Below are 65,101 nucleotides of genomic sequence, written 5' to 3' on the forward strand. Positions count from 1 at the left end.
GAAACATGCCAGACTATGATGGTAATTCCACACTAGCAGTCTGTCATTGCTTTATCGGGTCAGACACACTACTTCGGAACAGTCTATCATAGCGCTATTGTTCTCGATCAAAGAACGGCGTCTGATGCTTTCTGTGACACACTGTTAACCGGGTTCAGTGAAGTGTGTGGTAGAAAATAGTCTGTAGGTGTGTCGCGTGTGCTGTAGGTGTGAACAGAATGGATACATTCATTGTACCCTCACTTTAAAATTTATTTTTCAGGTGAGAATAGAGAACAAATGTCAACTCTACAAAAAAACACACTACATCTACTTGAGCACAGACAAAAAAAGCTCAAGCTGGACTCAAACGTCACTGTGAGCTAAAAATACAAAAAACAAAAATATGAGAAAAAAAAAACAAAACAAAAAGGTAAAATCCCCCCCCCCCCGGTAAAACTGACAATTTTAAGTTGCCCCTGTTTATAAACCAAGCTAATGGAAATACTAGTGGAAGGTCAATTCTTCACTTTACTTAAAAAAATCACAATCCTTCAACACTTTAGTCTTATCCTCCAACAATTTAACAACAGTAAAAGATCAATCTTCACAATTTTCACCAAGTTGAGTAGGAGAAGACTGGGTTCTGGCTCCAGTCTGCTGTGCTGCTATACTGGTGGTTGTAGCCACGTTGTTGGATGCAAGGTTCAGCTGCGAAAAGTGAATCAGGAGGGGGATGGAAGGAGGTTTGTGCTCCATCCGTGTCACTCTGTGAATATGGGACTACAACATACTCAATAGACCTGGAAGAAAGAAATAGTCATATGGGAGGTTAAACATAATGCAGCTGCTTGGTGCCATTCATTTTTAACTCTGGTAGTCTTCAGTAGGTGAAAAAAAAAAAGTGACATGCACTGAAATAATACTATTATTGCTACTATTGATGCTGATTTATTTATTTTTAACCCAAATACTGGATACTTTAATCAGACCTGTAAGGCTGGTGTGGCATGGAAGCAGGTACCATCTGTTCATCGCTGCTGGAGCTGTACTCTGTTAGCACCGGGGGTTCAACTTTTATACACTCAGTTGAGTCTGGCTCCAGAGCGGAGGGTGAAAGGTGACCCCCCTTCAGTGACTGCTGTGTGAAGGCCCAACTCTCCTCTGCCTGTGCTAACTGAGAGGTATAGGGCGTCCTCTGTAGGCCTGAGAGGGAAATACAACATTTAATGTCAGAAGTGTCACATTTTCACACTGCTTTAGAATAACTTTAACTCCACCAGGTCCCTTTTTCTCCTGCTGGTGTAGTATTAATTTATCAATTCAGTACAAATAAATAACTTGAATTACAGAAGCTTACTTTGAGAACTGCTGCTCAAATCATCCCTTTCCAGTTTGGGTCTCTTTGCAGGAGAGCTTTTATTTGAACGCCTAAAAGAAACGTGTTTATTCCAATTTAGATTTTATTCCTTGTTTACAGTGAACTAAATTAAGGAAACCCAAATCACAGCAGAAATGTATACGAGCAAGCTGCTTTCAGGTGTACAATAAATTTAACTTAAGAATTCCTACCTCTTCCTGTGAGAATGAGTGCCTCCTTCCCTGAACCCTTTAGCAAAGGGGTTGTGGTCAATTTTCAGTTTGGTAATCTGGTAAGAGAGGGAAAGAGTCGCATTAGCACTGCATCATTGGCGTTAGCAAGTTGGTGTTATATCTTGAGTTGTGTTTTTTTTTTTAAAGTTTGAACCTTTGGATTTTGGTAAGCAGTGACTGCAGTGAAGACGGTCTCTGGGAATGAGAAGCTCCTCAAAGAGCCCCAGCAGAGAGTGTATGGGTTATCTGCCTGGACCACATGAAACCTTGGGTAGTAGTGATGCATGGAGAGCAGGATGATCTGATTGTAAGAAAAGCAAGGTAAGCAAAAACACACAGTGAAATACGGTGAATGTGACGGCATACAATTCTTAAGAAGGGGGGAAGGAAAAAAAAAAAGGTCTTACATGACCGTGCTGATTCAAGGTATTGTTGGTGAGCTTAAGCTTGGGGAAAGATACTGGCTGCTTCATCCAGTGACTTCCTGGTGCAGGGGAGTCAGGGTGCATGTATGTACGACATGGGGGGTGGGGATCTGCCAGTCCTGCGACCTCCCACTGCTCCTTTTTCCACTACACACACAGAGAGAGAGAGAGGCAAGGTCATCAAGCATGAGACGCGTGTAATTAAGCAGAACTCTGAAGCACAATAAAGGACAAACTCCCCCCACAACAACAACAAAAAAACAAACAAACAAACAAAAAAAAACCCTGAAATCTCTTCTTACATTGCCTAACAATGTAGTACATTGTGTGTGCTAAAAGCAGCATCTGTGACCAAATTTGGGGGGCAGGGACAATACAAGAGCTGTTGAATGTATGGAAAGTCAGCTTCCCCTTATTCACTTGATTGCGACAGATGAGTGATGCTAATTGTGATTGGGCTCCCAGCTGGGAGTGCACTTACAGGACTAACTTTGATATGCAGCGGTGAACGTCCCAGAACAAGCAGACTAATGTCTGACACCAAATGCATACGGCACTGTGTTCAGTTTAAGCCAAAGCAAAATGTTTAAGACAATGAAAATCAAAAACACAACTGGCAAAGGCACAAAATCAACACGGACTGCCCGATGACCATACCTTGTACTTGAAGCCATCTAGAGGAATGATGTCCAACATGACAACATAATTGGCAAAAGGCTGGAGCCCAGATACTCTGACGCCACAGTGGGGAAACATTCTCCTAAAAACAAAAAACACCAAGTCAGAAGACATGCAGCAGTTTAAATTTAAAATTTACTTTTGTGAATTTAACTTGGTGATGCAATTTTTTGCAAGCAAGTCTGTACCGGAATTTTTTTTAAAGACCGTTTTGTCTGGTAACTTGTGTTCCTTCCAAGTTTTCACCAGGTTGTCCACTTTTTTTTTTCTCTCCCCGCTTTTTTATTTAATCTATGTGTCAAAATATTACAAACATAAATGTCAACATAATCCCAACATACAATACCCCCATTCCAGTGGAGCCCCATCCCTCCAAGGAAACCAGGTTGTCCACTTTAACCTGGTGTGCACAAAACTGTAAAAATGCTCTTTTTGTCGTCCATTTTCACGACATTGTAGTGTCACCACAGCAGTTTGATGGCAACAACATCCACTACTGGATTAGCCAGATTGTGTTAGGATTATATTTTCTTTTGGATATTGAGGAAGTGTGTTAAGGACAAGACTAAAAGGTTATTTTGACTATTTAACTGTAACCACTGGACCTTTAACACTCCTGACTTCAAAGTTAGGTTACTTTTTACGTTATGGTTCTATGACTTCAGAACAGACCCACTAATACAGTTCAGCTATTTAGTCACAAAAATGTGACAAAGATGTTCAAGATATTCATTCATATGCTGCCAGATTAAGGGAACGCCAGCCAAGGGGAGGCTAGAGAGTCCATGGCTATCTCTGAAATCTCACATGTAGTATGTCAAGTTAATTATTAATCTCTGGCTCTCTTCCACAGCATGTCTTTTGTCCTGTCCCCCTCCCCTCAGCCCCAACCGGTTGCAGCAAATGACTGCCCCTCCCTGAGTCTGCTTCTGCTAGAGGCCCCTTCCTGTTAAAAGGGAATTTTTCCATCCCGCTGTCGCTAAATACTTGCTCATAGGAGGTCGTTTTGACTGTTGGGTTTTCTCTGAACTGTTGTAGGGTCTTTACCTACAATACAAAGCACCTTGAGGCGACTGTTGTGATTTGGCGCTATACAAATAAAAGTGAATCGAAGCGTCCATGTCTGTGAATGCATCTGTTTTGTTAGATTTCAAATAAAAGCAGCGTTACATGACATTACTACTGCGCATATCACAGAGCACTCCCTGCTAAATGACAGTCCGACTTACTAACTGCAAAAGTAACCACTTCCTGAATCAGCAGGTGAATGTGAAGTTATTAGCAATGAGTTGTGACATAGCCACTTAAAGCCTTCTCATCCATTTTATTCGCAGTAGTGGAAGTACTCATTTTAATTATGTGGATAAATACAACTATCAGATAAATGTAGAGGAGTCAAAAATCCAATATTTATTGCTGAACTATAGGGTGGTATGATCAAATATTTGTATCATAATATTCTTTAAGATTCAGGTGGTTTTACAGAATCAATATCATTATTACCACTCTTATTGTCATTATTGGAGAAATGGGCCCTCATATAGGTTTATAATTGATAACATTAAGACCACTTTAATTTCATTAACAAAACGTGAAATGAGTGGCATTAGCAGTACTTAACTGGTCACAATAATGGATAAATGTACTGGCAGCAGAGTAGCTTATTTTTTCAAAAGGAAGATAAATCTATAATATTAGAAATGTATAAAGCTGTTAATACAGACTGAAAGCAACACAGCTGCTGTACATAAATCATCTGTGTGTGAGAGGAAAAGCACTGTGTTGTAGTTTAGTATTAAAAACAATGTATGAGTTTTAAACATTTTGGTCATCAAGACTGGAAAACAGCTGATAAAACCTAGCACATTTGAAGATATGAAGGAAAGAGCTAAAATCTTTTTTTTAAAAAAAGGGATAATCTGAGATTATAATAAGATTTAATTAATGTTTGAAGACAGAATAAAAATTAAAACTTTCAGCTGCAGCATCAGTGGGGTTTTAACAAAGAGAAAGTCAAGAATAGAAAAAATAAATTCAAATGTAGGCTTAGACCAGGCTGTATTTGATATAAAGTCCACAAGTACACCATTTAAGATCATATTAATGCTTAGCTTATAGAACAATAAAAGTGCTGGGAAATTGTTTGCCGACAGATCAGTCGAGTTTTGTATATTAAAGCTTTATAGTAGTTAGACTTTTTTGGTTTGGTTTTATTTATGCCCCCCCCCCCCCAAAAAAAGGAAAAGGGGAATCCTGGAAGTTGCATACATATAAATGACATTTTGAATCAAATGACTGCTTTTGGTTTTGACAAAGATTTTTACCCTAATCTTTCCAGTAATTTCCCCATCTGATAAATACAGAATCTAAAAAAAAATAAAAATTCTGGAGGCGCCACTTAAAACAACTCCGTACAAAGCACGTCTGATATTTTCAGAACATGCTTAAATTTCTAGATGTGTCAGCACCATTACCTTCCATGCTTTGTTATAATCATCTCTGTGCCGACGCTGTGAAAGGACTGCCAGAGGTGAGCGTTCTCCAGGGTCATCTTGATGCCACCTGGCTGGTATGACGACGACATGTCTGGATTAAATCTGCAGTCTGGAGAAGATTCAAATACACATGTAAACACCTTAGTGGCTGTACTTAATTTGCCATCCAGATTGCAGTACATTTTACAGTAGTATGAAAAGCTTCCCTCTCTGAACAGTTATTCCACAGGTCCAAGGCCCAGCCATCTTTGCAAACCCTTATTTTGATAGTTCTGAAGTCAAAATATTAATTCTACAATTTTTCATGCATGATTTTTTTCCTTTTTTTTTTGGTTGTTTGGGTACTCATCTTGCATAGGTTATTATTCCCCACAGCACATTTTTTTAGATTAAGATTTTTAGTGCCATTTTAACATGCAAGCTCATGCTGCACAGTTAGACGCAATAACTTACCAGAGATGTGGCGCACGTTATCATGTAGTCCTGTTATCTCCATCGAAAGCACCCAGTGAATCCCTAAAATTTTTTAAAGTGCTGCCTTGAAATGTTCAGACTTTAGTGAAAACTTTCAGGAGTTTAGATCCTTGAATGATCTGAACCTTGAACTTGATTGGACATAAGAAAAGGGGTGGAGCCAAGGGGGTGTATCAGAGAAGACTGAGGGGGCAGGTAAAAGGGTTACCTGCAATTTAGGTTTTTTTTGTTTTGCTCAAATGTTGCAATTAATATTTTGATATTTTAGTGGAAAAAATTACCATGTTTTCTATCATATTAAATGGGAGCATAAACATATCCAATAAATTAATAGCCTAAACTCATTGTTCAATTTACTACTCTGAACAGACCTTTAAGGCTCCCAACAAAACAATGGGAGAGATCTGGCTTTGATGTAAGAACTATGTGCCAGGCACACAGTATGCATGTACCAGACCTGAAACGCATAAAATATTCATTCCCTACTTTTCTCCTGCATTCCAAATGAAAAAGGACAGTGATCAGCATTTTAAAATACAGGAGGAGGAGGGGGGGTGCACAAAATGCCCCCCTCTTGGCAGCTTTGAATGTGTATTGAGAACAAGTCGAGTCAGTTTGTGTCTAGCCTTGCTGACGATGCTGCTAAACTGGCCAATGGTCTCATTCGCTCCCCTCCCAAAATCATGCTACCTTAACTATCCTGGGAGGAGACGGAGCCAGCACTCAGAAGACTGTTCAAATCAAAGTCTGGTGGGAGGTAGAGAGGAGCAGAGCACAAACAGACTTTAGAAAATATGCAAATATTATGGGGGAAAAAAAACCCCACATACAAAACATACCAACATGCTGCCACCATTTAAAAAAAAAAAAAAAAAAAAAAAAAAAATCTGAAGACCTGCATGTGCCATTTTTAATCAAGTTTCAGTTCATTTTTTGCACACAATGTGTTTAGACTTCCTCTGCTTGCAAACAGAGTCATTACCTATATTTTAATCACTTTATGGAACACAGGGGCCTGTCTAAGCTAAATTTCAGAAGAAAACCTGTGTTAAGTTTTTACAGGAACATTTACAGAATGGTTTTCCTCTCTGGATTTTACAGCCATCTTATGGCAAAGAGCGGCCTGCTTCCTCTATAACCCATTTCTGCTCCAACTAAAGGCATGTTGAAACATTTCTCCTCTGCTTCTGTCAACTTCAGGCTTGAAGATGGAATTTGGTCTGCCTGTGGCATGCACCACTTCTGAAAGTATGCTACAAAGTCAAGTTTTTTTTTTTTTTTAAATTAGTATTTACCTACATTAAAGACATGGATAGATGGTGCTTTATTAGGAATGGACAGATGGGTGACAAATTAAAGGAAAAGACAAAACCCCTGGTCCAGGGGGCATCCAGTTGCTTGGTTAGAGAGACATTTGATTGGCATATGTAACTTTACTGTGATGGTTCACTACAATCAATACAGAGCTGTTTAGAACAATCGCCTTTATCTTATGATGAAATATTTCCATCCTCTCTCCCAGAATGACAATACCACCCACAGGAGGTGTCACTGGCAGTTATGTGAATCATATGCCATGGCTTTCAGACAAAATGATCAGCTCAGTTCAGAGAGCATGTGGTGGCCTAACATGTTCCCAAGATATTTTTGTTGGTTTTTGCCTTTATTCGTCACCCACTTCCAGATTTTACACTCTCCCTTTTACACGTCTATCCAACAATTTACAACAAATCCAACTGAAAACCACCAAATGATGCAAAAGCTGAAAGCCACATTGCTGTAGTTTGTAGATTATCATCACCAACATCAATTCTCTTGCATGTTTGCTTTGCTTTTTCCAATGCATCAGTTCTGCTGCAGTAAAAATATCTCATGGCACAGGAAATAGTGTGGTTTCAGCAAGTTAGTCTAAGCTGCAACTCAAAGATGCAGTGCATGACCTCACTAGTGATAATTCACACATGGCTCTGTGCTCGGCTCACCTCCTGGCAGGGCTTTTTATGCACTGAGGTTTTTTTTTTTTTTTTCTGCAACCATAACAAGCTTTAACTGAAGACAAAGAAGAAGAAAAAAAAAAAGCAATGTGTTTTTACCCACTTGATAATGATGATAATAGACATTATCAAATGTTGAACAGGAAAATGCACAGATTTATGTTAAATAAGGCAACGCAGACTGACTGCCTTTACTGTGCATCTCCTTCAGAAATACTGCCAATGCTGCAGCCAAAAATCACAGTGACTGCCAAAGATAATTAATAGCTGATCTGATCAAAAAATCCAAACTTATAACTGGTCTAAGCAGCACAAAAAATTAAAATCGCAAAGCTTCGCCACAAAAATAAAGCCATTTTTTTCTAATGGTAAACCATTCCTAGGATAGATACAGCTAAGCTTATTTAAACATTCTTTTTCATACAATGTGCTATATAAATAAAAATGAGTGGACCCCAACAGTCACACGACCCCATTATGTGACAGCACTTGGTGACAGTGAGAAGGAAAAAACTCCACCAGAAGCAGGCTCAGGGAGGGGGCAGTCATTTGCTGTGACCGGTTAGGGGTGAGGGGAGGGAGACAGGACAAAAGACATGCTGTGGAAGAGCGCCTGAGATTGACAATAACTAATAATTAAATGCAGAGTGGTGTATAAACAGAGTGAAAAGAGGTGAGTGAAGAAGAAAAAGCTCAGTGTATCATGGGAAGCCCTGTGCAGCCAAGGCCTAATGCAGCATAACTCAAGGAGAGTTTAGGTTCACCTGACCCAACCCTAACTAAAACCTTCATCAAAAAGTAAAGTTTTAAGCATAATCTTAAGAGTAGAGGAAATGTCTGTCTCCTGAATTCAAACTGGGAGCTGGTTCCACAGAAGAGGGTCTTGAAAGCTGAAGGCTCTGCTTCTCATTCTACTTTTAAATACCCTAGAAACCACAAGTAATCCTGAAGTCCAACTGCGCTTCTGGGGTGATTTGGTAATATAAGGCTTAATTATTCAAGACCTTGCATGTGAGAAGAATTCTGAAGAGCCAATGCAGAGTGGATAATATGGTAGAACTAATGTCTCTCTTTCTAGTCCCCCTAATTTATGGGAAGCATTTAGCTGTTGCCATTGTGCTCCTCGGGCAAATGTACGTTTTGAAGATGCTTATGCACAGATCTCACTGCAGTCTAATAGCGCGGCTATGAAATACACTCAGAAGACAGACAACAGAAAACATATTCATGTATTTGTGAGTTGAGCAACTGAAGATGGCCTTGGGCTCTTTGTTAACATGACGACATGCTTTTTGACTTGTGCTGTGTTTAAAGTGATACTTAAACGTTTGTAGGCGTTAGTAGCGGTAAGATTGCTTCACCCCCCTCCCTTTTTTTTAAAACACAAAAGTGACAGGATGCACGCACATACATACATGAAACCAAAATATACATATGTCGTCATATTAACAGGAGACTGTGTCTAAAAAGGCCTTAAAATATTAGACCACAATGAGCTTAAGCTTTGTCGTTTGTGTCGATACTGCCATCTACTGACTCAGCTGCTGCTGCAGCATTCCTCCTTCAGTAAGCCTAGAATACTTTTTAATTGCCTTAACTTTAATTGCCCCCCCACCACCACCAAATCTGATGTCCTGGTAATCAAACACAAAGTATAATTCAAACTGAAATTAAGTTAAAGTTCACTTTATTACAATAAGACGGAATTTAAAGCCTAGCAGCGATATTTAAAGCCATTCAGACAAATTACAGATCCCTGTAAATGGACCTTAACGCAGCGAGTGAGCACACCTGTGGCATCTTTTGTTGCAGTTGTACCAAATGATTTATGGCCCCACATAGTATGAACCTGCCCGAATAAGAAACTACTAAGAAACTAATAAAAGTAAATGTAAAAAACGGGCATTAATTACTGGGAGGACAGGCAATGTTGACGGAATCTTACGTTGACGGTACATACGTTTAGGAAAATAAAGTTTGGATGGAGTTATGTCAAGCAGCCTCATTCAGCAAACATAAAGCGGTCCTATGTTTAGTTAACCTAACGGACACGTTTCTCACCTCTGGAAGCAGTCAGACTCCTGCATGGACTGGCAGTGGCAACAAAATTAATCAATCAGCAAACAATTAGCTTGGCTTGGACTGAACCATAAAGTCCATGGACTGAACCAATTATGGGGCGGCAGTCCGTGTGTGTGTGTGTGTGTTTGTGTGAATATATATATATATATATATATATATATATATATATATATATATATATATATATATATATATATATATATAAAACAAAGCAAACGAAGTTTAGAAGAAAACAGTTCAGACCAAGGTAGCATGGACCGGGGAAAGCTTATCAGACAGGAATTTAAAATAATCCTGAAAATTCAGGAAGGAAGTTGGGGGACGGGAGCAGTTGAGCTTTTGTTTAGAGAAGTGAAAAAGAAGTTTGGAGCGGTGCAGCAAGTCAGAACTGTCAGAGACGCAAGTCTGCTGCTGAGAGAGCCAACCCACACAGTGGAGAGGATGACTGTTTCTTGTGCAGTAGCACAAGCAATGAACAAAAGTGAAACACAAAATAATTGTGACAAGAGTAGAGACTTTTTTTTTTCTTAAATAAAAGATATATCCTGGGAGCATGTTAATAAAAGATTGGGGGGAGATGGAGAGGCAGGAGGATCGGGAGACAGGACAATCTCATCATTTTACAGTGGAAGTTTAATAGCAAATGGACAAGAGTTTAAGGGGTTCATAAAAAAGAAAACTGCAGAAAGAAACCAGATATCATCTGTATTCAGGAAACCTGGCTTAACCCAACTTTAGATTTTGTTATTAAAGGATATGATAGTGTCCAAAGATATAGAGGGAAGGGTAATGGAGGAGGATGTGTAATATTCATAATTCGGTGAATTCAGTGTAGAGTCTTGGGCAAAGGAACACAGAATACATCAATTGAAACTTGGATAAGACTTGGAAGCACCAAAGTAGTACATTTTTACAGCCCATGTAGAAGACTGTCATTAGAATTAATGGAGGAACTTGGGTACATTTAAGGGGCAAAGTAATTTGGCGTGGGGACTTTAAAGGGAAATTACAATGACCAAAATGGAACAGTAATTGAAGAATTAATGGAAGTTAAAGATTTGGCGTGTCTCAATGATGGAAGTGGTACAAGAATCAATATTAGGTAGGGATGGTCCAATATCAGCAATCGTTAGTCTCAGATTTGCTGGCAGGGGTTTGTTCATGGCAGGTAGTCAAAGAGACAACTATAAGAAGTGAACGCTATCCTGTAATGACTAAGATAGAACTGAGCGTAGAGGAGTGTGATACTGGGGGAGTGCAGAAATGGTGTTTCAGTTCTGCAGACTGGGGGACATTTAGGCTTTTTAGTGGCCAGAGGAAGCAAAAAATTGATATGAATGTTGTTGATGATGATGATGATTAAAATTATTCTGCTTCTGTGTTCTAGAAATAACAAACCAGGCTATAAAGAAGAAAGGAAGTAAAAGCAAAAAGAAGATTGTACCCTGGTGGACAAAGGAATGTGATAAAGCAACCAAGAGCCAAAATAAAGCTTATAAAATGTTAAAAAGAAATCAGAGTTCTTGGAATCTTATTGAATATTTAAGGGCACAATGTAAGAAGAACCATAAAAAATTCAAAAAGGGACTTCTGGAGGGGTTTTTGTAAATGTCAAAGTAAGGAGAAGGATCAATGATGAGTCATCGGTATACACAGGAGAAATGCTCTCCATACTTTTAGCTGTTCAGTGGATTGAAAACATAAAACCATTAAGATCAGTAATGTGTTCAGATTCCAGTTTGCAGCTCAGTCATTCAGACAGCAGAACAGACATTCTGATAGAGATTCAGCAAACATGTTACAGAGTCAGTATGATGGTGCTTACAGTTACCTTTTTATGGATACCGGTGCATTATAGAGTACAAGGAAATAAAACTGCAGATAGGACTGCAGAAGAAGTCACAAAAAGTCTTTCAGCTGATCTGGTTATTAACTTATTTAGGACAGAGAAAATGGGCATAATGAGGCAGAAAATACAGGAAATGTGACAAAAGCAGTGGAAAATGTGACTGTGGTGGAGAAGACGAGCCCATAGAACAGAAGAAATAGTCAGAAATATGAGGCTGAGAGAAGACAACTGATCCAAAACTTAAATAACATGCAAATGAAACTGGACCTTATTGATTTATTTTAAAAGAACTCAAGAAATGAAAGCAACCGGGCCATCTTTTAAGACAGGCTAATTTGTTTGGTAGGATTTAAAGAAGCAAAAGACGACATTAGTGATTTTCCTGCAGCGGTTATCCCTGTCACCTCACAGCAAGACATTTCTGGGTTTAAAATCTCCTGATTAGCTGGGGCATTTTCTGTTTGGAGTCTGCATGCTCTCCCTGTGCCTGCTGTTGGTCTCCTTCAGGCTTACTCCCACAGGTCAAAGACATGCAAGTTGTCTTTGACTGCTTCCTCTTAGAGGATCTGTTGGTGTTTCATTAATATTGTGGGAATTTCACCTTCCAATATAAAGCATCTTGACATGACTATTGTTATGAAATTGTGCTATATAAATCACTTACAACTATAATTATATAATCAATCTTAATCACATGTGCATAATGATTAATAAGAGTCTCACAACATTCACAACATAAGTCACGTCAAGGCACTTTGAGTAGGTAAGAAGCTTACAATACTAAGCAAGATGTCTCAGCAGCTTTTTAAAATAAATGTAGTTGGCAAAATAAGTGATTTATTCACCTTATATAATAAGGAAAGTACTTTTTTGGAAGGAGTTTTAACCACAGTGTTCTTTTCTAGTCGAACTAAATAGTATTAGGAAGACTGTAATGCAATTGTTGATTATGTACATGATTACTAAAAGGGATAAATATGCACATAAATTGTTAAATTGTGCTCACAAATTCTGCAACATATACATATCATACACCTGCACAGTATTTAGTAGTTTCCAGGATGTCTCTTGTGATGGTGTAGTACGGCGGTTTTTATGTTGTAATGCGAGATATTGTTGCAGAGGTCTGATCAAGGACAACTTAAACTTCAAAGGCTGGAAAAAAAATTAATGTGAAGGGAATGAAAATTTCTAATGTCAAAGCATCACAAATTAAAGAAAATGGAAAGGGAATTGATGGGAAGTGTGGAAGGGGAAAAAAAATTAATGAAACGATTAAACTGAAAAAATTGAGCAGAAAGGAAAAAATGTCAGAGAAGGGCAAGAGAAAGTGAGGGCAGAGGAGGAAAGGATGAAAGATGAGGAAGAAGCTCTTCAGAGAGTATGCAACATGATAAAAAAAAAAACTTCAGACGGGAAAGGGCAACATAAGATAAAAACATGGCGGGGAAATTGAAAGGGCATTTCTTTAAAGACAATTATAAAGAGATATGGCTCACAAAGTCAAAAACGTAGACTTTAAAGCTGTAAACGAAGATAAGTCTGATTCAGAAGTTCAAAAGAAGAATTTATATATTTGACAATAAAACTTTTTGGGTGGGCAGAAAAGGCAAATAACTCTGGAAAAAACAAATAAAAAGAAAAGAAAAGCCCACAGGAATGCAAGAACCCCCAAAGGTACTTCTGCTTCTAATGCTGCATTACCACTGGAGCTGCTTTAACCCAGATGAACTTGTGTCACGATTTATAACAGGGTGTCAAACCCAGACCCCGGGGGCCAGAACTGGCCCGGCAAAGAGTCCAATCAGGCCCACTGGATGGCTTTAGAAAATGTGAAAATTGCAAGAAAGGGAGTGTATATGTTTAAGTTTTTAAACTGTTTTGTTGTTGTTGTTTTACAGGCTCCATAGTGCAGTGATTCACTCATTCGCTTAACAAGCAAAAGAGAACAAGTTTGATTCTGCTGGGAGACACGAATCCTTTTGGGGTTGTGTCAGAGGAAAGAAGGAAACTGGACAGTTTTTACCTCAAAAGGGACAACCAATCTAATTCTTGTCAGAGGGTGAGTAGCTGGCAGGTTTGACTTTTTTGTTGTCACAACACAGCATCTGAATGTGGAGCAGGGTGACATTTTATACAGTGGTTAATGTCAGCAGAGGGATTTGAACCCAGGTCTCCAGTGCAGACTGTGCACATGTGACAAATATGCAAAAAGCCAAGATATCTGGAAGCAGGTAAATACATTTTCACTGCACTGTGTATGAACATAAATATTTAAGGAAACTATAAAACTGAGATCTACAATTTTGTCTGTGTGCGTATGTCTGAAAATACTTTGGCTCTACTGGGATCACGCAGGCAGACACAGTTAATTTATGTTATTCACTAGTCTTCATCTCTACTTGCAACATACTAATTTATGAAAATGCACACATAATGTAGGGCCAGCAGAGTGATAACTCTTACACACCTTTGGATGATGGTGTTTTCACAGCTTGGAGGCTTCAAAACTTACAGGCAGTGCACCCAGCCTTTGTAAATTGCACATGCACCTCCAGGGACTTGAAATTAGGAAATTGTGCTGCCATGCACACACTGACACAACACACAAGGTATGCCAAAATATCAGCATATGCGAGGGGACGTAAGGTGCCAGGGTCTGTTATCCACTCATCTCAGGACATGTCAGGGGTTAAAGTTCCAACATCTTTGCACCAAAGGAAAATGGAACATTTTTTAGATCTTTGTTTGTTTCTAGGTTATTAAGAAATAGCTTTAATGATCCAGTACATATAAGATCAATTTAGGCCGTCTTTGTCTTTTGCCCACATTGTAAAATGAGTGTGACGCCCCTGACTTAGAAAATAATCCTTACATGTGGAATGTGACTCTGGAACTTGGGAATCTTGTGGACAGGAACCCAAGGCAGAAAACTGTTTTGTATTAAGTGAACTGGGATAAGCAAGTGCCTGAACTATAACCATACATTCTGTCTTCAGTTAACGTTGTTGACGTTTATACTTTATTACCAGCAGAGGGCAGCAGAGCACAAACAATACGTGAAAAATGTTGAGGAAATCCTACAGTAGGTTTCACCTACTTTCTGCATATCTACTTTTAGACAATTGAAAAAATTAATAAGTTTTCTCACAAAGTATTTGTATGTCTTCTTCAGCCTTAAAACATGAAGGCATTTCCTTCAGAAATTAGGACGATCTGACTGAGATGAGATGTTGGAAGTAAGCAGAATTATGTCTTGTATCCTTTTTTAGTTATTTTAAGAATAATTTCAAAAAATAAAAATAAAAGTAAACATTCATATCCATTTTCCCATCCTCTGAAATGATCACACAGCACATTTAGGTTTGGATGGAAATTGTTCCAGTAGCCAGTGAGCTGATAGCCTCACTTTAGACTTCAGACTAACTGATTGGCTCTGCTCAGCCTAGGGGACCACGGTCAGTGAAAACAGGTGCAAGATCCTTCTGGTGTCATTTCTGATAAAAAGGCTCCATGGCTATCCAACAGCATTTTAGATATTAAAATACACATTTAATGCACATCATTTAGTCAAGCTTGCAGAGGGCGTGAGAGAGGTAGATATTAGGATTTGTAACTCATGAATCTTTCATGGTCATTTAAATCCGGATTGCATGTGCTGAATCTGTCTAAGAAGTTTTATCCTTTACAAAAGCTGTTACCAGTTCAAATGCCTTCCATGCAGATTTCCATTGTGGTTCAAAAGCAGCTACCCCAGCATCCCATTACCTTGTACCATCTCCAATGACTGAAATGTTGTTCCCTGTCAGGTGTTTAAAGGTCTGTGTTGTGTATTCTGCACCTGTGCCAGTTTCAGTGGTCCTGCTCTGAGCTCTTTGATGTATATGTGTGTGTGTCTGTGTGTGTGTGTGTGTGTGTGTGTGTGTGAGAGAGAGAGAGAGAGAGAGAGAGAGAGAGAAAGAGAGAGGACAGGTGAAATGCAAAATGGACAGCCCCAGTAACAGCTGCTCCTCTCCCCCATGACCATCACCTCTGAGTCTACAGAGAGCTATCCTGAAAGCTAAAAACCTCCACTCTCTCTCTCTCTCACTCAGACACACACATAGGAAATAACACACATAGAAATAATCCATGCATATTTCTGTGTGGGCTTAGTCAAAAGGCACTGGTACAAAGAGCCCGGGAGCCTGGTTAAGAATTCATATAATAGTGAATAAGCTAACACACACTCTCCTCTTACACACTCAAATTAAACTAATAAAAAATTATTTCACAATGCCCTTTTCTCCTTGCAGCATCTTGTCACAGATCTAACAACCAACATCTATTTGAACACAACCACCTATAGTTTTGATAAACCTCTCTCTACTGGGATGCTGTTTATAAATTACCATTTTAAAGGATATTTCTTGTGGATTAATACTTGGATCTCCTTTCTACGGGAGAACCATGAAAAAGAAGCCTGAAGGAGCAAAGGAAACATAAGAAACGTGGGGATGGTGAAACCCCCAAACTCTCTGTCATTAACATCCATCGCAGTTCACAGATCCACTTCTAAATTACAGAGGCACGGTAGCTGTGCATGCATTATTTAGTTGTCTGATGAGTGAATGTTACCAACATTGTAGACGCACTGTAAACTGTGTAAAAGCTGAGTGCAGCCCTCCAGATCTAAAACATACAATCTGAAAAATGAATCCAGGGTGTAGGAGCCCTAAACCGGCATTCATTCCAGTGGCCAGCAGGGGGCGACTCTTCTATGAGATGAGTTGAGCAACCAAACTTGGCCCACAGGTGCATCTTAGACCCCTGAAGGCTCTTATCAGATATTATCTCATTATGATGCCTAGCAACTGGCTAAAATGACCTGTTTCTTTTTTTTAAAAAAAAAAAAACAACAACAAAAAACATTTATGCTCCTATAACACAGCATCTTGTTTTTTTAATTTCACAACAATAACGTCTCATTTAAATCCTCAAATGTTGAATTATGGCCCATTTTTAGCACATAAACAACTTGTCCTCAAAGCAGGAGTCCACAAACCAGTGGGCCATGTCACAGTAGCCATGTCCATTTTTTATATACAGTCTGAGAGGCACTCATTTTAGGTTTCACCTTCAACTGTTTGGATAACTAAACACTTGGTTTATTACTTGTTTGTTTGTGAAATGAAAATGAAAAGTGAGGCCCAAGTGGTAATAAACAGAATTGTTCTGATTTTATGAACAACCACTGATACAGATTATGTGCTAAATTGCTCCCTTATCTCTGTCATTGTCCCTCTGGATTTGAAACTTTTTTCCTTCTATCTTTAAATCTCTGTCTTTTCCTCTGTTTGTTGGTGATTATGATTTTTTTTTGGCTGCCAGTTTTCAGTTTGCCTTTTTCTAACCACTTTATCAGCCTACTACAGCAATCTGTCTCCACGTGTTCCCCTTTTACTGGATGCTCTCTTCCTGTAAATCAGTCTGCTGCCAATTCTCAGCTATGCAAGCAGTTCATCCAGTCTTGAATATTTTAGTTACAGAGTTATTGATTGGTTCTGCCTGGCCCATCTGCAGGCTTAAGCAGGGAAAGTGCCACATCTCAGCGGCAGAAGATTCCCCATGAATGATAACTCATATCTAAAAATATGAGTTTTTTTTTTTTTTTTTGTTAACAATCATATTACACCACTGCTAAATCAAACACATGTAAATAGCCCCTTTAATTAGTATCTTCCCAAACAGAATGCACACACAGACACAAAGTGACCCATCCCTGCTGCATTTGCCTGTGGGTGCAGGTGCTCTCCTAGTGGCTGCTGAGCCACACCAGTTAATTAATACCACTGGAGTGTGTCAAGAGGAGGGAAGGGAAAATGCTGCTGTTGGCAGAAAAAGTGAATGAGCGACTTTTTAAACTTTTAAACTTCATTTTACCTCAAAACAGACTAAAAGTTATGGGTCTGCATTCTTTGGGTTGGACTGCATCCATAGCCTTTGGGGGAGAAGAATCGAACAAACATTCACACAAATGCAAACATGCATACTTGGGCCTACGCGCGATGAGGATGCTGGTGAAGTGCGTGTATGCGCACATGTGAGTCCTCCGAGACTAGACAGACTTGACATCCTGTTGACTTTGATCTCTGTGCGGAGCGTCTAAGGTGGTAAATATTTTTGGATTCGTGACATTTTTTTTTTTCCTCTGATACTCTTTCCCCAAGAAACAGATATGTTCTGTGTTATCCTCAGTGTGAGCCGGTCTCTCCATAAAACCCTTTAGAGTGGGTGTGTGATGCGATTTGCTGACCACTTGACCACTGCAGGAGAAAGCATGTTTAAGAACATCAGACAGAGGGGGGGGGGCAACTCCCAGCTGGTGTCTGCAAGCTGTCATGTTAGCATCATCTGTCTTCAAGCCCAGGCTTCCTTCAATAACACTAAGTAATTACACACTCGGGCCACGCAGTAGCAGAAATAAGCACTCAAAATAACATGCCGCATACAAATTCACATGACCACAAAAAACAAATGAAGCCATTCACATATTTTTTTTTTTTTAATTTTCCTACAAAAATATTTTACAATAAAAAACACAGCTTAAAATATACACAGTCCACTTGGTGATGCAACAGCTGCAGAACCTTTCAACTCAAATATATCAGTCTATAGGTAAATATATCTTTACAGCAAGAATAAATTCAGGGGCGATACAGGGAACTGTCAGTCACAAAAAAAAAAGACTCTTTGAACTCTATGAGCTGATCAAAGCAATGTTAAAGATACTGGATTATAAACTGAATTTGTTACTAGATACAACTAAACTGAGTGTAAGGAATGCTTATAACCCAGAGGTGAAAATGAGCAGCTGTTGCCAACTTAGCTGGCTGATTCGGGCATGGAAACTGGTCCGTCCACCTACTCATCCATGCGTCTCGTCTCGCTCTCACAGCAGGAGCAGGAGCATTCAAACATTTATGCTCATTGCAAGCGCACAACAGCAAAGGCGGGATGTGTGAGCATGTGTGCGTGCGCAGTGTGGTTTATTAAAAGGTCGGTTCCACGAATAAAAAAAATATCATGTTTACCTCGGGTGCTATCCTGCCTTGCAGGTAGTTTTGGCTTTATCTCTCTTTAGTTTTAGTACAATAGAGATGAATGGAAAGTAGTGGTGAACACCAAATGACTTTGAATTAACTGCAAATTCAACAGTAGTGTCTCTTTTCAGAGAGTGTTCCTGTTATTCTGAATAATTTACAGCCCGTGTTGCAAACTGGAACTACTTTTTTAACACAAGGAAATCACTCCTGAGAGTTCTGTGGGTTGGTTGGAGTAACAATGACATTATTTTTTTGCAAAGACGTGGCATTGTGGATGGTGAAAATCTATCCATCTACATGGCTAGAGATCATTTGAGTTTAAGTATGAAAGAAAAAAATGGTTTGGGTCATTTTAAATTAATTTTGAGCCAATAATGCATCAGTGCGTGTTCCTTTGCACCTGCTCACAACTCAAAATGAACATGTTTGGTATGCGAGGCTTCGCTGCTGTAAACTTGGAAAACATTTCTGTTCAGTTACATTTTCCTTTGCAGAGATGTGGCAGTCTTACCATTCACTGAAGCCATTTTCACACATGCACTGCAGCCCTGAACTTTGTCTACACATCACTTCAAAGAGCTACACGTGAGAGCACAAATGCTTCACACAGATCAGACAATAAACAATGTCTACACAGCCAGCTCACTAGAACAAAGTCTGTGTGATACCTGATTAGGTGCATGTGAGAATTTTAGAGCCTGGTGGATTCACAGTCAGCGGGCTTTATGTGTCCTGCTGCCTTGCCATCGCCAGAGTACCTCCAGTATCTGTGTGCTACATGAAGAAAAATTCTGTCCCAGATGAGTCTCCTGACTCCTCCTCTTGTGGATGTGTGAAAACGGCTTAAGATCTTTGTAAAGCATTGAAAGCAGGATGATGCCCTTAAGAATGACTACTTATTGGCAGTGCCCCTCAAAAGTAATGGTAAATAAATAACAGCAAATTTAGAGCAAAAAGATGCTAAGTTATATAAGAAGAAGAACATTTTCCTGTTGTTGGTTCATCCACTGGCCCTCCAGCAGTATAGTTCTGTGTCCCATGCTTTAGCATCATAACAGTTCAAAGCGGAAAGCCAGTGAGAGCGTCCAGAGAGGCGGCAGCAGCCAAATGGGAGATGGGGATGGGCGGGCGCCTAAAGGTGAGGCGGTGTCAGAGGTGCAGGAGCACACCTCATAACCATTCTCTGCGTGGTCTGGGTGGCGGTGCACGTTGACTCTCGTCTCTGTGCTTTTGGGCTGCATGTCCGGAGAGTCCGACTGCATCTCTGTGCACAACAGCCAGTCCTTTGCGATGAGGCGGGGGTATCCTGCATCCACCTCCATGTCACTGCCTGGGACTCGCCAGTATTCCTTCCCCTTAAAGAAATAGGACGAGCCTTCGGAGACACAGATTAGAAGACAGGGATTAGTGTGTGTGTTTGTATGTGTGTGTGTGTGTGAACTACACATAAAAGAATACAATACCAGGCTTTAGACTGAAAGCAGTGCGGAATTATCTTTGCTCTTATCTGGAATACCCAATAAGCAGAGAACACATTAAACACCAACGGCTATAATTTGTACCCATCGTGCTAAGTGTAGTATTTTCGCTTATTACCTTGCCCCACAGTACAGCTGTTTGATAAACCACAGTGTGTGTGAACCAGGTGTCTACATTCATCACGGAAAATTATATCATTTAATTTAATATAACAGCTGCATTTTCCACTGGTGTGTTTTGGAAAGGAAACTCCAGACCAGTTTGCAAACTTGCATGGACTGCAGCAACTATAAACCTATCTCAGAAAAATGACATTTATATAAACATTAATTTGCCAGCGCAAACAACTGTGGAAGGAAATGCAAATGTGCTTGATTATACAGAAAACTTTCCCAGTGATGTGAGACACGGTGTGTTTATTCATGCCGGTCACCTCCTGGAAATGCTGGTGGTCACTGTCCAGCCATTGATTACATGTGTCAGCACCAAAAACAAGGGGTTAAAAAAATCATTTTTAATGTAATTTCAAAGAGCCACAAATGAAAATAGTAAAAATTGGACTCCTGAGTCATGAATAATGAAAGCTAAGCTGACACACATTATGGCACACCTGACCATCAACAGGTGGTGTTGTGGAATAGTAATGATTGAACATGGGGCTCTATTTCCTGCACTTAAATGAATAGATCAAATGTAGTTATATAACATTGCCAAGCTGAAAGATTGAGCATTCAATTTGGATGAGGGTGGATAACTGAGCAGCAGCAGGGACCTAAAGAAGCCTTAAATTAGACTTCTCAGCCAGACAGTGTCTTGCTGAAAGCCTCATTAATGCTGCAGCTCAAACACAGATACATGATAAAAACGACACAGTCTAGTTTTGGAACATGTGCAAACAAGCAGGGAAATACAGAATGTAAGGCAAAAACAGAGTTTGTACAATTCTAATGAAAGTCAAATATTTAAAGTCAATATCTGGTGTGACCTTTATTTTCAACACAGCCTGAACGCTCTCAGGCAGCGTTCTTGTCATTTATTCAGGAATAGTTCTCCAGGCTTCCTGAAGGACATTCAAAGCTGTTCTTTGGATGATGGCTGATTTTTATTTTGTCAGGATGAGCCCACACTGCTTCAGAAATGTTGGGGTCTGGGTGCCTGGGTGGCTTAGTGGTGAAGCTGGCGACCACATACATATGCTGCATTGTGGTGCTGGTTCGAGTCCCAGCCCGTTGCCAATTTGCCTGTGTATCTTTCCCCTATTTCCTGTCTCTCTCCACTGCCCATAAAAGCCACTGTGGGCAAAAATGCAAAAAAAAGTTGGGGTCTAGGCTCTGGGGAGGCCAATCCATGACTGATAGTGTTTCATTGTGTGTTCTTCTACCCAGGTACTGCATTAGCAGTGTGTTTGGGATCATTGTTATGCTAAAAAAGAAGCTGTTGCCAATCAGATGCCTTCCAGATGATATTGCAAGGTGGATCAATGGCTGACTGTACCTTTCTGCATCCATAATGCCATCAATTTTGTGAAGACCCCCAACACCTCTGGGTGAAATGCAGCCCCAAACTATGACAGAGCCTGCTCCATGTTTTACAGATGGCTGTAGACCCTCCCCGTTGTACCTCTCTCCTGACCTCCTCTGTAGATACTGATGAAGATTTGAAGCTGGAATTTCAAATTTGGGTTCATCACTCCATCAGACCTGTTGCCACTGATCTGATTTTCAGTCCAGTTCTTGTGTAATTTGGCATACCTCAGCCTTTTCTCCCCATTTCCTTTCCTTAAGAATGCCTTCTTGACAGCCACCCTTCCACAGAGACTATTTCTGATGAGGCTTCAGTGAACTGTAGATGGATCAACTGAAGGGCCTGATGCATGTCTCAGGTCCCGTGTTAGGTCTTTGCTGGATTTTCTCCTATTTCTTGAGGACATGACTTTCGGATGCTGTTAATCTGCTGTAGATATTTCAGATAGTTTTTTTTAGGCCTGCAATGTCTTCTGTTATCCTCCACCTGTAAAGTTTCTTCAAATTTCTTAAGGACACACTGCACACCATGCAGAGATACGCCAAGTTTTTAGCCATAAGCTCTTAGCGAATCACCTCCTTGGTGCAGAAATACTATTTTATGCCTGTTAAACTGTGGCATTTTTGTTTTGTTTTTTTTTAGATTCAACTAAAGAAATGGGAACAAATTTTGTTTTTAAAATGTAAAATTATTACGTGTAGACACAACACTGGTTCAGTTAGGTGGCTTAACAAACAAAAAAACATTCCTCTAAAAATGGTCAGGTATTGCTCAAGATCACTTAAAAAAATCATAAGAAAGTCTGGCTCAAGACTTCTGCACAGTACTGTACTATTAACATATGATACTTTCAGAGAAATAGTTAAGTAAAATTGACATGCACTCGATATACAGTATAAAGAGGATTTCCTAGTGTCTCTGCCTTTGCTGGTCAGACTAAAGCAATGCCTTATGGGTGCTCTTGACACAATAATTGAACTGTCAGTTGATTGTTAATGATATACCCACCACTGTGACTGTCTATTCACTACAGGGCACTTAAGTTAATTAGAGTCACCAAAACACCAAATGGGCATTGGCACTGTGCTTCTGATGTAAATGCCACTTTGCTGAGTGCCATTATGAAAAACATTTTTTGTGTTTATCAGATGCGATAATATGAATGATAATGACATACAAAGTCTGCGGGGCAATATTTCCATCACATGTTCTTTGTACTTGTATGAGTTCTGATCTGGATATAAAAGTATACTGAATGCCCTGAATTTGAAGCAAGGAAAATGAAATTACCAAAGTAAATGGAAAACCTAACACCTCAAAATGAATGCACTGAAATGTACTTAAAGTTTTGAATATAGATTATAAGCTCATAATGAGCTTCCTGATCTCGCGCAGGCTGAATTCGTTGAAGGGATCCACGTCCTCCAAGTCTATTCACCTGATTCCTATGAATTCTTTTTTCATTAAATAGTGACTATGACAAACAAGCAGAGAGAAGTAAACATGTGATAATGCTGAGGCTCATTAATAAGTAAGAGGGAAGAGATAAACAAGTGAAGGAGTTTGAGCGAAGTGAAAAATGTTTTCTCGTTGTTAATGGCCTTGGAGCTCGCCACATACAGAAGCACTCCAAGGCCTATAACTCTATAGCTCTGGAGTGAATAGTGTTTGTCTATAAATGCTTATTCAAACATATATTTACCTAAACTGAATCTAATTCTATCACAGTGTGCATGGAAATGTTGGAGGAAGTGAGATGAGAGACAATAATAATAATAGAGGAGGATAAATTAAAACATATAGTTACTTCTGGGTGCTTTCCTGCAGTTAAGGATGTGTAGCCCTAGTATAAAATGTTTGCACCATTTTATAAATAGAATCAATAAGTAGTATAACCTCACTGGGCACTTTATTAGGTAGTACTTGCTAGGACTGTGTTGGACCCCTTTTGCCTTCAGAATTGCCATCAGAAGATGGGTACATTGTGGTCATAAAGACATGGTCAGCAACAATACTCAGGTAGGCTGTGGCATTTGAACAATGCTCAGTTAGTACTAAGGAGCACAAAGTGTGCCAAGAAAATATCCCCCCACACATTACATCACCTGCAGCAGCCTGAACCGTTGATACAAGCCAGGACGGATCCATGTTTTCATGCTGTACACGCCAAATTCTGACTGTCATAGCAGAAATTGAGACTCATCAGTCAATGTGTTTCCAATCTTCTATTACACAACTGTGGTGGTCTTCTGTTGCTGAAGTTCATCTGTTTCAAGGTCTCTCTGATGTGTTGTGCATTCAGGGATGCTCTTCTGCAATCAAGGTGTGCAGAGGAGCATCCCTGTTACTGTTGCTGTTGTTTCTACTGTTTGTTCTGATGCTCAGCTGGAAATTCAGCAGGTTGTCATAACCATGTGTGCATGTCTAAATGCACTAAGTTGTTGCCATTTGATTGGTTGATTAGATATATGTGAATGAGCAGTTGAACAGGTTTACCTTAGAAAGTGACCACTGAGCGTACATTTGCGGCAATGTACTCCTTGCATTGCTGTCACCTATGTATAAACGAATGTTTTTTTTGCACTAGATTCTCATGTCCACGCTTTACTTAACAGATATTAAAACCTGGCAACCCCACAGCTTTTACAAAAAACCTCTAATTCTTGTAATAATACTGTTGCACCTAAAATAAACGCTTTTTGCTTTGGATTTAGTGTTTGTGTTGGGTAATAAGAACAATTAAAATGCCTAAAATGTGCAATGTAAGTTGATGTGGCAGCTGTGCTGGTCTAGCAGTTTTCTTTTAAGTGGGTGAAGGCTCACAGCACCTAGTAATCCTTTTCCTGTGCATAATCATGGGGATATATTCAAACTGGGCAGCAGCATAGTGGAATAAAGAGCCAAAGATGTTCTATAATGCCCAGATATACACCTACTGACTTTCATTCTTCTGATTACCATCAATCCCTACCCTAACTGGAAAGCCAAATTATAACCCCTTAAGCAGCTCTCTGATTACAAAAAAGTGTGGACCACAGTGTCTTCACATTTCAAACATGTCCTCACTTTCTAACTTTAAATATCATTTTGATCTTCACAAAGATATAAGAGTACACATTCTCCTTTCTGATCTGTCACAATTATTGAAAGATCAAACTTGTAGGGCTTAATGGCACTTTGTCTTTTTCAACTTGCTCGTTCTTTCCCTCAGAGATCAAGCGACCTACGGCTGTCAAAGTCTGGTGAATACATTTCATGTCACTGAGTTCTGGCTAATAATACAGCTTCGTTGACTGAAGATGAGGCATGTGCCATGCTGAACAAATAAAGTTTGTGATGACAGTGGACATTTCTCTTTTGTGTTTCATCCACCATTACAGGTTACGAAGACTTGTGACTTCTATGCTCATCTCGTAGTAATTTTCACTCATATACAAGGTGTAAACTAATTGGGTGAAAGGTTGAGAAGTTTTTTAGGTATATGTTACACCAGTAACTTATTTGAAGTACATCTCCTCTATTCAGTGCTGAAATATGTGAATTAAAGGATGAAGTACTTTTTTAAATTAAATAGTATGAAAAGATAAAAACCAGCAAGACATTCCTGAAGCTTTTGAGTGAGACTCTCAGCCCCAAGGCCATTAGTCCTTACTAGGGATGTAATTTTTATTTATTTTTTTATCATTCAATTAAAAATACTTTAATTTCCATTGTGCTGCTTATATTTTCATATTTTGTGAAACCGGAGTAAATAGTGCATTTATCCATGGATACTCTTAGCTGTGGGTTAATACATACTAACTAGCACTTGGGTATCAAGACAGTGTATGTGGGGTTGAGTTCATAATGATTATAGATCATGTCATAGTGTGGCTCCTTTATTTGAAAAATGGGACTATTTGGATTGAGATTAAGCTGAGTCTATCCTTTATTCCCTACTATAAAAAAAGAAAAAAAAAAAAAAACAGCCCTGGAGACCAGTCAGTAACCCCCTGCCATTAATAGGTTAACTAGGTAAAAATGTGTATTCCCCAACTGGTTGATAAGTTGTTGCTGGAGACTGTTGGCAGTTGCTAGGTGAAATTTGTCACAAAGTGGTATTTGGATTTTACCAAAAAGCTCTGCGATTGTTTTGGTTGCTTGCAGACTGCATGGAAGACACAAACCTGTGTATAAACATGAACTTGTGCGTAAATCTGAAAGGCAGAACTTTTATTTTGAAGGCGAATGTTCTCTGTTTCCATTTTGCACCACACATTTTCAAAGTTCACCACCGCTTGTCCAGTAGTTGTCTTCCATGCAAAACTATGGGTGACTGTGGAAATCTGCTAGTCCCATCCAACCATTCTCTTTTGCTTATCCTGTTCAAGGTTGCGGGGGTGGGGGTGGAGCCTATCCCAGCTGTCATAGGGCAAGAGGCAGGGTACACCCTGTACAGTGATCAAAGCAATTAAAAGGAGGTTTTTGGTGCAGGGCCCTCTTTGTGACCAACTTCACATGGCGATAGCCAGCAACAAATCACCAACCAGTCAGGGAATACACATTTTTCCCTAGTGAGTGGTGGTTGCCAGGGTGTTGCTCACTGATCTTTAGGTCTGTGTGACTGAGGTCTTTACTGAAACTGTTATTTTGACTCTACTAATGTAAGTCTACTACAAATATAGCGCTATATAGTGCTAAAAACAGTGCTAAAAAGTCAAGATTATTCTTGAGTCCTATACTGATGTCAGCTACAATGATTATCATAATTATAGAAGCATTTATAGACTTTATGTCCTCTTTTCCCTTCCATAGCAATTGTTCGATGGTTTCACTGTCATTCCCTGTTTTTCTATAATGTTCATCATTTGAATGAATCTGTATTTCTAATAACTACTCCATTTCTTCTGTCGTCTTTAATGTCTAAAGTCCTAAAGTCTCATCTTTTCTGTGTACCCTTTGTCTTCTACTTAAATTTCTCTCCTGTATTTCTAAATTATTTTTATAGCAAGGTGTCACCATATTCCCTCTTTCCTCTTTGCTGTCATATCACTCCCTTCCCCCTGTCTGTTTCGATCTTTATTCTCCCTCTATTCACCCGGATGGTGAAACAAACACAGAATAGGCTTTGATGTGGCTTCAATTCCCAGGCCCCATGGTCTGTCTATGTGCATTTATGGATGTGGGTTTCCAAGTTGACTGCTTTTATCTCAAAATTATTAACAAAAAAATGAAAACCATCTTCAGCCACACAAGTGCTTCAGGACTGTTTCAGAATTATAAAATCAATCGAGGTTCTACTGTACGCATAAAAAGCAAAAACCACAATAGATTTATAAGGAAACAGTGTTGAAAGGGATAGGGTTGAATTTTAGGCACTTTGATGCATAAGCACCTTTTAAACTCTATCTAGACTAAGCTGTTTACGCCTGTCATTCATAGTATCCTTTCATGAACATTGCACATGGACAGGGTGGTGTAACAGGGAGCAGAAGGTTTGTTTCTTGTAGAAAATGCTGCAGAGGAGGAACAAGTACCCTTATGTGCGCACACACACACACACACACATACACAAACATGTGGGTAAACTCATCAAAGAGCTTGGAGACCTCTGAGTCTACAAGCTTAGAAGACAGAATACAGACCACTGACAGGGAAAAGAGCTTTGTTGTATTTACATTCACTGCAGGGTTGGTTAGAGACATCCTGGCTTCCACTGAGTATTCTCAAATTTTAAAAATAAGTGCCTGCTTTTTTGATGGATTTTCAAAACCTAAAACACTCTCAAGCACCGTCTAGAGCCTGCTGCTTTCGTTCGAACACATGGTATTAAGCGATTTTACAACTCTTAACCAAGATACAGGAGTGATATGTTGTGACCTTGACTCAGCTGGTACAGTGGAGCTGCACAGAGTGATTACACTGGGCAAGCGCCAAGGTTTGACTCTGTGAATATGAATTAGAGTGTTGGTAGGATAGACCATGTGTGCAATGTCAATAACAGATAGTGGTTAAAAAAAAAAGCCCTCTATTGACACATGAAAAAAAATGTAACAAATTAATAAACAAATGCAAATGTTCTTCTAATCTGCATTCTACAGCCACAACAAAACAATCATGGATGCATCCAAGGAACGCCAAATACAAATAAACTAAAATGAAACAGGAGCAAATGGTGGAACAAAATGCACTGCATGAATAATGAAAACTCTTAAAGGCCACATATTAAGCTTTTGTCTTAGAATGTGAACAGGAAATCCCTGGAACATGCTTCAATTTCTTAAATCTATGCTTCACGACAAAATAATGGATTGAAAATTGCACTGCAGGTTACAGAAATGAGCCGAACATAAACCAGCCTTGAAGTTACATCATGACTTTAGCTGTGTTGACTCCAGACAAGAGCATCCCATGTCTTCATGGAAAAAAAAAATACTCATAATCATCTCACAGACATATCATTATGTACAGATACTTTCCATACTACTGACATTTGTTTAGACTCTTTCTCTCTGATTGATCTTTCTGAGTTAACTTCAATAGTTGCTTCCTCCAATCCATCAACATGTCTGTTAGACCCCATTCCTACAAGACTGTTCAAAGAACTCCTACCATTAATTAATGCTTCCATCTTAAGTATGATCAATCTATGTATATTAACAGGTTACGTACCACAGGCCTTTAAGGTCGCAGTAATTAAACCATTTCTTAAAAAGCCATCACTTGACCCAGCTGTCTTAGCTAATTATAGGCCAATATCCAACCTTTATATTATCTCAAAAATTCTTGAAAGAGCACCTGTAGAAGAATGGTATATCAGATGAGATTCAGTCAGATTTCAGAATTCATCACAGTACATAAACAGCATTATCTTCTTATGGCCTCTCACAGTCAACTCATATCTGTGCGTGTCCTGCTAGACTTCAGTGCAGCATTCAATACTGTTGACCATAATATTTTATTACAGAGATTAGAGCCTGTAGCTATTAAAGGTACTGTGCTGCAGTGGTTTGAATCATATCTGTCTAACAGACTCCAGTTTGATCAAGTAAATGAAGAGTCTTCTTCACACACTAAGGTTAATTATGGAGTTCCACAGGGTTCTGTGCTAGGACCAATTCTATTTACATAATACATGCTTCCCTTAGGCATTAGATAGCATACATTTTCATTGCTACGCGGATGATATCCAGCTTTATCTATCCATGAAGCCAGATGACACACACTAATTACTTAAACTGCAGGAATGTCTTAAAGGCATAAAGGTCTGGATGGCCTCTAATTTCCTGCTTCTAAATTCAGATAAAACTGAGGTTATCGTACTTGGCTCAACAAATCTTAGAAATATGAAACATTGTCCAATTTTGGTGAGCCTGTGTGAACTGTGGCTTCAACTTCCTGTTCTTAGTTGATGGGAGTGACACTCAGTGTGGTCTTCTACTCCTGGAACCCATCTGCTTCAAGGTTTGGCATTCAGAGATGCTCTTCTGCATACCTTGGTTCTAACAAGCGGTTATTTGAATCACTGTTGCCTTCCTATGAGTTGGAAACAGTCTAGCCATTCTCTTCTGACCTCTGGCATCAACAAGTCATTTTCTACCAGAAAACTGCTGCTTGTTGGATATTTTCTGTTTTCTGGACCATTCTGTGTAAATCCTAAAGACGGTTGTGTTTCTGAAACACTCAGACCTGTCTGTCTTTATTTCCCATTCTGATGCTGTTTGAACTTCGTCATGTTGACCATGTCTACATGTCTAAATGCATATGAGGTGTTGCCACATGATTGGGTGAGTATCATTTATTTGTGTTAAACAGTTGAACAAGTGTATGCCAATAAAAATGTATGCTATTCTCTTCACACTTTGCATTTGTGACCAGGACAATGAAATTTAAAATGTAATTACACTTTTTTGTGTCATTCTTATTGAAGACAATGTGAAATTATTAAGAGTTTGTTGTTTTGACACTGTGTACAAAATCTCATGACAAATCATTCAGTGATTACTGAGAAATTTCAGGAGATACAGTACCAGTCAAAAGTTTGGACACACCCATCCATTAATATGAATGGGTGGGTGTGTCCAATGAATAGATGAGTGTGTCCAAACTTTTGACTGGTACTGTATCTCCTGAAATTTCTGAATGAATAACACTGCCATCTCTGTGCCAAAAGTAAGCCTTGACTTGAAGCTTGTGTAATTGTTCCATTATCTCATACTGTCAAACTTTATCCCAGTCTAAGGACTTAAAGACTGTCAAGTCCATAGACTGGACAGTCTTGAAGCTGCATTGCTAACTTGCTTAATTGTTCCATTATCTCATACTGTCAAACCTTATCCCAGTCTAAGGACTTCCCCTGAGAACGGTATTGCATGGTCTTGCCTTAGGCTTCAAAAATAGCACAGCAGACTAGTGGTTTGATGCTCTGGTGGAGTGTTACAACTATATTTTTCTCTGAGAAATGTAATCATTTTTCACTGGAAGAAACTGACAGGCAATTCATCATTTATACACTGAATGTAATCAATCAGAGTGTCTTTATAATCAATTTTTAATCAAGACAGAAGCGGTCAAAAATATGTCACTGGCTTTGCTCTGTGCACATTCTCACTCTGAGTGATTGATTAAGGTGTAGTTTTGATCATTTATTCTGAGGATGATTAAAAAATAGCTATACAGCTTTATTATCAAACAAACATTTATTTGTAAGAAGTTCCTTAGAGGAAGCAGATTCTTTTGCATTTTTCTTACATTTCAAATTATCATCACTTACTGCAAAGCACTGTAGAAAAAAAAAAAAAGCAGGTTCTGCTTCTACTTCTAGCTCTATATTTGAGCATACTGACACCTCAGTGCCTAAAATAAAGCATTCAGTTGACTTTGTTTCAGCTGCAAATCTTGGCTGGTGGCAGAAAAAAACAGTTCATGTATACCATGGACAAGGCGTCTACATTAAATGTCAGTAAAGTAAATGCTAACCAACCAGTATTAATACTGTGCTATGCGTCTAGTCTTAATGACAACCTATAGTAGTCTTAGTCAGTAGTACAAAACATATTCACAGATCTTTATTCTATACATACAGGCTGTTATCTATCACAGACATGCACCAGTGCGTGGATCAGGGAAAGTTTGGGGTCCAAGGCCACAACTGTGCCAGTGTCAACTTTGCCTCTCTTTTTCATCATCTTCTGCACTCAGCAGGCAAAACTGCAAAAAAAGAGTAATTATATTTCCTGAGGTTACTCACCATCAGACCATCTCATGGCATCATCGAGTTGTGATGGCAGCCCTTTCCAAAGGTTGCTGTCTTTAGGGTAGCCCAGATCCATTCGTCTCAAGTGGTCATCGTAGCGCCAGTAGCGGTTGTCCTTAAAGAAGTAGGTTTTGTCGTTGTGCAGCCAAACAAAGGCTGCATCCACACCCTCCAAAGGTAGGCCAAAGTCACTGATGGGACGAGGGTAACCCTCCTCCACAATATTGTCTTTAAATACCCAGTATTTTAAACCTAAAGGAAGTTAAAAAAGAGACAAAAAATACATTCCAGTCAGAAGTTTTATAAAGAAAACAGCAGATAACTGAGAGGATACATTTGAAAAGATGAGGGAAATGAAACTGAATTTTGTAACTCCTTTACTAGAATACATAGAATACATAGAATAACAAATTACAAGAGTTCCTTAAAAATACCACCCACTCTCTTCCAAGAGCTAACAAATTGCAGGTTGTTTTTTGATACCGTACCTTTAAAAAACACTATTTTGTGGTCCCCAGGCCTCTCATACACTGCGTCCACACTGTCCAGATTGGTTGGGAGGCCCCGCCAGAAGCGATGGATCTGAGCAGGACGCAGAGACACCAGATGCTTCTCTCTTGTTAGCCTCCAGAAGTACTTCCCTGTGAGGAACAGGTTAGAATTGAGAGGAACGACAGTATTGCGGAGGCTGATCTGCATGGTACATGCGAATGTCAGAAAGCACCAGAAACACGATAGAGCTATGAGTGCCAAGCAGCAGTTCCGGTTTAAAAGGTTTGATATTTGTGGCAGGAAGACATGATTCCACTTGTTACAGGCTGATAAGAGCTAGAGGCAAATCTAAATATTCTGTCAATGTTCTACAAACTTTCTGTGGCCTAAATTTTTAAGTGTTCCATCAAAAATGAACAATATTGGGCGCCTGGGTGGCTTAGTGGTGAAGCCGGCGACCACATACATATGCCGCGTTGCAGTGCGGGCGGTGTGGGTTCGCGTCCCGGCCTGTCGCCAATTTGCCTGCGTGTCTTCCCCTGTATCTTTCCCCCATTTCCTGTCTCTCTCCACTGCCCATAAAAGCCACTGTGGGCAAAAAAGAACAATATTAAAAAGTTCTATAGAAACATAGTTAAAATTCAGCAGACTTTACTATCACTGCTACTACAGAACGTATGCAAGTCTCTTTCTTGTTTCCACTGTCAGTGGGAGGCTAGGGGTCATTTCACCAGAGGGCAAGAATGAAAGGGTGATGTAATTTTTATACTGAAGTCTCTCAGCAGGGCTCAGTTGACTCAGTCGGGTGTCTACAGCTATCACCTCTCGCTCATTCTCTTTTCTTTTCCATCTTCTTTCATTTTATTTTCTCCACTGCTAATTTGTTGTTTGTTGCCCCCCAACACACACACACACACACACACACACACACACACACAGCTCCGCAGCTTTGCATATATCTTTCTCCCTTTGTGCCGTTGTACCTTTGAAAAAGAAGGCCTCCCCTCGTATCTGGGCCACTGCATCAAAGTGACTGGTGCATCTGTCTGGGGTATCTCGTGCCAGCCTGAGAGAGATGTGAAGAGAGCAGGAGGAGAAAACACTTTAAAACCAGGGATAACAAGAATCTGCTGGATTCTAAACTGGACATTTATAAAGCTTTAAACCTTTAACCACCACAGAAAATGTTGTTTCTCAGTTCTAATGATTTGGCTCTCATTTGCAACTACATTTATCAAAATGAAAACATATATTTTGCAATTACATTGTCTTGCTTTTTGTTGGCATGAATCGACTCTTTCTGACAAATTTTGCTCACACTTTTCCTGACACCCACTGGGTGCCTGTGTGTGAATTAGTGAAACCATGCTAAAGGAAGTGGGGTAGCTATCAGGCTGATATAGTGAAATCCCTGGGCGCATTTATCTCAAAGGTTTTTAAGTGATTTAAATCACTGACGTGGCCTGCCTGCCAATGATGAAACCATTAGCACCACAGGGCTGAGAGTGAGAGCCCGCCAGGCCTTATATTACCAACAAAGGTCTCTATTCAGAACTCTATTAGCACTACACCACTGCGTAGTGGTCAGTATCGGTGCCCTTGTCAGGCCTAATCTAGCTTTTTCACACATCATGACCTGACGAAGGCAGCGGGAAATCATTAATGAAGCTAGTGTAAGTCTGAAACTGGCGAGCAAACGTGGCTAAATATTCATCCATGGTGTTTTAGTGCTACCTTGCTGTGTGTGGTTGTATTTGTATGTGCACCCGTGAGCTTTGTGAAAATATCTAAACACTGCAGACCTTCAGACTGAGACTTTTTGTGTTTGTTTTGTTTTTGGGGGTTACTTTGGGTTGGAGCTTAGTGGTTTGGGTGTACGAGTGCAAGCAAATGCACATACTCTCAAAATACATAAATGGACAAAATGCACTCTAATTATTCTCGATAACCTGAAGAAACTACAGGCTGATAGCTGCTTCTGGGAATTGTTTAATTAGATGGGCAGGCTCCCAAGCTCACTCACTGACTCTTGGCTAATTTGCTTTGTTGGTGCCTCAGAACGTCTATCAAGCCCCCCAAAAACTATTTTTTACAATAAATGTACTCCTGCATAGATTCATTATATTGCATCTCAGTGGAAGTAAGGAAAAACTGATACAATTATAAAACAATCACAGTGCAATTATGTGGATGTACAAGCAACCGTCCAAAAAAACTGAAATCTCTTTGTAATGTGATCCAATGCAGTGAAATAAATTGAATGAATACCACCTGCACGAGGCCCGTGAATGTAAATTCATCTATTGTCATATCTTTCCATCATTTTTGCAACTATGCAAACTGAGTGCACATTAAGAAAAACATTCCTTTTCAACTCTGTCTACTTAAACCACAAGACAAATTAAAATGCATTTTTATAAGATGTGTCCTGATATGAACTGTGCTGTGTGACTTTTATTGATACAGATCCTCTGGCCATCATGCCAGAGGAGTGACATGTCATGCTTAATTGAATTTAAAGACTACATTAATGCTGAAAATGGCTTTCCTCCCTTCAAGCACTGCATTTGATTTAGGCAAAAGAGACCACAAAACAGCAGTTAAGGAATTGCTGTAGTGTAATTTTATAGACTATATTATTAAAGTAGCAGATCTATTTCTATTGCCTTTAAAATATATCAGATACCTTTACTTCTTACACTTACGGGACAGTGGACCTGTTTTCAGGAAGGTCTAGCAGGACAGGAGGCTCAGCTGTCTGAGAGGGGTTGCCTGGTTGATTTGTGTGGGACACTGAGTCTCTGACACCTAGGAGGAGAAGATATAACATATATAATAACAATTCATTCAAGCCGCCCATAACATTTATTAGTTATCTGTTTAGTTATTTTCATTCTCAGTTTGCAGAGATAGATCAACATCAGTATCAAAAACTGTGGAGTGGGAGCTTCAGGCATGGGTTTCCATGTAAGGTGGTCCATATGTAAGGTGGTCCGGGACTTTTGTCTCTGTAGGTGTGTGCAGGGGTAGGTAGGTAGAAACAAAACAAGAGCCATCACTCAGTGCCCTGAATTTACTATCAGCTTATTTTAAAATTCTAAAAACGATAGAGGGATAAAAGAGTTCTTGAAGAGTTCAGTTTGCACTGTTGAACTTCATGCCATCTTTCTGATGAGATTATTGAGAGTACAGAATATCAGATGGACCACAAAATATTTTCTCTTTCTGTTTTGGTACACACTGGTCACAAACTGAAGATTTCTTTCTGGCTAATAATTTTCCCTTTAGTCTGAACCAAGTGGGTTTGATTTGATTTTAACGGCACAGAAAAGCTCCTCAACCATGCAATAATCTCATTCCTAATAACACTCACTGAAAGAGCCCAATACAACATAAACAAAGAGAAATGAAGTCTTTGGAAGAGCCAAAAACATGCACGATCGACATGAATATGTTAAGAAGATATCAGTATGGACAGCAAGATATTTATAGGACTGGACTTGTGTAATTTCTTGGTTATAAATAACTACAGGGCTGTGATCACCAAACATTTTTTTAAGAATACTCTCAAAATGAGGTGGTTTGATCATTTACACACTTCACAAAGTTCCACTTCAGTGGGATTCAGTGATTCAAATCGCATGTTGTCATTATTTATTCCTGCCCTTCATTATCTTTTTTTTTTAATGGTCATTCTCTTTCTTCTCTCATTGTCACTTCCTGGATCAGAGGGCAAGGTGTGATGAAGTCACATGGCATAATGAGGTCCAATTAACTCCATCTATGTTTTCATTAAATCAATAACCTTGCTCTGCAGAGCTCATAAATTGGAGCCCCCTGCATGAGATGAGGCTGCTGTAGCTTCAGTCTCCTGAGGTGTCACTGCCACTGGTGCACTGCGAGACAAACATAATTACAGCCGAGGATCATGACTCACAGCCAGTAGAAGAGTATTCTATGAATGTATATACGGGTCAGAGACTTCAGAGCAGTGATCATGCTTGACACAGCTTGTTATAATGATGATTCATCAGGTGAGCAGCTAATTTTGTGAGTATTTACTGCAGCATATATTTCATATTAATGATGAGATAACACGGTGGGAAAAAAAACTGCAGAAAATTGTTATATGACTATGATATGATTATAGAAATACTCAAAACAGCTGACTGTAATAAGTGCTGTGCAAAAGTCTTGAACCACACCTCATTCTCAGGCCTGGAGAACTATTGCTCAGGACCTCTTCAAAAAATTACAAGAAAGTCTGCTTCCTTGGAAGCAAAATATAAAGAAATGAGGAGTAGACTTTTGCACAGTACTGCATTTCCACATTGTGGAAGATTAATTTCATAGTTACACAGCCAATTTGTTTTTATGTCTCTAACAGCATATTCCTCGTTACTAATCAACAAATGAATACGAATGTTTATGTGTTTGTGCTTTTTAGTAACACCTGAGGCAGATTCAATAAGTGGAAATTCTGATGGAAATCCAAGTAATTTACTTTTCTGGCCTCTCTTACACACACACACACACACACACACACACACACACACACACACACACACACACACACACAAACTCAGCTGTCAAGATATTCCTTCATACCATAGAGCTGCCAGACTCTGACTTTGTCTTCATAGGGTAGATCATATTTCAGAGGGTCTCCCACAGGACCCTGGTAGTATGGTCTCATGATGGACTCCATTGCTGAGGTGTGTACCAGGCCGATGGCATGACCGAACTCATGGACTGCGACTGCAAACAGATCCATCCCGTGAGAGTCTGAAAGAGACAGACAGGAGATTAAACAAAATAAAAGTAAGCAGTGAGACATATAACAAAAAATATATATATATTAGTTGCAGCTCTACATTATCATAGTGAATCATACTATATGATACTATACTATATGATATACTACTTATTATATAAAAGCAGTTCTATGGCTGCAGCTGCAGACCTTGATCATGTGTAAACGGATAATCTGCTTTTTCCTCTCTGGTCAGTAGTTTGTTTTGATTGGTCACCCGTGTTCAATTAACATTCAGTCATAGACAAATTGTGTGTGAAAGTGGTATGAAAGATCCACAGTGACAGTCACCAGTGTGACCTTTCTGCTACCAGTCTGCGCCCTTAATTGACCCTTTTCGTTTTTTTGTTCAACTTGTGGTGCAAATTAAGAGGCATGACAGACAGCTCAGGAAGCTCTGAGTGTTGTAGGTGTGTGGTGTAGTGAGATAACTATGGTAATACTGCCTGAGTCCCTGAGCCGCCAATCAAAATCTTAGTGTGGAAAGACACCTAAAGAGGCTGCAGGCTATTAAAGCACCTTCCCTCCATGTTCAGCTAAAACATAAAAAGAAAAATCCTCCCAAACTCCTTGTCTGACTCTGTGAAGCAAGACAGAACCTGGGGCTTGGAGATTTAGATTTCCAAAAATATGAAGAGGAACCATGTCAAACCAAGCTAGCTCAGAGTTCCTTGTTGGCTGTGTGTGCAAGTATGCATTCAGTTAACCACAGGTCGGCCACGGCCTGGGACATGCACTCGTGCTTACAGTATTCACCTGGGGTGGTCAGGAGGCAAATGCCAACTCTAATCTACAGAAGCACATGTTGCAGGTGAACAATGGGAAGGATAGAAAGGGAAAGAGAGTGAACAAGAAGGGGAGAACAGGGGCTCAGAGCACAGTATGTACCATGCCATTTTATTTATAGTCCATGTGAAGCAGACATAATAGATGTAATGACTGAGCACAAAATCAGAGAGGAGAGGAATGTGTGACTGCACCAAACCCCTTTAGAAAAGGAGAGAGAGACAGAGAGAGGGTAGAATTCGGTGTGACTCTACAGACTGTTGAATTCTTTGGGGTTCAATATTTGTTCTTCCAGATTCACCACTAACCCATTAAGTAGCTTTTTTTTTTTTTTATCAGTCCAAATGCTTTCACGGCACAGCGCTGGGGACAGAAATTAATAGCTTCATTTGGTAGACCTTTCAACCCTCTCCTGACTGTCAGTTCTCCAGTCCACAAAAAATGAGGATCACAGGACTCAGTTGCTTTGATCTTGGTCAAGAAGACCCTTAAAAAAACATGACATCCCTTTTGTGGATGTCCTGAAGTCAGACTACAGCCAGACAGTATTGTGTAACTTATATCTGCAGTCAATACTTTCTGCTCTCTTTGCAACAGCTAGTCAGGAATTCCTCATTCAGGATTTAGTAACTAAGCTACTTTAAATCTTGTGATATAAAAAAAATAGCTTGTAATAACTTAATAAATGCCACTCAAAGCATAAATACAACTATAAGTCCTTTTAAAATGCACTTTACTTTATCTATAAATGCACATAGGGAGAAATGTGTTTTCCACAAAGCAGTATTAGTTTCAAGCAGCATTATGGTTATCATCAAATATTCAGTGCTCTCCTAGCTGGGTTTATTTGAACCAAATCATATTGCCATCTTTTGCATATTTAAACACAATGAAGCTTAAGTTCAATAAGGAAGTAATCACTCATCTGCCTGCTTCCTGGGTGTTCGGCTGCTATTCTGTTCTTTGCCTACCTTCCACTTTCCCACGCTGTCAAAGTCAGTACTGACATCATTACTTTAGCCCAATCATTCTCTTGCCTACCTTCAGTGAGCCAATCATCCTCCAACCCATGTGCTTTAAATCAGCGCTCTTCAGTCATTCTGTCTTTCAGTCTCTCATTCGTGCAACCCGCCTCCTCATTTCCATCCATCTCCATCTTCATCATCACCAGTGTCTAGACTCCACTGGGATTCCGTTCTGCCCTGATGGGTCATCTGAGTCTAATCACCAGATGGATTCATTAATTTCTGTATCACAATAAATCATGTTCAATTTTTCCAAAGGATCTCTCCTTATTGAAGTCTTACTTTTAAATGTAATCTGAAATTAATTGGCAATCATTCCTCTTAAAGCTTATCAAGCATCAGGTTAGTCTTAATAGTTCAAACAAATTAGTGACATCTGGAAGTTATCTGTGTAAATATTTAGGAACAACTTATTTTAGGAAGAACTAACTTATGTGTCACAATCTGTTTTAGTTTAGTTATTTGTACATTCAGGAGCCATTTTGTTAGGTACACCCATTCAACTGCTTGTTAACGTTCAGGAACCACTTATCTACTGGGATTTTCCCATTCAACAATCTCTAGAGTTTACAGAGACTGGTCCCCAAAATAGAAAATATCCAGCGATCAATAGTTCTCTGGGTGAAAATGTCTTGTTGAAGTCAGAGCTCAGAGGAGTGTGGCCAGACTGTTTTGAGCTGATAGGAAGGCAAGAGTAACTCAACCAAAGTATGCAGAAAAGCATCTCTCAATGCACAAGATTCAGAGACGCTTTTCTGAACCTCGAAGCAGATGGGCTACAGCCACTCCTGTCTGCTAAGAACTACAGTTATATTTCTCTCCAAAATCAGGCAACAGAAGACTGGAAAAAATTTGACTTGTCTAAGTCTCAGTGTCTGCTTTGACATTCAGATGGTAGGCTCATAATTTGTTGCTGACCCTGTCCATCCCTTTATGACTACAGTGTTATCTGTTGATGCAGTCATCTTATGATGACTGCATCAATAGACCGTGGGGCTGTATATTAGATACATAATATAATATCTTACCCTTACCCTTCACCCTAATTTTACTATCAGTAGTTTTCAGCAACATTGCTTGTTTAACATGCTTTGGTTCAACTGCTCAAGGTAAGGCCCATATTTTGAAACCACTTCTCCACTGCTCTTTGAGTATTTACTTGGTTTCATGAAACTGATTTATAACAAGTAGACAGCAGCATTCTAAGGAATGCTGATCGCCTGCCTGCTGTATACCTATGGGTGCTCAAATGACCACCACAGTCACCAGAACTCAATCCAATAAAGCACCTTTGGGATGTGGTGGAACGGGAGATTTTCATCGTGGATGTGCAGCCAAGAAATCTGCAGCAAATGTTTCATGCCATTGTGTCATTATGGACCAAAATCTCTGAGGAACATTTCCAGGACTTTGTTGAATCTACGCCATGAAAAATTAAGGCAATTCTGAAGGCAAAAGAGGGTCCAACCCACAACTCGGAAGGTGTACCTAACAAAGTGTCCAGTGAGTGTATATCTCCTCTTAACACGTGCTATTTCCATGTTTTGCCTTGTGTTCCATCAGCACTGTGATCATTGAATTTCCAATATTGTGCTACTAGGAAGTAACATCTTTTCTGAGGTTACTGACTTAATCACTAAAAAGGCTTAGTGAGGATGCACTTCATGCTCAGGACTTCCAGGCTGTCTGTAATGGTATTGGCTCACAGCCAAAATTCAGTCCACCCAGGCACAGTGCTTTGCTTTCTCTTGTTTGGGCCACAACAGAAAAAAAAAAAAAAAAATCTTTCTACCAGATTAAGAAGAGGTCAGAGCATGCCAGTCCTCCTTAATATCGGCTTGTCCTGAAGCTGGCATCCATCCTTGTCACCAAAATCTCCTAACTACATCACTAAACTGATCCCTTCCATGAAGTACCCATCCTCCCAGTTAGTGCCCCTCATTAACATACATGTGCGTTACCACAAACAAATAAAACAATCACACTAAATAATTAATTAAAAAAAAAATCACAAACTGCTGTTAGGGTCCCCATTGCGCCATGACACCATATGCAACCTAAAACACTGCAATCCCTTAATGATGTCCTACATGCTTGGTGAGCCTGGAAGGCCCGTCTGCTGCTCTGGTTATTCAGATAAAGCTGTTAGTAACCACACACAATCTAAAGACTCATATAAACTTAGCAACCAACCAACTACTGTATATTTACAGAATTAAACTCTCACACGCGTTTCATGCAGTACGCTGCCATGTCTCCTGTCACAGACAGAATTCTGACAAAGTTATATATAAAGTTATATATTTTTTGAAGGGTTGACTTTAGAGAAAGCTTTATATTAGTTATATTTTGTTGACTTTAAAGGAACTGTAGGCAAAAAAAAAATAAAATAAAATAAGTGCAATACAGTACTCCAGTGTACAAAGTTTATAATTGGTGAACTCTTTCACACTATCCCACTGTTATGTGTACCTGTTCTAACTTTATAGTTTGTTTATTGTCTGTGGATTTTGATCCTGTTTCTATTTCCTGGGACTGAATTGTTCTTCAGCATTGTTTATTTTATTTTATTTTTTTTTCATTTTCTATTCAGTATTTTACTTCAGTGACTTGTTATTGTCAACAAGCATCAGTCTGGAAATGTGGTGTGAAAACCAGGGCACAGAGAAGACACACTGTGATGTAAAGAGAGGGTTTAAAGAAATAATAATAAAAAAAAAAAACTTTAAATTGCAGTTTCAAATAATGCTCCATGAATGTAATAACACAATGTAGCCTTAAGAGACTAGAGTCTGATATTTGCAATGATTCTGTCATGTTTTCTGTTCCCCTGCAAAGTATAATGCCCCCCCTCCTCTCACCTGCCAACAAAACAATGGAAGAACAGGGGGAATACAGTCTAACAATCAGTGGAAAAAAACACAATAGGATAACATGTCCAGTATACCATCCTCGCTCATACAGAAACATAAACAGTACACACAACGTGTGCATGTGCTCCCATCACACATGCATGTACAAACAGAAACAAAATAATTTAAATGTCATGAAAAATTCACCTGCCTAATGATGCTTTTGTTTTAGTCAGGGTAATCAGTTTGTAGAAGCAGATTGCAGGCTGAGTGATAATTAATACAAGCAATCTGCTGCCTGTCAAAGCAAAAACAGCACTTCCAGACCTCCGCTTATTTGATCTCACTGAGATTCCACCTCTCACGACTCCTAATGGATGCCAGAACCATCCATCTGCACAGCAGGGGTGAACTGGTCTGCTAAATGCGGTGCTTGATTTCCACTATTCAGCAACATCATACACATTAGGAGATGGCCTTAGCGGACCCAGATTTAGAGTCCCGCTGTGAACAATGCACCGGGAGATGGGGGAAAGGAATTAGCAAAGGCAATTACTCAGCTACGGATTTGTCTGATAATGTTCATTTTTCTAAAGACGATTACACAGCTCTACAATCTGCTGAAGCACCAACACTCACTTTTTACCTTGTGGGCTGACCTAACACGCTTAGATCTTCTCAAGGGATTACCATGCCTCTGAAAAAGTTGCTAAGAGCAACAATTTATGAATCTGATAGCTTTGCCTGTTGTCTTACAAGCAGACGGATATGTAGTTCAGCAGTGATACTGGCATCAGCTAAGCAATGCCTTGGAGACAAGCTAGGCAAGCTGATGATGGTGGAGGAGGATGTGAGATAGCAGCAAGGGGAGACTGGCAGAGTGTGACGTGAAGAAATTAAGAGCTGTTTAATTAACCTTTTTCCCTGAGCCTCACAACGTCAGCCTGGCAGCTTCGGTGTGTTAGAGAAGGCAATTTTAACAGCTAAACAAAGCATTAAAATCTGGATGTGAGCTGAACTTTGCTCCCAGCACCACAGAAGAAAAGAGAATCCATCAGCTCTGTGGCTTTCTTTGGGGAGCTGATCGGAGACATTTGAGATGAATTTCCACTTTAGATGCTTAAAAAAATAGCAGTCTATTGCTTTCCAGATGAAAAATCTTGATTCACTAGATGCAAAGTGTGCCCTTGAGGAAATTCATCACAGTGCAGGAAAGAAGTATTATTGGTCAACTAAGAAGTTGGGTTCCTAGAATTCATCCATACTTTTACTTGCCCTCATTCTGAAGATCATTTTCTGCACACATTCATCCTCCAGTCTCTCTGAATTATTTATTACAGGCAAAAATTGACAGCATCCTCAAAATTAGCTCTTAAAATATATTACTGATAACACCTTTATTTTAAACTTGTAACCCAGATAAATACATTTTTGGAAGCAGGTTATGTAGAGAAGTCATAAAAGTCATAAAGGTGAGGCCCCATCGCTGACCTCTCCTCCTCCTCTTAACCAAACCTACATCTACGCAGCTGCTGATGCCTCCACCATCATTCCATACACACATTCAAACACACGCTCAAGCCACAGTGCCAGCATCGTCTGCTTGCCTTGCCACTGCAGCAGGCTGGTGGGAGGTCTAATTGGAGCAGATTGAGCTGCTGTCCTGCAACATATGGTTCGCAGCCCTGACAGCAGAAAACAAAGGAGGGACATCCACACAGGTCCTGGCCCCTTTGCAGACTCACCAGCTGGCTTAGACAGCCTCACACACAAATCAAATCACCAGCTCAAACCTCCAGGCTGAGGTCAAAATGCATCATGAGGGTGACGATTCCTTTTGTTCTTCTTTCTTGTGGACAACAGTTATGAGAATGAAAATATGTTAACCAGGAATTAGGGTTGAACCAAAACACCACTCTAGTGTTTAACTCCAGATTTCAGACATCTGCTATTCAGTTTGGGGTTTTACATAAGTTTTACCAGTGAATATAACTTAATAAAATTCTTGTAGATATACAGTTTATTTACATGTGAAATCTTATGCAAAATTACAATAATACGTGACATGTGCACTGTCATAAGGATATAGAAAAGCTGTTACTTCTTCTAGTTGGGCCTTAACTTGAAGTTACTGAAGCCTTGCAAGACTCACATTTAATTTGTCAATAAGGCAAAACTCTATATAAATACCAAAACTGTTATCCTGATTTGTTACATTATGCAACTGTAACAATATTCTGTATGTAACATATATGATAAATAAAAAATGTACTTCTTACATCTCCTTTTTATGTTTTTCTTTAATAAAAGTGTATGTTCCTGTACTTAATTGGTTTTAATGTTGTTACCCTGTAGTCGAGTTTTATACTATCATAACTTTTATTGATGCAAAAGATTTTAATCACATGTTCTACAACTTCAAATTCCACCATACCTCATAACTTGTAATCACATCACATTAATGGTGCATTCACACAGGCCTAGAAACTGGTTGGTGAACTCCTGGCAACCACAGGTCACTAGGGAAAATTGTGTATTCCCAGACTGACTGATGAGTGGCTGCTGGAGGTTGCTGGTTGTTGCTACATGAAATTAGTTGCAAAGATGGTGCTGCACCAAAAACCTCCTCGATTGCTTTGGTTGCTAGAAGATTGCTGCGGTTGCCCGCAGGAGACGAGGACTTGTCTGGAAACACTTGCCAACTACTCGCTGAGCATGATTAGACCTTCAGCAGTTGATTTCACAGCAACTGCAAGCAACCTTCAGCAATCGGCAATCGGTGGTTGCCAGGGTGTTGCCAACTGGTTTCTAGGCCTGTGTGACCGGGGACCAACTTGTTATTTCACAACTACTGCAGTTAACATGATGCAGGTTTGTGGACCACACAATGTAATATACTTTTTTTATTTAACAGTTTTAAATTTCCACTGTGAATGTTCAAAATAGCACTTTTGTACCCACAAGTATCTGTAGTTAGATACAAATTATCCACCATTATGTAACAAGTCATCTGACATACACACAGTTAATGCGATCCTAAATGCGTTGGCCAAATTTTGTGCTTAAATCGACAATTGCTTTCAGCTGGCTAATGGGTTCAGAGGTGGACATGGCATCATTTTTGACACTTATTATTCAGTTTTAGAAGTTCACTTTCAGTATAAATGATGTGAACACACACTGAATTTGTGAACTTACAAAACTGTATTGGCTGGCATGTATTTAGAGCTTCAGTGCAGTTTCTTGTTTCTTTTGCAAATATAGCAAACATACAGAATGTATGTACAGTAGATATTTGATGTAGAATGAAAACCTGAATAAAATGCAAATGAGCAAGAGATTAATAATGGGACAAATGCAAAAAATACTATACAAATCAGTCAAGTGCTTTTTTTACTAGTGTTATTGATTATTAGTAAAAGTGACTGCTTGGTGCTTGCTGACCAGGATCCAGGCAATAGCCCACAGGAGATGCTTGCATAATGAAACATCTTCACATAATGTGCATGTAATATAACTTATATTTTATGAACTGAGCATTTCACAAGATAATGTATACATAGCCCCCAAAAAGCAGTGTTTGTCATTATCTCTATGCAGCAAAATCTCTCCTATTGCCTGGGCCGGTGCTTCATAAATTCTGTTTGCTCACATTGTCTTGCTTCCAGCTTTGGAAAAGGTTTTCATGTCAAGTTTGTCTTGAATTCATCTTTCATCCACCAGACACTCTATTTGGGAATGCTGAAGGTAAGCTGATAAAAGGTTAGAATTGGTAGAGGTTGCCAAGTTGTGTGATTCTCTTTCTCCTGGAAGGGAAAAGGCTTCACTTGGAATTAGAGGAGGTATAACAGCATCCTCACACATCAAAAACTTTTGGCACTCTATCTGTTGGCCTCAGGGACATTTTAGCAGGTGGTGGTGGTATATAAAGCATGGCAGTAACAATTACTCTTCCCCTGCTGAGGAACTATTTACAATTTTATTAGAAACAAAGAATAAATACAGACATCAAATACCCACAAGCAGCACATGTAATTTGACAAATCAAAGTTAATTTGTTTCCTAACATTTCACTGGAACAATTGATGGAACATGAGTCTATAATAACACCATTTGATTTAAAATATCTGTGCCTGACTAAACATTTTGCCACCTGGAAACCACATTTCATTTAAGGTGACTGACAAGGCTGATAGATAATTCTTTATTTCCTGACAAACACTTATAATTTAATACAGAACAACTTAACAAAAATAACCATGCTGAAATCTTGTTGGATAATTAAAAAAAGAGGAACCCCCCCCAAGTAGTAACTTTCCAACAACAGAACTGGAGGCATCTGATTTTCTCTTTAACTTCCCTTTTCTCATTCCTCATACAGATACTTCTGTGTAATGCTGAACCTTCGTCAGAAGGTATGCGCTTTTTGCTCCCATTTATACTTTTTATTAAGTGAGCTACATTCAGCACTGTCCCTGAAGGCATCCTGTATATACATAGACAGAGCACTAAAGCTGGTGCACTACAAATGCATTGCTGTCAATATGTCGCCTGTGTAGACATTGTGTAATGGTTTCTATGTCAAAACAGCCTGTTCTCATTCCCGTGGTGTCAAATAATGCCCCTTTGTCAACGCTGCTTGCGTGTTTCAGTTACGCACAACTTGTCCTTCGGCAGCCCCACATGAGTCAACAGATTATGGCATTAGTAAAATGGGTCTGTCAATCTCAGCTTGTCATTTTTCAATGTGCAATATTTTTCTAACATTAACCAAGTAGGGGTTTCAGTGTCTAAGTGAAAAGCTGGTGAAAATGTAATGAATCAGCAAGTGGAAAAATGTAAACCTGGTGCAAAATGTCCTGGCTGAGAAAACTGCAACACATCTTCAGCCTCCTTAAAGTGGATTTTAGCGGACTCTAAAATGGGACCATACTCTCTTGGTGGCCAGTATTCTTGGGGCGAGTGTGTCAAGGGACCGGTGTTACAAGACAGATTGTGTGTAATGGAGATATGCAGGCAACATTTGACAAAAAAACAGCATATGATGCCCAAAGAAAGTTGTGGACTTGTTTAAAGCTAGAAAATTGTTTGCAGTCATGTCTGTCCCTTCCATGCAAATTGCAGGCGACTGCTGCTCTGCTAACAACCAAAGCAATCACAAGGATGCTTTTGCTGCAGCACCATATACCTCTTTGTGACCAAGTTCACCTAGCAACTGCCAGCAACCACTTGCCAACCATTTGGAGAATACCCATTTTCCCTAGCAACCTGTGACTGCCAGGAAGTCTCTACCATCTTTAAGCCTGCACGACTGTGGCTGCAGCAACCACTTTCACAGCAACCGCCAGCATACTCTGGCAACCACTCGCCAAACTTTTGTCTAGTGACCGGTGGCTGGCACTGGGGGTCACTGACCTATGTGACTGAGGCCTCAACTAGTGAATTTGATCTGTCGTGTCAAACTACAGTGTCCATTCATTCCTAACTTCAGCTTATTTTGGGAGATTGTGATAAGTAATTTTACCATTTATCACATCTTTTCTACCAGCCTTCTTATCATCATTTGCACTCTCCACTATCCATCCATCTTTCATAAAGAAGGGACAGATGCAGGCACAGAGTAAAGGAGAGAGGAAGGTCATTTTAAGTTCAGTCATCCAGATGAAAGGATGAATAAAGAAAGCAAGTCAGAGAAAAGGACAGTTAATGATTTATGCTGTCATTCGTATGACCGTGCTGGGACAGTCCCTGCCTGATGATGCATTCAGTGGACTTGATTGCTCCATCCGCTTATTTCATCCAGATGAGAGGACCTTTAATACCTTCCCACTTGCCAACCCGATCTACTTTCTGTTTTTTTCCTTTTTTCAAGCAAAGAACAGTAGACGTAAAATGGGGATGGTGCTAAGTGACTGCCAAGGTTTAGAGAACCTGACCATTTGGCCACTATTTTGAAAAATGGTCCACAAATATTTAATTTGTGAGGACACACACACACACACACACACACACACACACACACACACACACACACACACACACACACACACACACACACACACACACACACACACACACACACACAGCAGAGCCTGTAGGGTTTACAATATTCATAACGCTACAAAAAACAAGGAGAAAGGTGAATGAATGAACATATTAGTGAACAATTAATGGGTGAATGTAAGTGGTTCTGAGACAAAACACTGTGCTGGATTTTCCAGAGCTGTCCAAGAATGACGGATATCTCTAATATAAGCTCATTTATTTTTGATTGGCAAAGCTGATTGAATTCCATTCAGAGCCACTGTCAACATGTCCTCATTTCAAACTCCCACATCTCCCTTGGCGGGTAATCAAGCTCTTTGAAAACTGTTTGATGAAAGAAATTTGGCCAGATCATTCAAGAGGACACTGCAAAAACAAATCTATTAAACCACACAACTCAGTGCAAAAAAAAAAAAAAAAAGACACTGAATGAATATGTTTCACTGGCTAAATGCGTGCAGGTGACAGTGTTAACACACAGTAAAACAGCTAACAATCAACGTAGCTCAGGTTAATAATCCATTTTGATAATGACTTAAAAAGGGAGTCAACTGAAATTAGAATAAACAAATAAATAAATATCAATGGAAAATTATATGCAACCAGTAGTTAACTGAGTGCCGTTTTCCTTTGAACTGAGGTGAATGCAGAAGTGTCAAAGTTCAAACAGGCAATAATAAGCAAATTAGCGTGATGCTGATTTAGAAAGTTTACAATATGCAGTAAATTGCTAATCAGTCTGGCAGTTGTAAACAAGTGGCAACCTCCAGAGCTTTGTACTACAAAGTGAGTTCAGCGTAGCCTTTCTGCTATCTGGCTTTACTTACCCTAACACTGGCAATCAGAATAAGCGGTCACATGAAGCTGGTTATCAACTTGTGAAGTTAACACAGGGTTTTTCCTGTGCGTTCTCATGAAATTATGTATAAGTGTGTCTGCAGTAGAGTGACTGTTTTTTGTTAAGCAGTAACTATGGGGAAAACACAGGTTAAATATGCAATACGGCTGAAAGCAACACAGCTGCTGCAGACAAAGCAGTGCGTGTGAGAGGAAAAGCTCTGTAGAGTGTGAGCTTTAAGCATTTTGCTCACTAATACTGGAAAAGAGCTACTATATTAATAAATTTGAGCCTATCTGAAGCCAGGAGAGAAAGCTGCCAAAAATGCCGACTGTGTAAGTTAAGAGATCACATTAAGTATTTCAGTATTTCATTAAGTTAATATTTAAAGGACAGTTTTAGATTTTATTCTTTCAGCTGTACCGTTGGGGGTGTTTAATGGTCTGAGAGCAAATATTAAATATAAATACAGACTTCAAATGTAGGGTTAGTCTACATGCAAATTTAATCTAAGTCCATCCAGCACAGTACAGGTGTCCTGTTGTAGGATCATATATTAAAACTTAGAAAACAACAAAACTGCTGTAAAATTGTTGTGATGCCAACGGGAAAAATAAATAAATAAATAAATCAAGTAATAAGGGGCATGGTGGCGTGGTGGTTAGCACTGCTGCCTCACAGCTAGAAGGTCTGGGTTTGATTCCACCTGGGCCTGGGCCTGGGCCTCTCACTGTGTGGAGCTTGCATGTCCTCCCCGTGTCTGCGTGGGTTTCCCCCAGGTACTCCGGTTTCCTCCCACAGTCCAAAGACATGCAGTTAGTGGGGTTAGGTTAATTGCTCATTCTAAATTGCCCATAGGTGTGAATGGTTGTCTGTCTCTCTGTGTTGGCCCTGCGACAGGCTGGTGACCTGTACAGGGTGTACCCTGCCTCTTGCCCTGTGTTAGCTGGGATAAGCTCCAGCCCCCCCATGACCCTGAACAGGATAAGTGGAAGAGAATGGATGGATGGATCAAGTAATGTGTCTAAGAATCTAGCTTTTGTATTTTATATTCTTGTGTTGTGGTATATTGAGTTTTGTATTCTTTTTCTTAAAGTTCCTGTTCCTTGTTGGCTTTGTTAGGTTTATATTCTCAGGTCTTCTTAGTTCAGTACAGTTTTTGAATGTGACTGTTATAGTTTAGATTTTAAGTTTTTGGTTTAGTTTCCTCCTCTGTGTTCCTTATATCCTATTGTCAAGTTTGTACCTTTGAGTCTGACATCTGTTTCTTTACTTCCTGTTTGACTTCATTAGTCGCTTGTGTTTGGTCTTTAGTTGTACTTCCCATATGTCTTGTTATACAGATTTAGTTCAGCTGTGTTCCCAGGTGTCTCACCTCTGTCCATTATCCCTCTGTGAATTAATAGTTACTGTCTTCCCTTTAGTCTTTGTCAGTGCATTTCTTGTCCAGGTCTTGGTTTGTTCTCCATGCCCTAGCCTGTGTAGTTCCCTAATGTTCCCAGCTCAAATGCCTTCATTATACATTTCTTTTTGTTCCTAGTGTCCCATTTTCTCCTTTGGATTTGTGTTTTGCCTTATGGACATTTTCGTCAGCCGTAATAAACAGCTCACTTGCTGTTAAACCCTGCCTGCCTACGACTTCTACATTCTGGGTCCTCACACCAACACAAAGTGCCAAAAACTTCAGGTCCTCAGATTGCCACCTGAGGCGTGGTCCAAAATTGCAACCCCTTAGACCAGAAATGAACGCGTTTAAAAGCCTGGTACAAAAACTGGTTTGGTTCTGCAAAACTAATTTTTAAAAATTTACCCCTTCATCAGAAATGTAAGAGAATTAAAAAAAATGTAGGGGAATGTATTTTAAACATAACTCAGATATTTAAATTGTATTAAGGCTTAAATTTATGCGTTATTGGAAGTGAGGGCCTGAGTGATGTGGGGGTCATTTTGGAATGCAAGAGAGGGATAAAAGCCACATATGAAACACTCCTGAAAGCCTTGAGATTAAAGAATGTTTAAAGAAAAGATTTAAAAGAAATCAAAGACTTTTTCACGGTTTGGCAAAGGCAAACCTTGGTCACCTTCCTTTGATAGTCGAGATATTGTAATGAGCAGCAGAGACTCAATCACCAATCAAAGTAGACACCAAGGCGCATAGGGGGCTAATAAGTCCTTGATGTTCTTTGGAATATTTAATGTAATGAGTAAGATTTAAAAAAAAAAAAAAAATCAATACAGAATTTAATAGGTAGCCAGTATAAACTGACTAAATAGTTAAAACACTGGCTTAAAGTAAGGAATTGCTTGCTTGAAATAGCCCCTATTTTAAATATAAGCTCATTAAACTCATTTTGAAGATAAAATAGGAAATTAGGGTGTGTGTTATTTGTGTTTCTGGCACCAAAGGACTTATAAATATAGCAGACACCACCGTTTACAATAACAGACTGAAACTTCACTCACCTGGAGATCTGAAGGTCCAGGCCTCGTCATCATCAAAGTGCGTATCTCCAGCTGTGAATCTCTCTCCGGGGAAAAATGCATGTGCCACTGTGCCCCCCGGCCCGTCAAAGGGGTATCCGTCATTGTGGTCGGCCTTAGTGAAGTCGATTTGAATGTCTGCATTACTTCCAGCTACCTCATGGAAGTTAAGTGGTGCGATGTCGCTCCAGACCTTCAAGGCGTAGTACATGAGGGCTCGAACAGTGTCCCTGCCCAACAAGGCAGAATCTTTGGGGAACGTCCTCACTCTGAGAGAGAGTGGAGAAAAGGAGTGTACCAATTATAATAAGGAGAGGGAGAAGGGATAAGGAGGAGAAGAACTGAGATAATGGAGATGAGGTGACTGATGAGGAAATGAATGGGATGCTGACAGGAAAAGAAAATGGAAAGGGCAACTGAGATAAGGAAACGATTTTAATTGACAAGAAACACAAGGAAACGAAAAGTAAAAATAAACGAGGAAAGAAAAAAGAGATATGAAAGACAAAAGAAAAGGAAGAATGTATCAAAAGTGTAAGTGTGAACATGAGCTTTTCCACTTTAGTTCAAGCGGTACATTTCTGTGAATTTTCTTGCTGTTGAAATTTGCTTTAAAACTAAAAGTTGTTGTGGTAGAAAATGTGTCTTCAACATCTTTGGTGCAAACTACATATTCAGCAGAATTCAGCAATAATACATGTTTTAGTGTAAGTAAATGCTTTCAATTAATCACACCCCATCACCAGGTTAAATAATTCAGTGTTTAATGTGTTTGAAGTACAAACATTACTAAAGAAGTCTGCACTGATCGAGCAGTATGTGTGATTGTTAAGAGATTTTTATCAGCTGCTGTATGCTGTCAGCTCATTAAGTCCCCATAGACATTTGAAGGCAGCAGGAAACATACAGTATACATCTGCATACTCTGATTTCAGTGCCAGAGCACAGTGCACAACCTACATATGCACACAGACACCAGCATGCTGCATAGTCCTCTCACTCAGTGCTACATGTATCAAAGGGGCCAGCTGGACTGATTGGCCCCATTGTCATTGCTTTCTTCCCAACTAGAAGAACTACCATTATATGTTTTATTTTTAAATTGCATTATGGTGCAATTGACATGCCAATGATAAGTTAAACATGACCTGTTATGTTTTTTTCTTACATTCTGGTAAATGGACTGTTATATAATGCCTTTCTCCTCAGTTGAACACTCAAAACACTTTCTATTGTAAGTCTCATTCACCCAATCACACACACATTCATACAGTGCTTTTATCTATGTCTAAGCACTTTCTAACATTTGCACTTCGATGGATGCATCAGGGGTAACTTAGGATTCAGGGGAAATCAATCCACTGACCTTCCCATTGATATACTCCCAACTCTACCACCACAGCCACTGCCATGTATATACTGTTTTAAGGGTGGCTGCTCATGTATGCAAGTCATCCCAGTGAGCCCAGGCTTTTTACTACTCTTGGATCTTCAAGTTATACTGATGGGAGACTCCTAATTAGGTAATCTCAGGCACATGCACAGACATTTTTGGGTGCAGGTGCTCAAGGCAAAAAAAAGGGCACCTATTGCCAAAATTATTCATAAAAAAGTAGTAGTAGTAGTAGATGCTTCACAGAAGCATCCTCCTTGGTGCCATCTCTTGGAAGATTTTTATGACCTCACTGTGGTTTATTTGTATGTCTTGCTCAATGGCTAGCAGAATTAGGTCAGAGAGTCTGTCTTCCCCACAAACACTCCTGAGCCTGTTCTGAAAATGACCTTTCCACTGAAGCTGTTGTCACGGGCAGTGTTGCATTGATGTTTACCCTCTTCACAAATGTTGGAAAGATGAGCTGGCCAGTGTTTTCCTCCACAATGGTAAGGATTTCTTGTTGATGTTCTTTGATGGAAAGCTGTAATGGAACACCTTTAGCTTTAGGTGGTCCTCATTTTCCCTCACAGAAAATGCAAACATGGACAGCTTCCTCTGCCTCTGGATTTGGGGTACTTGTCCAGTTGGCACACACTCTTAGAGAATGGAAGGACTGTATGATTGTGCCAGTTGGACATCCAGTGATGCTCCCCTGGAATCTCCTGTTGAGTTCTGTACCGATAAATGTATAGTACAGATTCGTCCTGCAGTTGTGCTGTGTTGGAAACACACCGGCACTTTCTGTTTCCTTTTCTGACCAGGCACTACAGTAGGTAAAGGAATGTTGAGAGTTTCTGCCTTCTGAATATCTTAGAAAATTTCTCCTCAGACCTCAATGCTTATATTGGGTGAAGTACACCATCAATTAGCTTGTAGGCTGTGGAGTGGTCCAGGCTTTCTTCTTGCAGAGAGTTTGATGCAAGAGCAGTGACTTTGAATGCTGGGGTGGTCATTCAGAGGATGAGTGAGAAGTTAATTGCATTTTTGAACATTTTTGCATCCCTCCTTGGGCCAGGTCAGGTGGGTCTCTTTCACAGATCTCATCAAGGAGTATCATTACAGTTTTCAGATTTCTCTGCAGGGCCTTCAGTGCTTGTTCCCTGCAAGCCCAGTGGGTATCTGACAGCCTCAGTTCCATAATGTGTCCTTCTGCATTCAGTGACTGCTGCAATCTAAAGCAACGTGGTGCTTTTGGGGAGCCGCTGCAAAAGGCATACAGCTTCTCCACGAGGTTGAAGGTTGCTTATTTGACTTTGAGGACCAAATTCAGGCAGTATTCTGGCTCGAGGACCTTTGCTCATGCCACTCATGTGGCTGCTCCATCGTAGCCCTGGCCACACATATTTTTCAGCTCCAGACTGTTCTTTTGTAGAAGGGAGACTATAGTATTCTCCAGCTCCTGACCTGTTGTTGCATCAGTGTTGCAAACTTCAATAAATCTCTCCTTCATATGCTTTTGATGTATTTACTGCACTACAAATGACACCTGTTCTTTATGGGGAACATCGGTGGTCTCATCCAAGAGTACATTTCAGCTTCTTGGATTTCTCTTTGGATCTTCCTCCTGATGTATGTACCCAGTGCTGTGATCATGTCATGTGACACCTGGGGCCTTTTCTTAGTGACTTTCACTCTTCAAATATTTTCTGTATGCATCTTCAGCACTCTATCATAGCAGGAAAATAGATTCAATAGTTCCAGAAAGTTACCATGGTTATTGCTGGAGTTACTCTTATCACCTCGGAATGCTAGTCCTTGCCTTGCAAGATACACTGTGAGATCTATTAACCTGGTCAGTATCTCTCTGATGGCCTGCCTCTCTCGCTCTCTGGCTTCCACTTCCTTTACATCTGATACATCAAATGAAGTCTGGAGTGCCTTCTTTTGGTAATTGGTCCACCTCACTATGCTTGTCATGTGGACCTCTGCGACAGAATGCTGCTTGATTTTTCAAGAGCAGTATTCCACTTTCTGATCTAATTTCTCCACTCCTTTTTGCTTTAATATCTATCTTCAGGTAGAAAAAACTGACAACTGAAACAATGCATTGAATCAGCACTGGGGGAATACTCCAGCCACAGAGTTCCAGAAAACCAATGCTTTTGGAATGACCGCCCCTCAGCTTTTCTGAGAAAAACCTGGTTGACAGGGCCCTACACTGCAGCATCTAGCAATGTAGCTCTCATTGCACCTGATGTGAAATGCTTCAACATGGGATGGATCTGTAGGATATGGCATGGTGGCTATTTTTGCAATTGCCTCGTCACTTTTATCAACAGTTCTTTCCTCCACATACTCATCCTGCAATGTTAAGGGAGGTGCTGTCACCTCACCATCTTCTTGACTCATCTCCTCAGACAATTCTGCTTCTGTTGCTGCCCCTGAACATGACTCAGTCCTCCTCAGTCCTGTCCATTCTCATCTGTGAGATGAGAATGGACATCTCCTCTGGATCGTGTAGTGATACTGATACATCTCCCTCATTTGCTTTACCAGTAGATGGTCTAATCCAGGATAAATAAAGCTGCTACCATAAGCTGCTCGCTTTAGTTCCTTTCCTTTCTGCTTTTGTAACCTCTTTTCTTGGCATTATGCTGCAAAATTTGTAAATGAGATAAATCAATGTTGTGCATAATAATCAAGAGTGACTTCTTGAATATCTGTAACGGGGGAACACATTATACATCATTTTACTGTTTTCTGACAGAGTTGAAGCATTTCACGTATTTCATGACTCATGAGTACAAAACGTGTAGGCTATGCGTTATGCATGGATGCTCTTTGTATGAAAAGGCAAGTGTTTTCAGTGGGTGTGATGGCAAAAATGCCCCCCCCCCCCCCCCCCCCCCCCATTCCTTTTTTTTAAAGCAAACATTGGGCCAGTAGCCATGTAATGTTTTCAGTGGCACTATAATGTTAATTGTTTTGATTAATTTTGCACCAAACAACATCAGAGATTGCACAAACACTATCATTACCTGCATGGCCGGCCCAAGACTTGAAGGGGCCCTAAGTAAAATTTGATTTGAGGCCCCCCTCATTCGACTTCATTGTCACCTGAGCCTAACCATTATTAATGCTGGAGGGTTGAAGTTGAATATACATTTTTTGGGATGCATTGCTGTTTCAGCCCCATGTACACAAGCCTGTTGAAAAACAGTGCATTTCAGTATGATACACATTGTAAAACTATGTCATGTCCATGACATTGAGGAGGGTGGGACAAGTATCAATGCAGTATCAAAAATATTTATGCAGCATACAGAACTGCTGAACAACATGGAATAATATTGAATACAAATAGTCAGCAATAGGGCCCATTGCTACAAGAAGTGCAAGAAGTGCGTAAATATGTTATTACACTGTTATATGTTCTCTGCCCCAGAATGAAAGGTTCTTTCTGTGACATTTCTATTTTGTAGCCTCATCCACAAATGTCCATAACTGGAGGACCATCAGGTCACCTGGAGCACTGCCAATGCGCATGCCTGCCCAAACTATCCGAATGCACGCGGACACACGAAGTCAGTCGCCAAGTAGTCTACTCATTAAATTAGTATTTTTACAATTGTACAATTCTGGAGTGTTATCACAGTTTATTGTTTTTTTTAGGACATTGGCATGTTAAAAAAAAAAGGTTTCATGAAAACTAAGGTGAGCTTGAGCAGCCGGTTATGTTGCCTACGCCTTGGGCCGGCTTTGATTACCTGTTTGTCTGAAGCTGTGGATCAGAGAAGTGTCTAGCAGAGGTTTGGCCAGGAGCTCAGCATTGCATAAGTACTAACCAGAGGAGGAGGAGGAGGAGGAGGGAGGGGCAGGGCGGGAGCTTGTGCGGGCCGCAGATCAGATTGGGGCAGAATTATCACAAGAACTCAAATAATTGCTTGACATATATCAAATGCTTTTGGGGGGAATTGTTGACAGAGAGGGTAATTCTTATTTTAAAATATTGATGAATGAAGAAAAAAAATTGGGCTCCAGCAGAAAGGGCACTTTTCTCATCCAAGGCAAAAGGGCAGGTGCTTGAGCACCACTGGGGTCTACCTGTGCAGGTGCCTGGGTAATTTCACATGCACAGCTCTTGCTTTAGATGCAGAAATCTCACCCACCAGCTGTTCAAACCTCTGGTTTACAAGGGGCTGCCAATCAGAACAAAGTTGTCTTAAAGGGAGAGAGAAGTGAGCTTGTCTCAGACAGTGGTTCCACTTAGAGGCTGCACTGATGCCTGTTTAAAGATAAATGAGCATTGAACTGTGACTCATGAAAAGCTACTCTAACAGAGTTCAGAAAGGAGCTGGAAACTAGCATAATAGTCCCCTTTTTGATAAAAAAAAACTAACACAATCTTCCTTAAAATAGAACCCTCACATGGAAAATGGATAAGAAAGTATATGTGAGTGCTAAGCACAGGGGAAAAAGTTAGAAAAGGAAAAGGAAGAGCAAGATGTTGGTAGCTCTGAATTGCCTGAAACACAGAAGCATAAAGGTTGACTAAATAATGTCTGCCACCTGCACACAAATTCCTGACTGGTTTTTGTATTTCATGGTTAGGCGCTCCTGCCGCTTACATGCACAGATATGTTCAGAATACAATGCGCATTTGATGAGATATTGGGATCAGCTTTTGGAAACAATTCACAAGCTTTACAATGTTTTTCAATTCCATCTTCCTTCTTTACTTTAGTCCTTCACATCAGCATATCATCTCTCCAGCTATGTCTTTCTGATAACTACAGCAGAAAGAGGACAGAAATGAACAAAAAAAAAAACCCACTCAAATGTCACGCTAAGTTTGCCCACCTCCTTTTCACCCATTTTCTTCTTCTCCTCCATTCTCTCATCATCCCCATCATCTGTTTTCTTTTCTTTCCATCCATCAGCCTTTGCCCTCTCCTTCATCTCTGCTTCTACATGATGCACTTACCCTCTTTGTCCTTACAAGAGCACTTTGTCTAAATACGAGAAGCCATATTGCCATTGCAGGCTGCTCTAGGAAATTTAATCAGTGTGTGATACTGACAGAGAGCATAAGAAGAGTAAATGCCACCTCATCCTACCACTACAACTTGCTTTAGGCTAGTATCACGGATAAATGTAGGAAAATATTTTGTGCGTTATCGCTACACACTTTTGCTCTCACATTGTTATGGAGGAATTGTGGCCCAGTATTCCTCACAAGGTTTACAGGCATTCGTTTATGCACAGCTCTCTCAAGGTCCTGCCACAGGTCTGGACTGACTGAGCTATTGCAACACCTGCATTCTTTTCTTTTTCAGCCATTCTGATCTATATTTGCTGCTGTGCTTCAGATCACTGTCCTGCTGCATGGTGGCCCTCACATTTGATTTTAGACTCCTTTGGTATACAGAGGAGTTCATGATTGACTCAATGACTGCAAGGTGTCCCTGTGGCTGTAAAACCAGCACAAATCATCAGCCCTCCACTACCATGTCTGACAGTTAGTATGAAGTGTTTTTGATGATAGGCTGTGTTTGACTTTCACCCAGTGTGGTGCTGAGCATTATGGCCAAACATCTCCACTTTGGTCTTGTCTTTGTTTCATAAGTCTTGTGCTCTGTCTAGAAGCAAGTTTGCAAACCAAAACCCCGCTGACATGTTTTTTATCGAGAGAGGAGGCTTTCTGCTGACAACCCTTCCAAACGAGCCATACTTGTTGAGTGATGAAAATGTTAACTGAGGCCTGTGGAGTCTGAGAAGTAGCTCTTGGGTGTTTTGCAGTTTCTCTGAAGATTGCACGACCTTGGGCTATATTTGCTGGGACATCCACTCTTGGGAAGATTGTGGCATTGTGTTAACACACGAACGCTCCAGATCAGCAAACTGCCAAAACTTCTGCTTTCATAGAGGTGCTCACACTTTGTTCATGATCAGTTAAGTGCATTTGATCGGCAGCACGTGGCTGCTACTTACGCTCTTAGTTCCTGTGGAAGCAATAAGAATATACTGCCCAGTCCTATCAAGAATTCTCAATGTTTGCAACACAGAAATTAAATGATCAAGAAAAACAGGCCGAAAGATTGAAAGGCAATTTGAAAAATGCAGATAGGCACACATTGGCATTCGTCGTGTGAGACGAGCTCTGGGTAACACAACTCTTACATGTACCTGCACCAAAGCAAAACAAAAAAAATTGACCATCTGTCAGACCACCTGCATTGCTCATTTGTGCTGCAATTTATATGTAAGAGGCAACTGAACTCATAAAAAAGGCAAATGTGGGTGAATATAAACTATGGAGGGAAAGTTGAAGGTGAACACGTTTAGAGTGAACTGAACTTCAGCGGAGCTGCGACTTTTCATTAAATCCTGGATAAACTAGCTTACAAATTAATTCTCCTTTACTCTAGGGATGCTGCACTGTTTTTCTGTTTGGATGGTGTTTTAATCCACTTATAAAAAAAAATCTCTGGCACAGATTTAAGAAGATAGGCTCAACTCGTCCTATGAGGCATAAAATTAAAACTGCTTCTATATCACACATATATAGATTTTTATCAATGGTCAACTGAAAATGTCCACGCAGGCAAGAGATGCAGATGACAGGGTGCAAAGCAAGGCAACTTATTTTACTGGCATTACAGAAAAAAAATAAAGATTTTAATTCCATGTGAGCCAAAGCATAAGTTGGTTTGTTTGAGCTTTATACTGATACCCTAGTTTTTCTTTTAATATAGTTATGACAAAGTGGCTGCTCAAGAAAATGCCTGTCCAGACTGGGCTTGTTGCTAGTACCAGTAATCTGGGGTGCTGCAAGACAAACAAGGCTTAAATCATCAGGATTACAACTGTTCTTTTCCAGAATCTGCGTGTTACTTGCGCCTCTTAGCCTCCTCTCTCTTTTATGCTGCAAAAATCTAGTTCTACAACAAAATCCTTGGTATGTACAAACAGCTTAGACAAGCTGATCCAGTTATGGGCCTGCCAAACTCACAGTGTGACAATCACAGTAAACATTTAGGTCACAAATAAGTTCAGAGACTGAGCTTCTGTCACCACGAACAATCCCAAGAAAACACAAAACAAAACTCCTCTGTCACTCCCATTTCTTCTTTTGTTGAATTTGTCACCTTAAAAGCCAAGTTTCCTGTCAAACAAGCCATCTGTTTGACATTTGTTTCAGTTCATGCTCAAATTCTTTATGATTAAGGACTTCTTATTGATCCCTGGTGACTCATTCCTCTGACTGAAGCAATTCCCCCTTGTGTTTTTCCTGTTTTGCCTGAATGGATGTAGAACAGTGGGTTATCCTGATAATTTTAAAAGTTCATTCATTATTCTTGTTGTTGTCTCTACATTCTGGGAGCTCCCAGGGCAGTTTGTTCTGGCAAGTCCTTTGCAGCCACACTTTTCTAGTGATAATGGGCTGCAGGCATATGATATTATCTCAGATTTAGAGATTTCAACAGCTTTGTCTACTGTCCATTTCAAGTATATCCCAGTCTGATTCAGCCTTGCTTTTAAATTCTGTAATTGCTACACCAAATAATCAAAGAGCCCGAGTTGCTCTGAGCCCTGTGAATTAGGAAGACAGAAAGACTGTTTGTCCACTCGTCTGAACACCGAGGCTGCTCTGTGAATTCCTGCCAAACCTGACAGCTTATCACAGGCGCTTGAAAGTTAATACTTACCCTCTATAAACAAAGTTGTAATTCAGGTGAGCAAGGCTGGCTAGCAGCATGTTTGCCAATGTGCAATGGGAGTCAGTGAAAGACGCTGCTGTTGTCTGCAAATGTAAAATGTATGCTTGTAGACTAAACTTTGGATGAACAACATAAAAATACACTTTTAAATGTTCTGTTTATTTATTCATTTTGCAAAGTGCTACTATTTTATTTCAGAAGTACACACTGTCCAGTCTTCAAGCAAAAAATAAGATAGTGAACACGATGAAGGGAGGGAGGAGGTAATAAAGAAGGGAGACGATGAGACATCATCGTCATGAGAAAAAAAAATGGACACAATATAAGGGAGAGTGAGCAAAAGAGAGCATAACAAGCAAAAATACAGTGACTCTCCTATTACAGAAATATTTCTGACAACTCCCTGTGGCTTCATCTTCCACAGTTCTAACTTTAGTCAGAGTCAAGCAGCCTGTTCTCCATGAGAATGACGAGTTCCTTATGTTTCAGCATTTCTCCGGGCTACTACACTCAGAGGGATCAGTGATCACATAGACACATTTCCATCTCTGACAGAGATGTCTCCTTTCCTCATCCACCAAAAAATGTTCCTCATTACAAAAGCTTTTTAAAAGCCGCTTCTGTTGCAGACTTGTAAGGCAGCACAGAGGTGCGTGAGTAAGAGAGTGTGTGTGTGTGTGTGAGAGAGAGAAAGAGAGAGAGAGATACTATCCCCTTAATGCCAGTGATACATGGGTGTGAATTGAGGAGTGGAAAATTAAAGGTTTGAGGATGTTCCTTTTCTTTGGTTGGCAGTCATATCAACTTAGCACATAATAATGAAGTCGTCAATGATAAATGGAAATGTTTAAGAAAAAAAACCCTAAAGCTCTGTTAATGTCTTTATCATCAGTGGCGTTACCCTCTCAAACATTACATTTATATTAACTGAGAGCTGATGTTGAAAAGTGGGTTCTGCGCAGAGCAGATACAAGCTCCTGAACAGCCTGCAAAATTAAACCCAGGGCTGTATATATTTTGTGATTTACACCCCTTTTAAATTACTTCCAATCCAGTCCTTCCTGATTTATGCAATGTAGTAGGAAAACAAAGCAGAACTGATCACCTCTGAGGTGTGAAGAAAAGGTTCAGAGAATAATAAAAAACTTTACCTGATTTAAATTTGGCTCATCTCCTGTTACAGGTAACCTTCTAGGACATGTCCGGCATAGGGATGTCATGCTATCAGACATTTAGCAGTCAGTAACAGTACCAGTAGAATTACATGATTCTTGATACCAAAACAAAATTATCATCCCATGTACTTAAACAGAAATTCCTTTATTAATAAGTAAATTAACATGGTAGCAGATCATTTATTTAAATTATTAACATTATATTTTTGTTGACAAGGCACAAACTTCTATACAGTTAGGGTTATATTACTGCTTGTTCACAGCTTGACAGCTCTTGACATTGTTCTTTGTGTCTTCATGTGGAGAAAACAAAAAAATGAGAAAATCTGTTTTTTTTTAGAAAAATACTTGTGTACTAGCGAACGTAGCCTCCGTATGCCGTGCTCTGACCACCCGCACTACAAAATTGCCTTACAAGTTTGTGCATAGAGCAAACATCAACTTCTGTATCAAACTGGCCCAGATTTCACGTGGTGGATCATCTCTGGTGATGACAGCTGGATCTGTGGCTACGACCGAGCAATTTTCAGCAATTTTCTGTTGAAGTCCACAGACTCCAAGCCAGAAGGCAGCGTGTCAAGTGAGGAGTGAGACCAGGACCATGCTCATCTGTTGTGCACGGTGAATTGCTGGCTACAGGGAGAAACTGTCAATGCATTCTCCTGTAGCATCCTGAGGGAGAACATTCAGCAGAAACCACTAGAGTTGTGATGCATTCCAACCTGCCACTGCGTGCACGAAAAAAACACTAAAAATACAGGAATTTTTTTTTTTTTTTTGCTGACACCGGCACAATCTTTGCTTGCTACATAGCTCAGATTTCCCTTTCTTTGACCTTGTCCGCTACCTGAAAATAAAAATCAAGTTGAAGGGCCAAAGTTTTGATAAATTAAAAAAGATTCTAAAATAGCAGTCATGCAGACAAAGGTTGAGAGAAGATGATTTTGAATGGAAAATCAGGTCCATTCCCTGAACCTTTTCATTCCACCTCCTCATTCTTGATAGTTCCATATAAGCCACAGGTTATTGGAAGTTTCTGGATTACTGGGCTGTGGACTTTTAAGTCTCCATAGTGGGGGAAGGAGATAAAGGAATTGGGACCAGAAGGAACCCATCGTGCTTGTGGCAACAAATTAAGAAAACCTGATTAAGGCTTTGAAATTTGTTGGATGGACAGAAGGCTGATTAAGTTGAATTCATTTTTGTGACTTGGTTAATTCCATGGCATAATTTGTAGCTCCATTTGACAAATGAGTAAGAGCAAACCAGGCTTATGTGCAGGGAGGTGTGTGTCTGGGTGCATGCTCAGTGTATATTAACTTAAGCTGATACAGGCACGCACGCGCACACACACACACACACACACACACACACACACACACACACACACACACACAAGTGTGTTTTGCTATCTTTGTGGGGAATTTCCATTGACTTCTATTCATTTCTACAGCCTAAACCTTACCTTTACCCTTTTCCTAACCCTAACCATCACATACCTAACCCTAACCCTAACCTAAACTCAATTCATACCTTAGCCCTAACTCTGACCCCTGACCCAAAAACAGGGTTTCCCCTTGTGGGGACAAGGTTCCAGTCCCCACAAGGAGCAATTGGTCCCCACAACGTAGTATATGTCAGGAAAATTGTCCCCACAAGGTATTATAAACATACGCACACACACACACACACACACACACACACACACACACACACACACACACACACACACACACACACACACACACACACACACACACATAAAGACACAAATTCTTATTACATTTCACCTGTCTGACTTTTAATTTCCCCATATTTCTTAAGACCTTTCCAGGCAAAAACACAGAGTGATGATTCAGATCAGGAGAGGCACAGAGGAAAGTAGAGCGTGATGGCAAAATGCAGAGAGAGGGAGAGAAAAAGATGAAGAAACCTCTAACACTCTTTTGCTGTCCCCCGCCTTCAGCCTCTCAGCAGGCTTTTACCTCCTGTGGTTTCGCTGCTCCACAGAGACATGAGCTGACATCAAAAGTGATGCTAAAAAGTACATGTGCATGCAAACACACAGGCGCACACGCACCTAATATTCACCTCCTGTGTCCCACTACCCTCCGTAGACATAAGCTGATTACCCTGCAAATTGAAAGCTCATATAGCAGAAGGTGATTCATATGCATTTGTAGATGCACACATGTATAATGTAGCTCAAACACTGAGACGCACACACAAATGCTGGAAAATATTTCACAGGGAGAGGCACAAACTCAGACTGTGTATTACCAAAAAATATACTCAGATATATATCTCTTACACACACACACACACACACACACACACACACACACACCATGTCATTTAGGCTGGAGATGAAAGTCACTAAATTAAAAGGCTCTGCATGAGTCTCCCCTCTTCCAAAAATATCAGTCTCTCTCCTTTTCAGTCAGCATCGCCCTCTTTCCTCATTCTCTCTCTATCCTGTTTATTACACTCACCAACTCTGTGATGATGATGATGTGAAATCTGGGTCCCTAATAGTATAACTACATTATAGTTATTCTTAAGGATCTACCAAGCAATTTCACAGGTTAGTGGCCTCAAATGCCAAAAGAGGGAAATGACTGCAGAGAACTTCACAGTCCCAGAATTATGACGCTAACATCTTATTGCATTAAATGTTGTAATTTATTTCAGTCTCTTTTAACCAGTTTTGAGTCTAGATTTTATCAAACCCTTTTCTATATTTATCATTGTTATCACTGAGGCTTTTAATCCTGTTTTTATTCTTTTTCATTTCCATCTTTATCTATTCAATCTATTTTTAATCTATTTTTTATTTCATTCTTGGTCTGCCCGTCTTCTGTCCTATGATCATTCATCAGTAAAGCACTTTGAACCCGTTTAAAAGGTGCAATAAAAATAGAATTTTATTGATTAATTTGTTCCGGGTGGCATGTGTGCTTTGTGATACTGACATAAATGGATGAAAGTAAAATAAAAAATGAGTGACTTACAGGATGATAGAGGCATCTCTCATACGTGTGTGTGTGTCATATATATATATATATATATATATATATATATATATATATATATATATATATGGACATAGGTGAGTGCAAGGTGCATGCTTCCTGGGCTAGAAGGACAATTTATTACTGATGGTAACTAATTCAGTTGGAGTCCGGCAGTGTAAACCTGGATTTGATCAAACTATCAAACTTTTCAAAAATATCTGAAAACTTCACATTTTTAATACTAAAGCAGTAACTTGCATCAATAATTGATAAACATTTTTGCATTCAGGGTGTTGTACTGTAGTTGTAGGAGTTATTGTGGACAATGCAATGCTCATTTGGGATGTATTATAATAGAGCCTATCCATGAATTTGGGTGTGGGTGATCTGTGTGAAGAGAAAATTGTCTTAGATACAGAGAGATGAGTTCAAATATGAGTGAAAATATTGTTAAGGAAGCCTAAAATTCCTTAAGAAGCTTAAAATTCCATATGAAAGATTATATCTCATAGTTGTAATAATAATTTAAGATCTTATCCTGATGACTTAAACATTATTCTGGTTTGCTATCCTGCAAACACTCACCAACTACTTGTCAAACAGTAGTGAAATTTGAAAGAGTGCAACGCAAACTGGAAACAGGAACAATTTGGATTTAAAGTAAAGCCTTACTGCTGCAACCACTCAACACTTTGTTTAAAAGGTGCAACTTCTTCTTTGAAGGTGAACATTTCGCATTGCACTTTTCACAGTTTCATTACTGCTCAGTGAGTGGTTGGTGAGTGTTTGCGGACAAGTTGGCATCTTCCAGACAAACTATGGGCAACTGCAGTAATCGGCTAGCCAACAAAGCAATTGCAAGGAGGTTTTAGGCTGTACCGTATATATCTCTGTGTGACCAATTTCACCAAGCGACTGCCAGCAACCACTCACCAGTGGGTCAGGGAATATACATTATTCCCCAGTGACCACTGGTTGCCAGAGGGTCACCTACTGGTCTTTAGACCTGTAAATTAAATTTGTGCATATTTCCCATGTCCTGGTAACTTTCCTCTATTACTTCCAGTATTTTTATTTATTTATTTATTTTTGTTTGTTTGTTTGTTTGTCATGATGAATGCTCAGAATGAGCAGGCCTTACATCACCAAGCGTAATTCAAAGTGCCGGATGCAGTGGTGTGAAGCACGTTGCTGAATCAGCGATGAATCACGCTTCTCCTAATCTGATGGATGAGTCTGGGTTTGGTTGCCAGGATAATGGAACTTTTCTGACTCCATTGTGCCAAGTGTAAAGTTTGGTGAAGGGAGCATTATGGTGTGGGACTGACTTTCAGGAGTTTGGCCAGTCATTTAGTTCCAGTGAAACAAACTCTTAATACTTCAGCATACAAAGACATTTTGAACAATTTCATGCGACAACACAAGATAACATATAGGTCCTTTTGTCCATGCCCATAATTTTCCCTTGACCTTTAACTTGAGGTCAAGGTCGCTGAGATTTGAACTCATCCAAGATTTCTAGTAGATGCATCTATGTTGTGAATTTGAACATCCCTGGTAACACCTTTCTCGAGTTCATACATTCACAAGAT

The 65,101-nt window shown here is 39.8% G+C and overlaps 2 protein-coding genes across 2 annotated transcripts; both read right to left on the minus strand.

Annotated features, from left to right (window-relative positions):
* Positions 1–444: 444 nt before the first annotated feature.
* LOC115788925 (T-box-containing protein TBX6L-like) lies at positions 445–9,823 on the minus strand. The gene is made up of 9 exons (XM_030742032.1): positions 9,700–9,823; positions 5,150–5,279; positions 2,655–2,757; positions 1,980–2,144; positions 1,727–1,873; positions 1,552–1,628; positions 1,340–1,410; positions 972–1,185; positions 445–782 (listed from the first exon to the last, which is right to left on the minus strand). Exons 2-9 carry the CDS (start codon positions 5,257–5,259, stop codon positions 596–598), a joined length of 1,074 nt encoding a protein of 357 aa, XP_030597892.1. The 5' UTR covers positions 5,260–5,279; positions 9,700–9,823; the 3' UTR covers positions 445–595.
* An 8,350-nt stretch (positions 9,824–18,173) lies between these two features.
* LOC115788927 (matrix metalloproteinase-17-like) lies at positions 18,174–50,498 on the minus strand (the record flags this gene model as incomplete). The annotated part of the gene is made up of 7 exons (XM_030742034.1): positions 18,174–20,029; positions 30,887–31,144; positions 31,381–31,533; positions 32,368–32,450; positions 34,090–34,192; positions 35,993–36,169; positions 50,207–50,498. Coding segments are annotated over 7 exons (1,392 nt in total), but the record flags the coding sequence as incomplete, so codon positions are not given.
* Positions 50,499–65,101: the final 14,603 nt, after the last annotated feature.

The sequence above is a fragment of the Archocentrus centrarchus genome, chromosome 12, assembly GCF_007364275.1.
Source record: "Archocentrus centrarchus isolate MPI-CPG fArcCen1 chromosome 12, fArcCen1, whole genome shotgun sequence".
NCBI lineage: Eukaryota > Metazoa > Chordata > Actinopteri > Cichliformes > Cichlidae > Archocentrus > Archocentrus centrarchus.

What these genes read in the sequence shown, in the direction of transcription:
- LOC115788925 (XM_030742032.1), bottom strand. Translation starts at nt 5,259, where the DNA reads ATGTCGTCGTCATACCAGCCAGGTGGCATCAAGATGACCCTGGAGAAC. An exon ending in TAGATGGCTTCAAGTACAAG is followed by an intron (nt 2,145 to 2,654) that starts GTATGGTCATCG and finishes CTGTGTGTGTAG; the next exon opens with TGGAAAAAGGAGCAGTGGGA. An exon ending in CCTTGAATCAGCACGGTCAT is followed by an intron (nt 1,874 to 1,979) that starts GTAAGACCTTTT and finishes TCTTACAATCAG; the next exon opens with ATCATCCTGCTCTCCATGCA.